Below are 72,089 nucleotides of genomic sequence, written 5' to 3'. Positions count from 1 at the left end.
GAACAAGAAGATATATGGGAGCAGCCCTAAGCCATAGCACCAACTCATAGCCACTGACAAATTACATGAACAGACAGTATATATTTGTTACTGAAGGTCATTGAAACTTTGAGGTCGTTTGTTCTACCGTATTATCACAACAAGAACTGAGTAATGCAGTCCATACACAACTATATTCCAAACCTATCTTCTGGCATTTATCTTGCTTTTTGAATCAAAATCTGTATCATCCTATAAGTGTTAAGTTTCACTCATCCATCCAAGGTATTTGCAGAACTACAACTCAGGTGCGGGAAGCTCTCAACAAAATGTATTGATCTAGTCGTCAGATTTAAAGTACCTGTAGAAATCCCATATACCCAACGCCAGCCCTTATACAGAGGCTATTGTTAATCACTGCTACCCACAGACACTTTGTTTTCTGTTGGTGATTATCAATTTCTAAAGTTAACATCAACCACATCAAGGGCAAGCACTTGTTGAAATATTTTAAAGGCCCCAAATGAGTTTAATGTTTATAACCCAAGACCAAGGCAAGTCAGGAAGACATAAAAACTAGCAATGTGTCTTTAGAGGCTTCTCTGGTCACTATAAGGTGCACCATAGGTGTTTAATCATGTTTTTTTAATACCCTTTAGTTCAACAAATATTTATTGAATACATCCTCTGTGTAAGGGACTGGAATGCAGAGGGGAAAAGGCTCCTACCATCAACTCACTAGCTTGCCATCTCATGGAAAGAATGCATACTCACATAACTCTAATTAAAGACAACACATAAAAAGTATTTTGAGAAAAGTGACAGAAATTTGCTAGGGGTCTATTTAAAAAAAGAAAAGGATTGTATCTAATCAGAAGGGGGTGGAAAAAAAGCATCTCAAGCAGAAGGAACAAAGACGCAGAGGCTGGGTGGAACAGAATATGAAATGTGGAGCGGTATAATGGAAAGATTAGTGAAGGCCAATGGTGAACAGCTTCCAATGCCAGGCCACTGAGTTTATTGTCCAACCCAAGAATGACTGAACACTTAATTAAATCCATCACATCCGTGTTGACCACACCCTTCACCAGGCCCAGAGTTTGGATTTTTCTGAGAATGTCAAGTCACTAACAGCTTGAACCACCACAAAAACAACTAGAGGTAAAAGATGTTGTTGAATATGACAACAAGATGGTTTCCATGACTACAACCAAGCACTACAGAAGCACTATAAACAGGCTGTGTATTTGGGGAAAGAGGAGAAAGAACTCCTTAGCAATGGGTACATTTGCAAGTATTTTCATGCTCTAGACTACGGTCTGTACTGGATGGGTAAAGAGGGATTGACTAGTCCAGTGGACTGTCGTGAACCTCACCGCTGATGTTGACAATGGGGGTCTTGCCTCTCCCGCAAGAAGCACCCCTGTAGACCTCAGATGGCACAGCAGAGCCCTACCCACCCCATCCCCTTCCCATGCCCACACATTTTCCCCAGGCTGTGCCTGGCCTCTGGTCTCACCTGCCCCACCTAGTTACAACCATGACTCTGGCCAGAAAATACATCACTATCAATCAGTTACAAAACAGAACAAAGATATTCAGGTACTACTAGGCTCTAGGCTGGACTCGGCTGAGCTGAGCTAGCGCCATCTGTGGTCTTCTAGCATGTTGCTCCCACACCCTGTTGAAATGACCTGTTCACGGGCCCAACTTCCCCCAGGTCCATAAACTGTGGACGGATAGGGCCATGTCTTTTTACCTTTATGCCCAGTAAACACATGTTAAATAATAGCAACAGCTTTTGCATGTATTAAATGCTCTCTCTTCACCCACACTTGACATATTATCTTGTTGAATCCTTCCAACAATCCAACCTTATAGGGTAAGCATTATGATCACCATCTTACAAACAAGGAGCTCGAAACTGAGAAAGGTTAAGTCATTTTTCCAAGATCACACAGCTAGGCAGTAGAACAGCAAGATCCATCTGGGTATAAGGCTCTTTTTTTTTCTTCAGCTAAGATAGCAGAAAAGGTGATTGATTGTACACATTTTGCATTCAACCAAACATGAAAACAGAATTAGTCCCAAAAGTCACAGGTCCAGGGCAAAGGACAAAAAAAGGACTATTTGGTATGAGCAAGGCAGATCTCCCCCAAAGGTAGTTGTTGTAATCGGATGGTAAGAGGTGTTCTAGATCCATTGAATCAAGCTCTAGAAAGTAGTCATGTGGTCCAACAATTAGCACCAGTGTCCCTGGTCTCTGGCTTTCCTTATTTCTGCTCCTGTGGCTTCCACGGGTTCACAAGCTGGCGGTTTACTTGGACCTCTGCCTCATCTTTCTTCTGTTACTCTCAGCCTGAGCATTCATTTCTTCCTCCACTTGGCTTTCATGGTACAAAGGTTTCCAAGAAGATGGTGCTAAGGCCGAGAGTGAGTGTAAGGCCCTTCTTAGACAAGAAGGTTTATATGCATTGAACCGAACTGACAGCAATGTTTCTGGAATAGTAAGACTTACAGTGTCCTTACTAGCTGAACCTTTTCAGAGAAAGCTTCCTTCCTACTCAGGAAGTTCACCCGAGGCTGATGTTTGGCAGAGACATGCAGGGCCTTTGTTTATTGTCTTCTAACTCTGCTGAAAACTGAATTTGCATCTCTGGCTGAGTTGTAGGGAGTGTACAAGAGTCTCTCTGTAACTCTTTCATGGGGGTCACATGTACCAGGCCAGGTGAGACCTTCCCCAAGAAAGCCAAGGGCAGGGGTCTGGACAAGTGACAGGGACTTGCAGACCAGCAGACAGGCCTCACACACCCACTGGATGCCGAGCGGTGGCCTCAGCCACGTGCGCACGTTCACAGGACAGCACTATTGGGAGACGGGGCAGGAGCTGGCTCTGGACAGAAGCTCAGAGCACTGGCTGGAGGCTAACAGGAACTGGAGTTAAGCATATTGGCCTGCTCAAGCTCACGTGAGTATTCAAAAGGTCATTTGTCTCAGGGAAGTCTTTTTTAATCCACTGAAAAACGAATCCACAACCCTTCCAGATTTTTCCAAGAAAGAAAATTGGGCTTCTGTCACTGCCGGATGATGAGCAACATGTGTTTTGTTCAGAACCACGTTCCACAGTCCAGTGTCCAGATGCATCACGAGGCCTGAAAGCCGGGTGGACTGGCGCGCTGACCCCGGGGCAGGAGCCAGAGATAAAGATTGTGACTCCAGGCTGTTACCTTGAGCTTGGGGAAGACGGAGCAGGGATCCGCCCCTGCTGACAGCAGCCCTGACCATCTGGTTCATCGGGATGAAATTATTTTTGTTTGCAGCCGCACCCACGGCTCCACCTCAAGAAATAACAGGTGGCAGCACCAAATCTGGTCTGAACCCTGCCAAAAGGCGTGCACCCAGAGCTCAGGTCTGCAGCTGGACCCAAGGGAGCAAAACTTCTATGGAAATCCAGGAGGGAACAGGCAAAGTCTGGAACAAAGGGAGGGGCTATCAGGCCCAGAAGCATCTCCTTCTCTCCCTACATGGAGACACGTTAGGAACTAGCGAATGATTTACAGCTAGACTATTTATAAAAAGGAGCACATTAACTTTCTGGATCATTCATCCACAATAAATTAAGAAAACTTAGTTGAAATGCAAGCTTCCAGAAGGCTTACACTACATAGCAGGCAGTGGGTTAATAATGGCAACTTTTTTTTAACCTTTGCCTAAATTCAGATGTTAAAGAAATCAGCCCTCTTCAATTAAAGGCCGGTGTTTCCACAGACAAGTCTGAAGCTCATTAAAATCAGAAGAACCGTTCAGAGTCAGGACTCAACTAATCAGAAAGGGAAGAGCAAGGTGCCTTTTTCTCTCCTCTGGCTCCCTCATCCTGAAAAGCAAAGGAAGGTTGCAAGTCAGGTCGCTTATTTGCAAATGATCTTGTTTTAAGAATACAGGATGAATGTTAAGATGATTAATTTAGCAACACATTGGAAAGAACTTTGTGAGTTTTGCTGAGTTAAACTGTTTTCAATTAACATCGTTTCTCAACTGCACTAATTTGGAGACCGGCTTGGAGTCTTTATCTTTCTTTTCCCAACAGCACCTGCTTCTTGTGCCTATTTCATTAACAATTATGAGTCCAAAATCCATTGACTCATATGAAATGTCAAGGGGGGAAATTGGGACCAGCAGGGCGACCCTGGTCTGCGGAATGTGTTCCCAACCTTAGAATAACCAATTACAGAAGACGTCACGCTGGGGATATCCTCGACTCTGCCTGTAAGGTGTTCAAGCCACTTCAGAAGGGAGGACAGATCTCTCAAGACTAGAACTGACATTCATCCTGTCTGCCCTGATACGACCACATTCCTGCCTACGGCTGTACAGTGCACGGCCCACACAACCATACAATGCAGGTCTGGGTATAGCCTCACCAACTGTTTCTGTCTGGAATCTTTCTGATTAGCTTGTGCCCTTGTGGGTTGTTAAACATTACAAGTATCACTATGTCAAGGCCCAAGACCCTGCTGGTTACAGAGGCTCAGTCACTGGGGTAAGTTTTGTTCATTCTCCCTTTCCCACTTAGGCCTTACTTAAAATATCTTCTGCCAGTTTTAGGGGGTGGGAATCTGTACCGTCAGTATTTAATCTACATACAATCACTTAATCTCCCTATTTTGGCCATGGTGCCCATCTACCTGGTATCTCTCAACCAGAGACCTTCTGTTTTTTCAGAAAATAAACTTCCAAACATCTTTCAGAGGCATGGACGGGAGGAAGGTGAGCTAGAGATCCAGTAACTTCTCAAATAGGTTCACCCTACTTCCTATATGAGCTCCCCCTTCACGCACAGTTCCAGAAGTATCTACGCCTTTTGTACAGGCTCCTTTCCTCACTTCCCTCGCTGCCATTTTGGGTTATGGCTTTTTCCAATCTGTTAAATCAGTTATTATGTGCCCATCTATCATTTAATTTCTAAAATTGTGTTGCTGCTGTCTCCTCTCCTGTTCTCCCTGTCCTTGGGAGTTTTGTGGGGTTTTTGAAGTCTTTTCTGTAATTTCAGTTGGATTTAGAGAGAGAGCTAACTTAGATAAGTATGTTTAATTGACCATCTGAACATGAAGCCAGAATATATTCAGTTTTTAGGTCTAGCTACACATCCCAGATTTCCCAATAAGATTGTTAGTCATTGGTTCTCTGAAATAATTTTTAAGAGTCTTTAAAAATTATTGTTGTTATCGCTGTTATTGTTGTTGTTTAAGAAAATCCAAAACACTTGCAATACAAATGAGAGTTCCTAAACCATTGGCCAAAACTGTTTGGAACTTCATGAGAACATTAGCTCTTCTTTGTGGTGTCCAGAATAGACTGTAAATCTCTTCACTGGAGAATATGGGTCATATTATGATTGGAGCCAGCAGTGAGGATGTTTGGCCAGGCTCAAATACGGAACAGTTATTCATCCCGACGTAGTTGGAAATAATGGGATGTTACACACACTGGTATGTCAATGGCAGGAGTAACTGATCTACCACAAGAAAATACTAACTTGAGTAGCCATTAAAGTTGTCTCACTCTTTTGAGAAAACAATACAAAATAGTTCAACCATTCCTTGTAGAAAAGAGAAGGATTTAACTCAGAGGTGGGTTTGCTTTTCCATATGCTCCTTGGCCTTTTTACTCATTTCTTCAACCCCTATAGCTGCCACGGGAGAGCGCATCCTATTATACCCATCCAGAGTGTCCCTCTCTGGACCTCATGCAGTTTGTTCATTCAGCCAAGATTAAATGAGTCCCTACCAGGTGCTAGGCACGGTTCTAGGTAAAGCAAACAAAAGAAAGTCCCTTCTTTCACAGAGCTTTTATTCAAGTGGGTGGTAAAACAATGTCCTTGACAAATGCATATGTAATACATGTGAAGGACTAAGAAGAAATTTAAGGAGAGCAGGGAACAGTGACGAGAAAGGTGTGCCATTTGGGAGGGAGTGCATAGGGATGTCCTCTCTGATGAAATGATTTGAATTGTTGGAGGAAGAGCATTCTAAGTATAAAGAGGGACCTGAGGCAGGTGCACAGCCAGCACGTCTAAGAAACAGCAAGGAGGTCTGTGTGGAGGTGCGAATGACAGGAGATGAAATCAGGAAGGTGGGAGGGTGGATCACGAAAGATTTTAAAGGCAACAGGAAAAGGTTCTCATTTTATCCTAAGAGATTTAGGAAAGCACTGGAAGATTTTGAGCAGGGAATGCCATGATTTGGCCATCGGTCTGCCTGCTGAGAAGAGGTCATAGAGGTGGGGCAAGGACAGAAGCAGGTAAATCAGTCGGATCCCATTGCAAGAATCCAAGCAAAAGATGCTGGTGGCTCAAAGCCAGATAGGAACAGTAGAGGTGGCGAGAGGTGACTGGGTGAATTAAGAATATATTCTGAAAGTACCGTTGATACATTGGATGTAGAGTTTGAAAGCAAGAGACGTGTCCATATTGACTGTAAGATAACTGGCCTGGATGGCTTAGGGCTGGATCCAACATTCATGGAAACAGGACAGTTAGGAGAAAAAGCAGGGGTGCACGGGGCACAGTGGAGAGTTTGGTGTGGGACATATCAATCGTAAGACACCTACCAGACATCCGTGGGAAGATGTTACATAGACAGTTGGATATAGGAATCTGGCATTCGGGTGAAAGATACAAAACAGGCACAGAGAGTGCCCCCCTTACCCCCCTTCGGAGGTCTGAGCTAAAGGAGGAAGGAAGTATTCAGGGGTCAGCAGGACTTAGTCCACAATAGGGTCCAGAAGCTTCCTCCAAGGTAGGTTTTCAGAAGAAAGTGTAGACAAATTGAAACTTCAGTGAGGATCAACAAACAGGAAATCTGGCTTAGAGGACCCCAGAATAAATAGAGAAAGAAGAGTGAAAGCATAATATGACCCATATTCTCCAGTGAAGAGACTGACAGCTCACTCTGGACACCACAAAGAAGATCCGATGTTCTCATGAGGTTCCAAACAGTTCTGGCCAATGGTGTAGGAACTCTGATTTGTATTGCAAATGTTTTGGATTTTCCTGAACAATAACAATAACAGCAATAATAATAATAGTTTTTAAAAACTCTTAAAGATTATTTCAGAGAACCAATGACTATGTGTTTCTGCCACTGATCGCCCACCTTACAGAATTCAGAGCCCCAGTGGAAGAGGAAGCCCGACCCCCTCCGAGCCCCAGCTCCTCTCACTTCCTCCTCCTGGGTAAGCGCATTCCTAGCTTCTCTGCGGCCACAGGGTGTGGCTCTGTGGTGGGCAGGTGCCTGAGATGTCTTCTAAGATTTACTTACGGTCCTTTTCCTGTGTATTCATCTAGCTACATAATCATTTGCTTTTCTTTTCTTTACACCATCCTTTTCTTTACACCATAAGTATTTTTTGAATATATACCTTCAGGTACATACCCACCTGTATGCAAAACCTATGCTGGGCCTGGGGTGCCTGAGTGGCTCTGTCAGTTAAGCATCTGACTCTTGATTTTGGCTCAGGTCGTGAGCTTGAGCCCTGCATCGAGGTCTGTGCTGACAGTGCAGAGCCTGCTTGGGATTCTCTCTCTCTCTCTCTCTCTCTCTCTCTCTCTCCCCCTCCCCTCCCCAAATAAATAAACTTAAAAAAAAAAAAGCCAGGCTGGGCACTGCAGAAATACAAAAACATACAAACTTCAGAGATGTGGATAAATGACAGCAATAGAAAAACACTGTTTCAAAGAAGCTTCAAAGTACAGTAGGATTTTTAGAAGAGGAAAGATTCCTGGCTGGGATGGTCAGCACAGACTTCTCCGAGGGAGCACGCCTTGTAAGCTGGGCTTTAAGAAATGAGTGCATACCCCTTTAGAGAAGATGGAGAGAGAGGAAAGCCATCTAGGTGAGGACAGAGCATATAGTAGGGGGCTTTATACTAACACTCCCCAGCCTTTTAAATTCATGCTTTCTTGGCTGCAGGTGCCTGGTTATTTGGGGTACAATCTTGCAACGTGTGGATAAATAAATCCCGGAGACCTGGTGCACACGTTACTGAATACAGACAACAGTATTGTATTATGATCATCCAATTGGCTGAGAGATTAGATCTTAATTATTCCCAGCACAAAAAAAGAAATGGTAATTACATGAGGCGAGAGAGGTGTTGACTATGGCTACAATGGCAATCATAGTACAATACATAAATGTATCAAAACAACATGTTGTACACCTAAAATTTATATAATGTTACATGTCAGATAATACTCCAGGATCCATTCTTTCTCTTTTCTTTCTTTCTTTCTTTCTTTCTTTCTTTCTTTCTTTCTTTCAATAAACATAAAAAATCCACATCCTCCTTTAATGTTATTTGGATCGCAAAATAAATTAAACATCAACACTTCAAACAAATTGAAGTAATTAAATAAAACAAAGTCCCCTCCTCCAACTTTCTCTCTCTCTCCCTCTCTCTCTCTCTCTCTTTGTCTCTGTTTCTTCCCCCCTCAACAATATACCCACCCAATTCTTATTAAAGGAACAAATAATGTGAAGGTGACCCTTTCCAAAACCGGAAAACTATGAACATCCTCCCTACCTCCCCATGGCATCATTGGCCCTTAAAAAACAAAAAACATAAAACAAAAAAACCACACACACACACACACACAATCTCAGGGAGTGCTGTGAAAACAACTGCAGTGGGGGGTGCGGGGTGTTGCTGGGCTCAACACAGTTTCTGGCAGGAGGAGGAGGTTCCCCAGAAACTGAAAATCAGAGTTTTCATTTTATTGCTCAAATTTGAGCTGACTAAACCTGGCAAGAGTACATCTACAGACCACCTCTTTCTCCATCAAGTATGGAGAGAGCTTGAAGACTAACAACTACATACTTGCTGTAAGAAGAGCAGACATTTTTTAAGAAAGGCCTGATTCATTAGAAGTGCACAGTGGTCATGTTAGTTTTAGATTTGGTGAGCAATGCATCACCAAAGGGACTTTTATATGAAACACTGAAAGGTCCTGCGGTGACAAGCCTCGGTCACGGGGCAAACAGAGACCAACAGAATTCTTCCTCCAGAGGGACGGAAGGCAGGGCCCCCCATCCCTGCTCTCCGGGAAAAGGCCTGCCCATCACAGACTTCTCTCCCTACAAAGTGAAACAGAGGGCACTAGGATTCCAGCACCCAAATAAATGCAGGGCTCGTTGATATGTGAAATGGTTAACAGGAAGTGCAAATGCCATGGGTCATATGGGTTAATTCAGAAAGAAAACACATGCAATCATGCCATTAATCATTGGCTTGAAATCTTAACTCCCACGATGGGCTCAATTCTTAGACTTTCTTCTAAAGAACAGTAATGAAGGAGAGGGGAGCCAGATTGAGCCCCTCGCAGTTTTTTAATCAGAAAAGAGTGCCTGAGCCATGAGATTTAACATTGGCAATGAAGCTTCATGAGCTAAGTAAGAGCACTGACCTGCTGTATCTCCCTAAAACCCTATCTTCCATAATGGAGGATAGTTGGAAGAAAGTGGGAATTGCATTGCACAAAGGCGGCTGATTCTGTTACAAAGTTCACAGAAGTTCACACTGAACTTGGCAGGCCAGGGCAGGGAGCTTTGGCGATTCCACAGATTTGGATTTCAGTTCTCTAAATCTGCCCTCGGGATTCCATTCTCCAGAGGATGGGTTGGCAGCAGGAAGGCCCTTCTGTGACTGATTAGCTGCTGTACCTTATTTACAATTTGCAGGGTATTATTCCAGGGAAGGAGAGACAGTTCCGTGGAAGTAAGTAAAGTCTCATGTGGTTTGACGTTTTCTGCTAACCTCATAAGCCCCTCCCCTCCTAACCCCATTATTTTTTGGAGCCCATATGAAGAAAACTTACAAAGAGCTGGGTTTGGAGGATGTCACCGGATGAGACATAATTTTGGGTGTTTGTTTGTTTGTTTCTCAAAAATATCACCTTTGTCCTCTAACCCTCCCAACACGCGGGAAGGACAGCCTGGAAAATAAAAAGAAGGACGGCAGAGGGGTACGACGTCGGGGAGTGTTACAATCTGTTGCTCTAAATAGACACTAAGTAAATATTTGAGTCTACAACCACAAGGTCTGGTCATTTCTTCCATGACCTGAGGGCACTTTCTAATCATCAGATCAAAAACAGGGTTGGGTCGGTTTCCAACAGAGTAAAATCTAAGATTTTCCACTCTTTGATTCTTATGTAGCTTTCTATTCTTATCTCTCAGTATATCTTCCTCCCCCAATTTTGTCACCCCTCCCGACACTCACCCACAGCCCCCCCTACCTGCCTGCTCCCCACCTGCCTGCCCACCAGCCAACCGTCTCCCAACGTACACGCGTGAGCCCTAATGCACATGCACACACACACTTCATCTCAAGCACTGAGAACCTCCAATGTGCCAGATACAGAGCTAAAATCCTCCCAATAAACCTAAAAGCTAGGTACTTTTTAATGCCCCCACATTACAGGTAAAGAAACAGCCTCAGAGAGATTAAGTGACTTGCCTAAGGTCACACCACTGGGAAGAATTGTAGACGTGGGGCTAGAACCCAGGTTTTCTGACTTGTGAGTAAAAACATTACCTCTGTTGGGGCACCTGGGTGGCTCAGTTAAGCATCCGACCTCACCTCAGGTCACGATCTCATGGTTTGTGAGTTGGAGCCCCGCATCAGTCTCTGCACTGACAGTGAGGAGTCTGCTTGAGATTCTCTCGCTCCCTCTCTCCCTGCCCCTGTCCTGTTCACTCTCTTTCTCTCAAAATATATAAATAAGCTTAAAAAAAAAAAAAAAACTTTAAAAGAAACCATTACCTCTGTTACCTCCCCACAACTCCCACAAATCTGCCTGTTCAAATATACTATTTGCTTTTTTATTAACACATCATGCGAGGATGATTTTCCCATAATCCCATTGAACCCTCTCCTCTCTCTCCTACCTTCCCTTTGTACTTTGATTTGACCTGTAGTAGGGCATTTAACGATATCAATTTTATGTCAAAGTTAATACATCTCTGCCTCCCTAAGGCCATCCAGCACCGACTAAAGCCGATGCACGTGTGGGTCTCCGGTGAGACCCGCCATTATGCCCTGCACACAGCAGGTGCTTAAAATAGTGCTGACTCTACCAGAAGAAAAGAATTCCTGAACCCCTTCAGCAATGTGACCATAACCACAGAGAATGGGAAAACCTCAGTTGTCACTATTTTTTATTTTAGATATTTCTCCTTTCTCTTAAGCAAGAGCCAGTGCTAATCAGCAGCACCCCGATCCCAGCAAGCCCATGCGGAGATAAACAGCAGAGTCCCAGAATTCTCCGTGTCTTCACGGTCTCTCCTCTCCAACTCTTCCTCTTTGCTTGGTTTGTCTTTGTAATCTAGAACATCAGCAAATACATTTCATAAGGTCGATTATTACATCGATAACCGAGGCTTGGCCACAGGACAACTCCCCAACGAACTTTATTCACCTCAACTCACTGGAGTGGCTAAGAAATGACCTTAAAAATGATATACTGGAAAGCAAACAAACATAATGAATATATATACTAATAAATATATCCTACAAAGGATAGAAAGTGAAATAGAGGAAGAGAGGCAGGGAACTTATGTCAAAAGGCTGTGTAGCCCGAGGTTAGTGTTATAGGTTTTTGGAGTCACACTGAGTTTGAATCAAAACTCTACAACTTTTTAGCCATGTAACTTTGGATGAAGTATTTCATTTCTCTATGCCTCAGTTCTCTCCTCTAAAAAGTAGAGAAAATACCAGCTCCAATCTTTTATGAGGGTGAAATACGATATTACATGCTAAGTGCTTAGAACAGTGCCTGTAACAGAGTAAGTTTTCACCCTGACCCAGAATTTTACATGGTTATGACCACAACACTATAACAGTTGTGTCTATGGAATCTGGGAAATGCACAGGTCTTGGAGTTAGAAGACCTGATTTAAATTTCCGCTCTGCCCCTGAACGAGCTGTGTGATCTTGGGCCAATCCTGTCTCTCTCTGAATTTTAATTTCCTCACCCACACTTGGGTTTCTCATCTCTCAAGTCCTACCCTATTTCTGGGGGAAGAGGAAGACACTTCCCTGTCAGTCTGTCCTCCCTCCTTCAGGTCTCTCCCTGGGCTCCGGGTCATTCTGCAGTGACGGTATCAGTCGTCCTCCCTGGATATGGCACAGGTATGATCTCATCCCACTGGTCAATTCTTGCTGGATGGTCCTTTAGCCAGAAGCCGATTCACTAGCCATCGTCAGAGCTGAGTCTACCCAATCATAAGCAAAACGTCCTCACTTCATTATCCATTATCCAGGTTAAGGGATCTTAGTGTAAGTCCCTCTCACACAATGGCTCTGGGGACTCTTTGCTAGGACCTATAATCCCAAGGTTGACAAACACCTTTCAGACTGAGACTAGAAACCAGAAGGATGTTGAAAATAAAAGATAAACACATTTAACTATGTAAATAAACATCCTTATACATCTGTGGGCAAAAAAAAAAAAAAAAAAAAAAAGCCACAAATAAAATTAGTAGAAAAATAATAGATTTGGGATAAAATATAACACAAGTAACAGACCAAAGATTAATATAAGATAAAAAGAGCATTGACAAATTGGCCAAAAAAAAAAAAAGGCAATTCAGAAAAATACACAAAAGATAGTAAATACGGGATTCAGAAAAGAGCTCATCCAAATAGCAAAATTATTTAAATTAATTATGGTTGGGAAATGCAAATGTATGCAACAATGAGATATCACTTTACTCCTATTATACGCCAAAAGGTTTTTAAATTGAAAGCATCAAATGAATACAAATGGAGTAAAAACTCGGGGATGCACTGAAGAGGGTCCTCTCACATATTGTTGATAGAAGTGGAAATTGTCACAGCCTTTTGGAAACAATCTGACAATGTCTATTAAAATGTAATAAATATCACATACTCTTCTACCCTTCAATTTCACTCCTGGGAATCTATCCCATAAACATAAAACTGCTGGTGCAAAGGACATGTTCACAAGAATATTTATTATAGCCTTGTTTGTAGTGACAAACCCGGAAATAATGCCCATCAGTAGGGGAATGATCCAATAAATTATGTATATCCACACAAAAGGAGATTTTTATAACCATTAAGAGGATGAGTTAGAGCTATACCAGTTGGCTTAGAGGGATTTCCATGAAGCATTATTGAGTGAAAAACACAAGTGTGTATAATATGAACCCATTCTTGTAGAATAAATAACGGCAAATTTTCACTTGTATGATTACATGGGCATGGAGAAAAATCTAGAAGAACACATCCTGGGCCATAACATGTTTTATCGGGTGGAGACTGAGGTCCAGGGATGATGAACAAGGAGAAATATGGAGGAACTTGAGGGGAAAATCAAGGAAAAAATGACAAGGAACAACAACAACAACAACAAAGACTACAGGCTATGCTCACATTCATGAAAACTTATATTCGTGTGTGTGTATAAAGAAACTGTTTATTAGCTAAAAGTATATAATTGAAAAAACAATGGGCAGCCCTTGATCATTTTTGTTTCATCTTCAGGGAGAAGCCTGCCCTGTGAAGCTGGTGTAGAATGGGTCCCTCCTATGCATGTGGTAGCAGCCAGGACATCTCAGAGCTCGGGAGACTGACAGGGATTTTATTCTACACCCACCTCTCCTCCTATTCCTTCTCCCCGGTTCCACTCCCCTGCCTTTCCAAAGAAGCAGAGACAGTGTGAATATAATATGGCCTGTTAGTGAGGTAGTAAAGGACCATCAACATGGGCCCTAAAAAAGGTTATTTGGTGTTTGGAGGTACATTTTGAAGTATTTAAAGCCACCTTAGAAAAGACACACAAGACCCAAGGATCAGATGCACACCCTGGAATTTGAAGCCAGAAACCTGGGAGCAAAAGACAGGAGACTCAGGGAAGAAACAAGCAGAATGTCTTCTAGTTCTTGAGGCAGAGGAGATTAGACACCCCCAGCCAGCCGCCTACTGAAGACGGCTAACGTGCTTAACAAACACTTCACATTTTATCGCTGTTAAGGGTATCGCTGGGCTGCTAAGAAAAGACGTTCTCAGAAGCCAGAAATAACGTAAAAGTGAGAATTTAGGGGTGGCGCCTGGGTGGCTCAGTTGGTTAAGCGTCTGACTTTGGCTCAAGTCATGATCTCATGGTTTGGTTTGTAGGTTCGAGCCCCCCCCATCAGGCTCTGCACTGAGTGTGGAGTCTGCTTGGAATTCTCTCTCTTTCCTTCTCCCTCTGCCCCTCCTCCGCTCATACGTTCTCAAAAATAAATAAATAAACTTAAAAAAAATAAAGTAAAAGTGAGAATTCCGATAGGTAATCCACTTTGCTTTTGGGGGTGTAAGCCAAACTCTGGTGCTGAACTTCCGTTTTGACAGTGAAAACTCAAAGCCTCAGTCTCATCCGGAGAAAGAAGTGTGGAGGGTCCCCCCTTGTAGATCTCTAAGAGCAACACTGTTATTATTAGGGTAAATGGGAAATAAGTTTACCCCACAGAAGAGGAAATAATATTAAGAACAGAATTAATAAATACAAATACAAACATACAACAGAGAGGATCAATAAATCCAAAATAATTCTTTGAAAAGTGTTCTGAAGTTGACAAGCCTCTGATAATACTGATCAAAGAGGGAAAAAAAAGAACAATCATTTTTTAAAATCATATTATGGGGGCACCTGGGTGGCTCAGTCTGTTAAACATCTGACTCTTGGTTTTGGCTCAGGTCATGATCTTCTGGTTTGTGAGTTCAAGCCCCACATCCAGAATTCTCTCTGCCTGAAATTCTCTCTCTCTCTCTCTCTCTGCCCCTTCCCCACTCGAATTTTTTCTCTCTCTCAAAATAAATAAACTTTAAAAAACAAAATAAAGTAAAATCACATTATGAATGAAAAAGTAATTGCTGCAGATAGTAAAAATAGATTATTCTACATAGATTTGTGCCAACGAATTATAAACAGGTAAAAGAAGAAAATTCTTAGGGGAAAAAAAAAGTACCAAAATGTTATCAAAAAAATAAAACCTAATGATTTGGTGAAAAATTTAAAAATCAAATCCATAGTTAAAAATGTTCCCGCTAAATAAACATACCATTCCAGTCTTGGATAAATTCTTCCACAAAATAGGAAAATACGTAACTCTTTTCACTTTAGGAGGCTGGCATAACCCATACCAACCATCAAGAATAGTCTGGAAAAGGAAAACTACTCATAGATGATTTTACTCATAAACGCTGACACAAAATCACCAACAAGGCACGAGCAAATCAAATCCACTTATAAATAATAAAAAAGACAACACGACAGGATGAACTGACTGACTAACGGATCAAACGGGAAAGAGCTCCTGATCGTCTTAATAGATGCAGAAAAGCATTCTACAAAATTCAGCACCTATCATGGTAAGAAATAGTTGCTACACTACAAAAAGAAGAAAGCATTCTTCTTAAAACCTACCCCACACATAATAGTAAATGGTGAGTGCAGAGAACGCAGGGACCAAAAGCATTCCCTTGCGGATGGGGAACAGTCAACAGCTATCGCCAATTGTACTGGGCATCACGCTGGAGATCCTGGCCTGCAGGACAAGCCGAGGGAGGAGCCACAAGAGAGAATCTCCTGAGGACCCACCCGAGGCTGACTTTGTGGAAAAACGGGTTACAGGAGCAGGGAAAGTTCCCAGATATCTTCTGCATGCTGTGTAAATTCAAGTCCTGCTACTCGTAAGGCTTTGGGACACAGCGTGGCATTTTTGGAGGGACATGTATGGAAGGCCCAGTGCCTGGTCCATATTACAGGTCAATTAAAAATTAATATTGGGAAGAGCAAAAGGCTATTGGAAATTGTCGAGGGGCGCTTGGGTGGCTCAGTCAGTTGATCTGACTTGAGCTCAGGTCATGAGCTCACAATTTGTGGGTTCAGCCCTGCATCGGGCTCTGGTGCTGACAGCGTGGAACCTGGTTGGGGTTCTTTCTCTCTCCTCTCTCTCTGCCCCTCCCCTGCACATGGGCACGCTGTCTCTCTCAAAATACACAAATAAACTTTAAAAAATGTATATATGTATGTATTGCATGCTTATACATGTGTATGTATCTGTATTAGTGAAATACATATAAATCTCTCTCACTATATAGCATTTTCTCCCCAGAAACTTGGTGCATTTCTCAGAGAGACAGGGAAGAAAAACACTTTGAAATTTTATATTAATGCTCTGTGCTGACAGCATGGAGCCTGCTTCAGATTCTCTGTCTCCCTCTCTCCCTGCCCTTGCCCTGCTCGCACCCTCTCTCTCTCTCTCTCAAAAATAAACATTAAAAAAAAAAAAAAAGAAGAAGGGCAATTGTTGAGATGTCATACCATATCCAGCCTTGGTGAGTCACAGTGCACAGTAGGATTGAAGCAGCCCTGTGAGTGAGTCCAGGAGCCACAAAGCTCGGATTCCCCACTACCCTCCCAGCGACCAGTGCCTGCCTCACATACCCTGTAGAGATCACTAAAGACCTGCCCGGACTAGTACAGATGGAGACTCCTTTCCTGGAGGAGCTAATTTCTACACACGGTCGCTAGAAACAAAAAACACCAAGCACCCTTATGTGAAATAAAACCACTTTTCAAGCAACGACTCTGTTCTCATGGCCATTTGGTCTGAGACGTTTCCAAGCATCTTCTTAGAGTTTAGGCATCTCTATCTGAAATCACAGGATTCCATCAGGGGAGTAAAAAGTTAGGAGACCCTATTGGCCATGAAACAATTACAAGCTTTTCATGACATAGGAAGATAATGCAAATCAAGTTGCTTTTTTGAAGTTTTTGAAGCAGCATGCCTATATCACTGTCTTACTTTTATGATGGTATTTATTCTACCCCGGGGTCCACTTCAAAAATAGAACTTCCTCTTTCCCCCATCCAAGCTCGTTTTTATCTTTCATCTACAAAAAAAAAAATATTTGCAATTTCTAAAGTTTCTCAATTTTGACAGTCCCCAGACTCTGAACTAAGCAAGGCTTTCTGTAATAATTAGGTTCCCAAGTCAAGGGGGGATTTTGGTGTTTCCGAAAGCTTAAACTTCCTTCCTCTTTCTCTTCTGCGTTTTGCTTCCTTGGTCTTTGCGATTAGGGAAATTTTTTCCTCTCCGAGTCACAGTCTCTTACTGTTAAAAAAAAAAAAAAAAATCTTACAGCATCACCTTCACATTCCCTTTCTGGTTCTTATTTCCCAGAGTCCTTCTAGCATTCCAAGGGTGATAATGGAGGGCACGCTAGACCGGAGTCAGGAGATCATCGTTTTACAAGGGTTTCTTTTCTGAGTGTGGAAAAAAAAGGATGGGTTGGGTATGAAAGGTCCTGGATTAAAGTCCTCATTTAGGTCGTCTTGGGGAGGATATATCTCCTCTGTGGGCCCCAGTTTCCTCCTGGGTAAAGGAAATGTTGGTCTACCGCAGGAATTCCAGAGTCAGGCAGCAAACGTGAAGGAAGGAAGTGCACTGTCAGAAAAGCGCTGGCGTCCAGAGGCAATAGGGAGAGGTGGGGACTGCGGAGGTCTGGCACAGGCACCTCCTGAAGTGAGGACTTGCTCTCGACTACAGCAACACCATTCAACCACCACAGGAATGTGAGCTCTGTGTTGGCAGACTTCCAATTTCTTAAGAGAGCCCTGAAATGTGGATTTTTATTTAAATTCTTTTGATTTAAAAAAAAAATTTTTTTAATGTTTAGTTTTGAGAGAGAGACAGAGAGACAGAGACAGAGCACAAGCGGGGAAGGGGCAGAGAGCTGGAGACACAGAATCTGAAGCAGACTCTAGGCTCTGAGCTGTCAGCACAGAGCCCGACGTGGGGCTTGAGCTCATGAACTGCGAGATCATGACCTGAGCCAAAGTCAGATGCTTAACCGACTGAGCCACCCAGGCGCCCCTTGATTTTTTTTTGTTTGTTTGTTTGTTTAATTGCTTGCTCAAAACTTATAAATCATCACAGGTCTTTTTTGAGAAAACTCCTAGAGTCTCTTTTATCTCTAACGTCATAGGATCCTAAGTTGTGCCACGGAACTTTCGGAGAGTCTCCTACATTCCTCCCTCCAGTTTTTGTAAGTCTTCTTGGAGCTTTGTGTTGGGGCACCTAGGCCCCTGGGGCTTTCCTTCAGATTTCGGAATGTCTACCTCATTCTCAGGGGAGAAGCATTTTGAAGCTAGGATTTCCTCACAGACAGGATTCTCCTAAGTCTGATTCCTGGTCTTGGGGTAAGCAAAGGATGAGCCGGCACTGAGAGTTCTGCCTCGAGACCAGCCTCCCCCCTCGGAACGGGCCAGTGGAACTGCTGGCCAGGGAACTAGGCGAGTCTCTTCCCCCCTACAACCCCTTTTTGAGAAGTGGAGTCTCTCCTCCCTTATCTGAAATGGGAGGGTTTCTGGAGTGTGAGCTTCCTCACCAATCCGTTCACCTTCTTGGATGCTGGGATTCTTGGTCTCTCCCTGCTCCATTTTCTCACCGGCCACTAATCCTGCCCAAATGACCCTACGCTGTGCAGCTCACCGCCAAAAAACCACCCAGCAGTGTCTGCTTGGTCTGACTAGCCCCCATTCCCCGCTCCTGTTTGGTTCCTGAGAGCCACAAAGGCCCTCCTCTGGCCAACATTTCTTCGCTACTTAGGCTCCGTTTATCCTCATAGTAGCTCCCACACAAACACTGACTTTCCTCTGCGTCAGGTCCCTCCAGCAGTACTGCACGTAAGGAGATAATACGACAAAGTGGCTACGAGCCTAAGCTTTAAATACAGAGTTCCTGGGTTCAAAACCCAGTTTTGAACACCAGTTCAGGTGTTAGGCAAACAATCCTACAGCTGCCATTTACTGGCTTTGTGGTCTCAGGCACATTGCTTCAAATGTCTGAACCCAATTTCTCCATCGGTGAAATGTATACAGTAAAGCATACTTGTGGTGGTTAATTTTATACGTCAACTTGGCTGCCCAAAGTGCCCGGATACGTAGTCAAACACTACTCTGGATGTGTCTGTGAGGGTGTTTTTGGATGACATTACCATTTAAGTCAATAGAGTTTGAGATCACCCTCTGTAATGTCGGTGGGCCTGGCCCGATCAGGCAAAGAACTGAACAGAACGAAAAGACTGACCTCCCCTGAGCAAGAGTTATTTCTGCCAGGAAAATGCCTTCAGACTTCAACTACAATATCAACTCTTCCCAAGGCAGCATGCAGGCCCACTCTATAGATTTGGTGCTTGCCAGCACATGGACTAATCCCTTAAAAACTCTCTCTCTCACATATATATATTATATATAATTTATATTTTAAATGTATATTATATATATATATATGTGAGAGAGAGAGAGATACACATAGCACATATATATGTTATATAACACTCTATGTGCTGTGTGTATATAGACATTATTACATATATTATATATGGACATTTATTTATTGTATCTTATCTATTGTATGCATATTGTATCAGACATAAAAGTCCACCTCTATCCATATTGTATCTACATTTATGTATATTGTAACTATATCTATGTACACACAGTTCTGTTGGGGCTGTTTCTCCAAAGAACCCTGACGGATACATATGAACTCTTAAAAGGATAACATGAGATAAGGTTTATAAAAGCTGAATTCCATAGTGCCTGGTATGCACAAATCTCTCCATAAGTGGTAAAAAGAGACAAATGATTCTAGCTGGCTCCATTTCTTCCCTCTTTCTCTCCACCCCCACAAGCCCAGGGCCCCAGCTGCTGGCAGCCTCACCCCTGCACCGTTATCTCATAGGCTACAGGTGATGTAAGACTTGGCTTTAGGCAGGAGGAGGATACAATGACATGCCACCCTGCCCACAATATTCTGGGAGCAAAGTCACTTATTTCAGAGCCACGAGTTCAGGTGTTACTGCGGGGTTCCTGCAGGTTTGGGATTATGATGGCCACATCATCTGGTACTTTCTAAAACTAGAAGAGCCCCAGGTCAGCCTACTCAAAGGCCACAAGGAGTCAGATCGGCCATGTGTGACAAGAGATCCAAATCCCAAACTCTCTCCAGATATCCAGACTCCCTGACCGGCCTACCAACCGTCCAGCAAGCAAAAGCTATCACAGTATGTGCTAAATCAACAAACCGTAAGAGGAAGCAGGAAGATAGAAATGCATCTTCTGAAAGAGGAGCCCTTCTACGTTCTTACTGCCCTTTATTTACTTAGGGTCTGGACACCTGGCCCTGCTGGGGATCAGCCAGACCAAATAGCATCCCTGCATTCAGCGGCTTTGCTGTCTCCACCAGAGACCCCGTTAGACTGGAGGAGCCTCTGAAAACTTGCCCTTCTCCGGGCAAGCTGCTTACTGGGAGCGGCAGCTATAGATTTCTGCCCCAATTGTTTTTGGCTTGGACAGCCTATGCTTTTACAAACAGACCCTGACCGCTCTGAAGTCATTTCTGTCCTGGATCTCCATCCCAGGCCACTGTATTGTTTTCATTTCCTGTGCTTCTGCACTTCCTTACCATAACATTATCGCACATTCCCGGCGCCGCTGGGCGGCAGGCGGGCTGATACACCATCATTTGGCATCAGTCGAAATTGTTCCATAGAACTTCTAATCACGGGTCCCTTAAGGCGCCCTGCAGGAGCTTACAGCAACTCGGGAGCGAATGTCACAGGAATGCAAAGCCTGACGTGAGACGTGGTATATATTTCCAAGATAGGCTGCCTTCTATTGAAAGTGGCTGGTGAGGAATCCCACGTGCCCAGCAAGGAATCGGGAAGTGGAATGTACACAGTGAGGTGCATATGGAATCCCCAACCTCCCTTTTACCCGGGTCTCATAAGTGAGATGGCCACCGTCCTGACAGCGCTACAGATCTTTCCCCTTCTTGGGCAAGCTGCCCCAACTACCTGCTCCACAACGGTATACAGCACCAAACAGGTGAAACCCATAGCCCTTAGTTTATCTCAGGCCTCTCTGATTATAAGATTTCAGACACTTTAAAATGGGGGTGGGGGGGTGGCTAATGGTGATTATAAAACATCATTCGTCAAAAGGCACAATCTTATTTCAGAAATGTTAAAAAGTGGGAGAGAGGGTTCTAAAATGGATAAAATACAATATTAAAGCCCTGGGAGTATTTTAGCAGACGAGTGATTTGTTTGGGGTATCAGGCATATCTATTCTATCATCTTATATCATTGATAATGTTGATGGCTGCAAAAATCAGAGTAATATATTACATTTTCATCATGTTTTATACTTTATAACATGTGAAAAGACTTCGTGGTCCTTCATCCTTCCAAGAGAAATCCTGAAGAGCCAACCTGATTTTCCTCCTCTATCCAGAAAGAATTCTTTCATACTGGGAGAGGAGCTAAGTGCATCCACATAAGGAAAGAAAGGAGGGTGTGGAGAGGGGCAAAAAATAATAACACATAGTAAAGAAAGGGAAGGGTTTTGGGGCGGGGGGACTTGAACCGAGGGCGTGAAGTATGTATGTGTGAAGAAGGGATTTTCTGTTTATTGTGTGCTTAGCTCTGCTTTGCTGTCCTTCCGGACACGTGAGGAGGGAGTGGAATTCCTTTTTAATTCCTTTTGGCCATTGTACTGTGCTTCTTAATTAAGTATGATACCATTTTTAGAGTGACCACTTGGGTCCAGGCTTTTAAGGGGAATCATTGACGTTGTAATATGGCAGGGCAAATATCATTTGGTGAAGTATTTAAAGTATTTAAAGCATAGTTATAAAAATGCTATAGTTAATCAATTTTCACTGAGTAAATGCATAATTCTGCATATATTCAGAATGGTGGAAGGGGCAATGCCAGTTGAGAGATGCAGCAAAACGTCCCGCTTCAATGAAGCTATGATAACTAAATTGAATAAGTGTTCAAATGTTTGAACCGAATGGTCAGCTGGCTTTGCTAATTGTTCCCCAAATTTAGTATATTTGTATGTAGCCAGTCATGACTTTGTTAAAATTACTATTAAAAAGACGTGTGCCTTCGTCAATTCCACACCTGAGTATTTACCGAAGAGAAACGAGAACGTGTGTATGTCCACACAAAGACTTGTATGCAAATGTCCGTAGCAACAGTATTCACAAGAGCCAAAAAGTGGGCCAATCCCAATGTCCCTCACTGAGTGGTAGGATAAACAAAAGGTGGTACGTCCATACAATGGGTTCTGTTCGGCAATGAGAAGCAACAGAGTACGGATACATGCTACAACAAAGAGGAAACACAGATACGTTATGCTAAGTGAAAAAAAAATACACAAAAAAACTATTCCATTTGCATGAAATATCTAGAAAAGGTAAACCTGAGGAGACAGGAAGTACATTAGGGGTCGCCTGGAGTTGGGGTTCGGAAAAATGGCCATGAGAGATATCATGGGCGACGGAAATGTGCTTAAGCTGGATTATGGTGATGGTTACATAGCTCTGTTCATGTACTAAAATCACTGAATTTGTGCACTGAAAATGGACACATTTTATGGTATGTAAATTATACCTCAATAAAGTTGATAAAAGAAAAACAAAAGGAGGGGAAGGAGGAAGTGTGCCATTTACGGTGAAGCTCAAAGAGATTAATTAGGAAGTGGGGAGAAATGGGTGAAAGTGGCCCATGTGTACAGGAGGGATTGTTGGCTGTAGGGTTAGAGTGAAGGACACGTAGTGAAAGCTACAATGCAGGAAATAGGTGTTATGGTATGTATTTGATGTTAATAATGGAGGAGGGAAAGTGATTAACAGAAAGGCAAAGTGTTGAGCGCTAGGCTAGAGGACCACCATCAAGTTTTGACGCCTGTTAATGTAAATTCAGGAGATCAGAAGTTGGTATTAAGTCCATCATCAGAAACTTAAGCTGTAGGTAAGATGAGGGTATGTAGCTTCTGGCCATCGCATTTTGCTAGTAAAGTCCCAGCATAAGAAGCTTTTGGTAAATTATTATCTACTATTGTACAAAAGAAACCAATCAACTTGACAATCTATTGTTCCGGGAGAGTTCAGTTATTGCCCTAGGTAAGTACTTGGTATTTGGATGTAGTCCAAAATATTATTGCTTTGAAAATACTTAATTTGTTTCTACTTTTACAATGTATAAAATCATTTGTCTTGTTTTACAGTACAGTTTTATGGTGCCAAACGAGTAAACTTCTGTTGATGAAAACTTCAAAAACCAAAAGGAACACCTGTTCCTGGTAAGGATTAAAACAAACAGAAGGGAGTATTAAATTCTAGGCAAACAGTAGCTTCCTTGTATCACCCAGAAGACAGAGGGACTCAGAAAGACAAAATGCAACACCGAGAAAGAAATTCACAAAGGCGTCTCTGCCTACAGTTTCTGCACATTCCTCCACCTTGCCCTTCTTCTCCCCTCTACCAAACAGCCCAGGAGGTAAAGGAAAGGAGATGAGTTACTCAATCTACTTGCCTACCTGGATGATTCTAAAAAGGGTAAGTTCCAACCTTTTGCAATATGAGAAGGTCCCAGGAGGTATAGCAGAATAAACATGGCTAACCATATGTGGGCATTCTCCAGAGAAACCAAAATCTCCTCAAGTCTCCTGAATTACTGAAGCCAGGTCTTAAGTCCAGAAAGGGTGAGAGTATGGTGCCAGTAATTGGCAAGACTCTTAAGCTCGTGTCTTTCCATGCTACAGGTACCCCTGGACCAGACCAGGAGGTGGTAGCTTTATGAGAGTGGGGGCCAAGTTCACATTCTTGTTCAGCTCCAGCGAGATGAACTTACTAGCTGTCTGGAGGAGGCCATGCTGGGGAGAAGAATGTCATCTCTGCCAAAGAGCAAGACAGTGGTCTACTGGCACTGATCTGGGACCTGGGGGTGATGCTGAGTGGCCTTCCCATGGCAGTTGGTACACCAGATCTCTCTCCCAACCTGTGCTTGTATTTTTTTTTAAATGTTGCTATTAATTTTCTCTTGTTTGTTTTGGTCCATTTTAAAGAGTATAGAATTTGAAATCAGAAAAACCAGGATATAAACCTGGGTGCTCTGCAGTATTGTGTTGAATGATCTTGGGGAATTTATGTAAGCCCTGAGCCTCATCTAAAATGAGAATAATTGTAGCCAAATTATGGAAAAAGCCTAAATGTCCATCAACTGACGAATGGATAAAGAAGATGTGGTTGATATATACAACGGAATACTACTTGGCAATGAGAAAGAATGAAACCTGGCCATTCGTAGCAACGTGGATGGAACTGGAGAGTATATATGCTAAGTGAAATAAGTCAGTCAGAGAAAGACAGATACCATATGTTTTCACTCATATGTGGATCCTGAGAAACTTAACAGAAGACCATGGGGAGAGGAAGGGGGGAAAAAAAGTTACAGAAAGGGAGGGAGGGAGGCAAAGCATAAGAGACTCTTAAATACAGAGAACAAACTGAGGGTTGATGGGGGGTGGGAAGGAGGGGAGAGTGGGTGATGGGCATTGAGGAGGGCACCTGTTGGGATGAGCACCGGGTGTTGTATGGAAACCAATCTGACAATATATTTAATACAAAAAATTACTTCAAATTTAAAAATAAATAAGTAAATTAATTAAAAAATGAGAATAATTGGTCATACCTACCAGTGAAAGTTGTTTAGAGACTTAAATAAGATCATTCTTTAGAGAAGGGCTTTGTAAGGTGCTGTATATGTACATTATTATTTTTGAAACTTTGACCCTCGCTTTTTTGGGTGTTAGCTACTCCCCCTTTGTTTTTGCCACCCACTAATGTTATAAACCAGCCTCCTGTATCTTCATCTAAGTTGTTCAAAAAGACAGAAAGGAGGGTGGGGAGGGGTGAGGGGAGCGAGGTGGGGGAGGACCCGGACAGGACTGACTGAGGACAGAGTTCTATTGTTCAATGCCAGCAGCCTCCCTCAAGCTGTCACTAATCAGCACATCTGATTAATGACAGCAAAATTTTTTAACCAGCCAAGAACTAAACTATTTGTCCTAAATCAGCCTGTGTTTCCCAATCTTCTCAAAGAGATCATGAAAGGATTTGTCAAACCCCTTAAAATCCAGGACGCTACCCTCATGACCCTCCCTTGATCTGCCTGTCCAGCTTTTTCACAAAGGAAATCAGATTTGCTACACCAGGTTCATCCTTCCTGAGCTCGTGCTACCCCCACGCATCCTGTAGAAATCCCCACAGGCCACTTGTTCTAAATTTGTTCTAGAATGTTCCAGGGAGGTATCTCTCCTTGGGGTGATAGGCCTTGGGAGAATCCTGATGGCATGCCAGGTTAGTAAGGAGAGAAGGGCGTCAGGTGCCAATCTTTGTCTGGGAGCCACACGCAAGGCAGTGCGGGTGAGCAGCAGGAATGTACGTGGGCATTCACACAAGGAGTCTGCAAAGCCACACCTGAAGTGACCGCAATCAAAGGTCTGGGGAATAGGTAAATTGAGAATTAAGGTGGTCAGGCATGACAGAGCGGCACCTGATCGCAAGAGTAGAAAACCAAGACTGGAAGCAGAAGGGATTGACTGAACGTTACCCACCCAAGCTGAGGCATGAGGATGCTCAGATGAATTCACCGAACTCCTACCAGTGCCCGGCCTGAATTATTAGCCCAACCACAGGCTTTCTCCCTAGAGTATTTTATAGGACATCCATCCAGGACACAAACAGAAACTCAAGCTTATATACAGTTTCTCCCACCTCCTGAAAATTCATCCATTGGGGTGTGTCTGTCTTCCGGCCCTTTCTCCATCAGCCGCGGCTTTTGCAACATTCCTAGCAGCTCCTCCTCCATCACAGCTGCTGGTTGTTTCAACAGAGTTGAGTCAGGGCTAAGAATATGGGCTTCGGTGCCTGATAGACCTGGACGTATGTCCCCACGAGGCCGTTTACTTCATTGAGAACTAACCAACTTGAGCCTAAATTTTCTTGTTGAAAAAATAAGGATAACAGTAATCCCACCAAATGGGGTCTTTGTGAGGCTTCCACAAAATCACGTATTTAAAGCGCACGGCACGGCCCCCGTACACCATGTAGGCTCCACGCGCGTTCCTATGGCCAACCACACCTTTACTCCCCTTGGTTCACTCCTCTCAGGATCAATACCCTTTGCCATGTGACTCGCAGTTCTCCCCACCAGAGATGGTGTGTATCTTCCATCTCATTGGCGTTGACCTTGGCTGCCTGTGACTCACTTTAGCCACTGGAATGTGGGCAGAAGGAACGATATGCCTCTTCTGAGTCCAAGCCTTACACATCGTATCATATAGTTCTCATCCTGTCGTGCTCTGCCATGACCGAGGGAAGGATATGCCCCAGAAGGCCTACTGGTACCTGGGTAATGCAAAACACACAGAGCAAAGTTGAACCCAATGCATAGCTTGAAGCCACGTCTAGCAGAGCTCAGCCTAGATCAGCCAAACCCCAGCCAGCCCACAAGCACACGAACAAGAAATAAGTGCTCATTTTTGTCCACCACAGGGTTTTGAAATGGTTTTTAAAGCAGCATTATTGTGGCAATAATTTATACTTACCTTGTCCAAGGCTTGGTGATTTAAGCGTATTTAAAGCAGTTAAAGGGTTCATCTCTCTTTTACTCCATTTCCTGCCAAGCCTCAATATAATAGAGAATGGGTTCTGGGCCCAGAGAGACTTAATTCCTATCTAGCTTCCTGAGTAACCTAGGACAGGTCATTTAACCTCCCTGGACTTGATTCTTCATCTGTTAAAGGGGAATGAGAATACCAGCCCCTGTTAGTGTTAGGGCTAAATGGCATAATTTATATCACACATGTGGACACGGCAAGGGTTCTCAAGAAAGGTGAGTAACTCTCTTCTTTTCTTTATAAGTTTATTGTGCTTTGGAGAGCCTCATGTCCAGACCTGGACAGAGCAGAAAGAAGTGAATAGAGTTTGGATGCCTCTCCCAGAACACAAGGGTTGAGGCATTTGGCTTTGTCTCAGACTTGGGTTTGTTCATTCACATTTTTGTGGCTCTGTCGTGTGCCAGGCACTGGGAATCTGGTGGCCAATAAGACCAATGAAGGCACTACTCTCATGGAGCTTACATCTTAGAAGAGATCGAAATAGATAACAAGTAAGAAAGCAATAAATAAACTCCACAATTCCAAGCAGGAAAAAGTGCCATGAACTAAATACAAAAGAACGATGTGATAGACAGTGACAGAGTCGGGACCAGTGGTCAGGCCGACCTCACTGAGCCAGTGACAGTCTCTGCTTTCCAAATAGCAGAAATAGTCCTTTCTAGCCCTTCTCGCTCCACACTTACTCAGAGAAGCTCTTGTCGTCAACACTTTAACAAGTTACATTTTTTCTTTCCTTAACCACCTGCCACCCTTGGTATAGATCCAAGTTAAGTCTTTCTAAATTCATGCTTGATCGTGTGCTCTTCCTTCCTCCTTCTGTGCATGTCTGGATTCTGTAAGTTACCTTAGGCAGCCACACCCACCTTTTTAGACACCCTCCTTTTCTTCCTCACTGGCACCATTTTTGGTTTCTTACATAGCAGAGGCTCTGTTTGGAAAGGCTCTCACCTTGTCATGCCATCTGCCCTTAAAAAACCTTGCCTGGAGCTTATCTTTGAAATCTTCTCCTCTGTCGCCAACAATATCTGACCGTCGCCCCAAGTCCCCATCTTGGCTCTCAAGAACTCCAAGTTAAGTGAGAAGATCACCTAAATCATCCCAGCTCACGTCCGCTTCAGCCTTGTTTGCGGCCAGAGGAAGGGCTCACGCAGGCAGTATCCCTCACGCCTGGTGGATGAACTTGTCAGCAACATGTGCCAATAATTTAGTAGATGCTTCTTCTGCCTTTAGCAAACTGAATTTCCAGCTGTTATCTTGAGTAGACTGGTGATTCGGAATCTGTATTGGTCATACGAATGACCCAAGTAGCTTGTCAAAAATACTGATTCTGATCCACTAGGTCCAATGCCAGGCCCAAAACTTCTGCATTTCGAACACACTCCAGGTGCTGCTTGTGCTGCTGATTAGCAGAGCACATTTTGAATATGTAGTTTCAACCCTAAATTATCTCTGCCTCGAGGTACCTCTACCTGGAAAGTAGTCTGGGGCACATGCCCAGGGCAGTATTTCTTCTCTTTGATATTCTGCCTTAATTCCAGGGCCTCACTCCCCAATTTCCTCCCTTCTACATAGTGTTCTCTACAATCACGTTGATTTTCCCAGTTTGCTGTCCAGACAAGGTACATCTTATTAGGGCAGGGAACAACAGGATAGAAGATCTGTCATCATTGTTCAAAGAACATAAAATGACCCCCTGAAAATTAAAGGAGAAAAATTTACAGATAAAACCCTAAAACCACATTCAAGGGGAAAAGTCATCCATTTATATAACCAGAAGAACAACAGTGAGAAAGTACTCAGTAATTTTTAAGAAAAATTAAAAAAAAAATTTTTTTTTAATTAAAAAAAAGTTTTTTAATTTTAAATTAAAAAAAAAGGAGAAAAAAAGATCATGAAAAATACTCATTCAATTGTTCATTCATTCATTCATTCATCCATTCAATTCACCTAATACTTGAGCAACTATTCTGTGCCAGGCTTTTCCAGGTGCTGGGTATGGCTGTTGAAAATGACAGAATCCTTGGGGCACCTGAGTGGCTCAGTCAGTTAAGCGGCTGACTTCGGCTCAGGTCATGATTTCGCAGTCCGTGAGTTCGAGCCCCGCGTGGGGCTCTGTGCTGACAGCTCAGAGCCTGGAGCCTGTTTCCGATTCTGTGTCTCCCTCTCTCTGACCCTCCCCCGTTCATGCTCTGTCTCTCTCTGTCTCAAAAATAAATAAACGTTAAAAAAAAAAAAAAGAAAAAAAGAAAATGACAGAATCCATCCCTTTCCTGGTGGAGCTGACATCCTGCGAAAAAAGATAGCAAGGCAGCAGACAAATAGACACATAATTACAAATAATGCTTGACTACAAAGGAAATAAGGTGTTAACCCCCTCCCGCGCACTACTGTGCAGAAAGTGGTGAGGGGCCTCCCTCAGGAAACCATGTTCAAGCTGAGAGTCCAAAGATGAGAAGCAGTGGGACCTGTGAAGAGTCAGATTGGAGGCGGAGGGAAGAAAGATCACTTCAAGGAGAAGGAACAGTATCTGCGACGGCCCTGAGGCGGGAAAGAATCTAGTGGGTCTGAGGAACTGAAATGAGTCTGTCTGGCTGGAGCCTAGCACGGTGGGTGGGGAGAGCGGCAGCAGAGGAAGTTGAAAGGGTGCTTTATAGTCTCGGACATTTACACCCATGGACTAACTGTGGCTGTTAAGCAAAATGAACTTGAAAGCTTAGTACAAGAGAGTAAATCTGTACTTTGGTGGGATGGGACTTGTTTACACAAATATTCCCAGAGTGTCTACTTGTTCCAGGATTGGTATATGGAAATAGATGTAGATTAAACAGAAGAAAAGGATCTGATCGAAAGGAATGGGCAAGACCATCGATCACTGTTGAGAAAGCTGTTGATTTACTTGGGTAGATATGAACCCAAGAAGGGAATTTGGTAGAAGAGTGTTGGGTGGGGGGTGGCAGACATCACTGTAACCTTGGATTGGACTGGCCTTGGATCATGGAAGCAAGAAGAGGCTAACCATACTGCACATGCTTGTGTGTATGTGTGTGTGAATGTGTGTGTGTGTGTGTGTGAGAGAGAGAGAGAGAGAGAGAGAGAGTTTAAAAATATATATCAATGATATTAAAGAAAACCCTCCATAATCTCACCAAGCTCACCTAACCTCTTCCACTTTTGCCACATCTTTCTAGCACTTGTTGGCACGCATAAGTGGCCCACTTACTACATCCATCACACGGGTACCATGTTGTCATCCCTAATTGTCACTACAACACACGCTGATATGCAAATGCAGCCCCTCCAATGCTCCGTGTTTCTGTGGTCTCCACAATTATATTTGAAAGGGTACTCCAGATTTTTTTTTAAAGAAAAAACAATTCTCTTCTCCTGTGGTGGTTGTGAGGCCAAGTTTTGGAGTCCGACAGGCCTGGAGTCAAACCCTCGCTTTGACAATTTACTATCTGGGCAACTTTTGTGAAACTGGCCTCTTGAAACAGCAGTCTTGTCACCCATAAAAAGGAACGGTGACCCTTAGCTCCCAGAATTGCTATAAGAATCGCAATATTGGATAGAAATTGAACATGGAGATGGGTCCATGGTGGTAAATGGAAGCTGTTTTATTAATAGCAACATTTTTATTATTCTCTTTGAGAAATTTCAAACAGGATATAGCACAGCACAGAGGAACTCTCAAGAGAGTAAATTTCATCTAAGTTTCACAGCAACAGACAAGACCAGTTGTCCCCTTCGGGGTTTAGGGGAAGGTCTTTTCTCCAGATTAGGTCAGGCCTTCACGCCACTCATTTCTGCTGCCCGCCCCATCTCTCTGCACCTGGTTTCCCTCCCAAACAGGGATTTACCTGACCTAATCCCATGGCTTTTCCTCAGGGTCCACATGTCACCATCCTTTGTAAAAACCACATTAATACTTTAGGGACACCAAAGCATTCATCAGTCCCCCGAAGCAAAAACATTTACCAAAGCTTGCCTGGCCAGGCTAAAAGAATTGGTGCAGCTTAGAAAAGCAGATCCTTTATAGACAGAAAGCACTGCCCCACCTGCCTCTGTCCCCCCCCACCCCCCGCCGCCCACCCTGTGCGTGTTCCCTGCTTATTATATTTTCTTCCTAAAGGCCACTGTCCCAGATCAACCCTTAAGCCGAATTTAAGTGTGAGTGCTCTTCACAAAGCACCCAAAGGTATTTGCTACCCCACATAAAGACATCAAGTTCTATGTGTGTGTGTAAAATAGTCAATATGCCACTTATTACTTCTGTAGGAAGGAAAAAAATGAGTCAGTATAATTCTTTTCAACAAATCAATTATTAAGCACGCATTCATCTGACCACTTTTTATGGAGCACTTTTATGTGTTAGATGCTGAAAAGGACATAAATACTAATCAGGCATAAAAGCCACTTCTGGACGCTGACAGCTTAGTAAGAGAGCCAACATACGTGTCCAACATGTATGTACAGATGTGTATGTATGTGTAAGTGCATGTATTAATGTGTGTGTATAAATACACACGTACAAAGAATATGCAAAATGCCAGAGGATAGGTTCAGATAAAGTTCTGTGACTGTTCAGGTGGGGACCCATTCATCCCAGCAGAGGCCTGCCCTCACCACCCTATTTAATACCACAGTCTGCCCCACCTCACACGCTTCCCGCCTCCCTTCTCCTGCTCTTTCTGCTTTCCCAGGGAACTTATTGCCACATTACTTATGTATTGTTTTTTATTTGTCATCCCCACTAGAATGTAAGGTCTCTCCTTAAGGGGCAGAGATTTTTGCGTTTTGATGTATCCCAAGTGCCTAGAATAGAGCCTGGCACATGATAAGCCCTCGATAAATTTCCCTACCTGCAGGGCAGGCAGGACAGGTGAGATGAGAAACAACCATCCATCCATCCACCCATTTAATAGGCATCTATCGAGTTTCTTCGCTATGCCAAGCATCATCTTAAGGCGATGGAGATGTAAAGAAAAAGAACCTCTGTCCCCTCCAGGGGCTGGCAATCTGGACAGAGGGCAAGGGCTTCCTGCTTAGATAAACAGTGTGAGCAAAGACTCCAGAGGCACAACGGTGGGGGCCGTGTTCAAGAGAAGGTGCAAAATGGGTGTGATGGGGACATCCCAGGAATAAAGCTGAAGAGGGACTGTGGGCACCAAGCCCAGACTGCATAGAACCCCTGGCTGAGCAGTCCATGCTGACAGCTGGACCCTCACAAGGCTCAGAGATTACGCCTCATTGTTAAACAACCCCCTTCGTTACAGACATAAGACTCCATCACAGCCAAATAAATCAGACTTAATCCGAGAGGTGGAAAGTCAAACGGCAGTAATGCGCAGAGCCCTCTTCCTTGCAGCCCATATATTTTCATGCTTCACGCTTTGCCTGTTTCCAAGTCACAGAGGAATGGGGTCACGTAGGCAGGCCCGTGCAGAGCACCCCCAGGCTGTTTCCAACGTTGCACAGAGTATTCCAGCCAGGACAGGGGAAGGCCAGGTGGGGTGAACACACCTGCTTCGCCCTCTGATTGCCAGGCTACCTTGGAGGAAGAAGGATTCCTTCTTCTAGCAGCATGGCTGACACTCCAAGACACCCGGATGGCTCCCCTAGCTCACGCCTCAGGATCACCAGCAGTCAGGATCAGTCGCGGGACCTTGCTGAGTGCTGAGCTCAGAGCCAGGCACTAGGAAAGGTCATATACGTGGTAGAAGAGTCGGGAAGAGCTCATGTGTGACCCCAAGGAGGGAGAGAGGAGATACTATAAAAATAAATGCTTAGAGGCATCATTAGATTGGATGGCTGTTCTGAGCTCTGGAAAAAAAGAGCATATAAAAATAATTCTGTTATAAACTGACTCTTTCCTATATATAGCAAATACAAATAATCATCCATTTCCCCAGTTCATCTGTTTTGTGAGTTCCTGTTTTTAAATGGTGGTTAAAAACTCAGCCACAAGCAGAAGTTCTAGTGACAGCCACAGAGGAATGTCCAGCCATCAAGGTGACCCGGAGGTCCCTGCAGGGGAGGTGGGCTGTGGGGGGGGGGGGGGGGGGGGTCTGTTGCAGGAACCGGATGATTCATCCCCAGGGAAAATCAGGCCACTTGGGCAAAACCGAAAGCATGCATTCCAGGTCACTGCTGCTGGGTTTTCAGTCCTGTTCCCCGGCAGACTGGAGGATGCTGCAGGGAGTGGATCCCAAGTTACTCTGCAGACGTTCCTACCCCTTACCCTTTGCCCCTGCCCTGGCATCTCTTAACAGCCTCACCAAAAATGCCCGCCATCAACAGTACGGAGAAACCACCTACGTTATGTGAATATAAAAGCATATGAAGAATACAGATCTCCAGATGATTACATGGTCCCGGGTCGGACGTGTTGCTGCCCAGGGTGCCTTTGCCCACGAGTACAAGTGTGAGTGAGAAAAGCCAGTTTCTCTCCCCGTAAGCAGCTCAGCCAAGGAAGGGAGCCTCTATCAGACATCAACACTGATAAAGTTCTGGCTGCTAGGAATGCATGGAGGGAGGGGTCAGGCAGATGTGAGGACTCACTCTTCCAAGTTGCTAAGAGATTCCAAGCTGAGTCTTGTCAGGAAATGCTACCTGGTGTTAAGCCTTGTAACTCTACCCGAGGAGCCTCTTTTCCCATTTCTTTTTAATTGTTTCCTGCCTCCGTCCAGGGGAGCGATTTAAGTCACTCTGATTCCCCACTAACAGCCTACTGGATGACAACAGACCAGAAAAGAGAAGACATTCCAGAAATAGAAAACCACTGTGAAAAATAACTGCCCAGAGCTTCATTAAGCCTTAAGAAATAGGACCACTCCCCGGTAATCTCATTGTTCAGAACATAAGGGAATCCACGGTAGCAGTGGAATATATTTTCGGTGGTGTTCCGGCTGTCATTCTTCCAGCAGGCATGCACCGAATGGCACTGACAATAGCTAATAGCTGATACTTAATACCTGCTTACAGACCAGGTACTGAGTACTGACTTAGTACTGACTTAGGATGTATTGTCTAATTTAATCCTCCCATTCATCTATGAGTGTCTTGCTGTTATGACTCCCAATTTATGACCAAGAATAATGAAGGCGCTGAGAGGCTAAGTAATTTCCCCAAGATCACAGAGCTAAATCACAGAAAGCCAGGACTGGACCTAGTTTAGGCCCCAGCTTTAGGTACTATATTTCTCGGCCCCTATGAGAGATGTCCAAAAAAGATTGTGCAACCTGCCCTGAAAATCCGTTCCAGGCTTGCCCTCAGAAAGTCCCTTCCAGGGAATTTGAATTTCTCTTCTTCTGTTACAGTCCATTTCCTCTTGCTCAGCTCCAAGGGGAGCTGCAGAATTAGGCATGGCAGCTTCTGAGAAGTGGAAGGGGAAGGGGCAGTTCTGGTCCTAGAGCAGGCACTGAAGGGAGAGATGTGTTCCTCATGCCCAGGACTGGAACACCTGCGGTGGGGGCCCCTGCAGTGGGGGCCCCCGCCTGCGATGGGGGGGGGGTCGCCTGCGGTGGGGGGTCGCCTGCGGGGGGGGGGGGGGGGGGGGAGGGTCACCTGCGGTGGGGGGTCGCCTGCGTCTGGGGCCCCTGTGGTGGGGGGGGGGGTCGCCTGCGGTGGGAGCCCCTGCAGTGGGGGCCGCCTGCGGTGGGGGGTCGCCTGCGTCCGGGGCCCCTGTGGTGGTGGGGGGGGTTGCCTGCGGTGGGAGCCCCTGCAGTGGGGGCCTGCCTGCGGTGGGGGGGTCGCCTGCGGTGGGGGGGTCACCTGCGGCGGGGGGGAGGGGGGGAGGGGGGGAGGGTCACCTGCGGTGGGGGGTCGCCTGCGTCCGGGGCCCCTGTGGTGGGGGGGTCGCCTGCGGTGGGGGCCCCTGCAGTGGGGGCCGCCTGCGGTGGGGGGTCGCCTGCGTCGGGGGCCCCTGTGGTGGGGGGGGGGGTCGCCTGCGGTGCGGGCCCCTGCGTTGGGGGTCGCCTGCAGCCCTCGGGAGCCCTGGTTACATCCTGGTGGAAGCCTGCGCTCCTCCCACCGTTGAAGAGCAAAGGTTCATTTGCCTGCCGAGAAGTCAGAATTTGGCCTCTGATGCAACATGTCTGGCATTTTGTCAAGCGGTCAGTGCTCATGGAGAAGGGCAGAGAGTGCTTTTGTATGCATTCTTAGAAGAGGCCCTTAGGAAAACTGCGTTTTCTGGGGCCTCAGAAGCCCTACAAACCTGGGGACTCAGTCCTAGTCATCGCCAGTTAACACCAGGACACTAAACAACCCTCGAGCAAAAACCCTCCCCCGCAAAACTAGAGCATGCCCACAGGGCTTGTTCAAACACCCCCGCTTGTGTTCTCCAGCACCATCCCGCTGGTGCCATAGGTCTGGGAGGGAGCCCCAGCGGCTTCACTTCTAGCAAGTTCCCAGGTGACACTCTTGGTCTGGGGGCCCTACTTTGTGTCTCCAGAGATTACGCTGTAGAGTTCTGGGTGCCAGGTTAGTACCAGCAAACGCATTCCTATGACTCACAGCTGAAAACACAATTCCAGCACGACGTGGTCTTTCAAATCCCAGAAGCACAAACGTGCGAGAAGTGAGAGGTAGAGGGGGTGAACAGGTTGAGCCCGAGCTGAATGACACTTCAGAATACACGTCTCAGGGACAGGGGACTGAGGGAAGCTGAAAGGACTTGCAGAGAAAGGCTTGTTGGTTGTCTTTCCACTTCATTCCTAACTGTCCCAAAGTTGGTCTGGGCAAAGTCGGCCCTGCCCTGTGCAGCCCAGACCTGCCCGAGGTGTTCTCTTCTGCCTCAGGAGAGTAAATTTACCTCCCAACCACAAATGGCTGCATTTGCGTTCTCTTGCCTTGGGAAAGACAGGGACATGTGCCCGCCTTGCCCTACCAGTTCATTAACATACCCTTCATCAGGTCCCTGTTGGGGATCTGAGATTTCAGTATAAATACCCAAAAGGAAGGGACCCTGCCCATCATTACACTTCTAGAAAGCCTGAGGTCAAGACCTAGAAAATAGAGTGGGGGCCTAACACAGTCTACTGAGGGAGTCAACCTTCTGGTTTTGGGGTTTGTTTTTTTTTTAGTGTTTATTTATTTTTCGGAGAGAGAGAGAGAGACCCAGCATGAGTAGGGGAGGGGCATAGAAGAGGGAGACCCAGAATGTGAAGCAGGCTCCAGGCTCTGAGCTGTCAGCCCAGAGTCCCACACGGGGCTCAAACCTACGAACCTCAAGATCATGACCTGAGCCGAAGTGTGAGGCTTAACGGACTGAGCCACACAGGCTCCCCCAACCTTCTCTTGATGTATCCAAAGTGGCTTCATCCCTATTATTCCTCTGAATGGGAATCCCTTCCTCCTTGACCTCATGGTGAGCTCCTGGTCTGCCTTCAACACTCATCTCAGGGCTGCTTTGGGAGGCGATCCCTCAGCACCCCGGGGAGAGCTGTCATTACTTTCTCTATGCTCGCCACACTGCATGCACACTTCCATATTGTTTATGCACCTGAGTGGCAGCAGAGAGATGATCAACCTCTAGATATTCCCAGCCTGTGCTCTCCTTCCTTAGTGGCTAAAAAGACCCTTCCCGCTTGGTTGCTACTGTTCTGTCACTCTCCAGGGATAGAGGTCTCCCTTGCCAGAATCTTTCTTTTCCGTGGTACAGACCCAAAGGCTCAGACAGAAAAATGAAGAGACAGAAGGAAAGAAGAAGGTTTCGAAGAGATGAGAGGCATGTGGACTAGGGACAGAAAGATGTTTTCTCAAAGGTAGGAAAGGAAACTGGCATGGATCAGGGCACTTTTCTGGTGGGGTGGGGGTGGGGTTGAAGAAAGAGTGCCCCGGGGAGGCTCAGGCTGCGAGCAGGTGGACAGAGAAGGGAAGAGGTTGTATCAGGGTAGCTCGGGAATCCATATGGATTCCATTTACAGAACTTGAAAATACAAGTAAAGGACTTACGTTATTCTGAAATACCTCTTGGTCACTGGGACCCTCTTTCTCTGACACGGGGGCCAGACCGCGTGGATTACGCTTTTATCCGGTTCCACCCTCGTGCTTCTCGGGTCTTCCGCTTTACTGTTCCCAGCATGTGGCCCAGAGCCCGGTGCACTCGAGATGCTCAGAAAAAGTTAGGTTTTTTCCTCCTTTCTTTCCTTCTGTCAACCTTGAGCAGCCCATCAGGCTGAAATGATGGCAGAATGGAGGATGGGCTGACCGGACGAGTCGGGGGAGAGAGGCAAATCAAACATGGCGCTAAGTCTGCCTGGACTGAGTACCAGCAGCACAATGCTGATCTTGGCTGGGGGCCCACCACTTACCAGCCCCCTCCTGGCCTCTGGGGTATGGCTAATTAAAGACATGATTACTCATTTCATTCCCAAGTCGCTATTTAAGGAAGTAGAATCATGCCATTCCTATAAGGCCTCTGACCCTAACTAGAGGCAAACAGTGCCAGGGCTTGTGCAAGTGGCTGGAAGTACAGAGCTGTTCAAAGAGCCTGGGAGGAGGGAGGAGGGAGCAGGCCCTACAGCTGGGCCAGCTGCTGGATTGCCCCCCCCCCCCCCATGTCCTCCTCTCTCCCTCCCGCCAAGGGGTCAGGATCTAGTGACAATCCCTCCCCGAGCCCCCTGCCAGGGCAACTCCTATGTTTTCTGAACACAGTCAGAGTCACACAGCTGACTCAGAAAAAAAAAAAAAAAAAAAAAAACCCAAAACACTAACAATCTCCTTTTGTATTTTAAGTAGCAGCAACTTGGAGCATTTGAGATTCTTCAGTTGTTTTTTAAGAAATCAAAAAAAAAAAACCAAAAAAACAAAAAAACCATTGCTTTTAATCAACAAACTCTTTAATCAACAAACTCTCACTGCTCTCTGTCAGGCCCAGTGCAAAGCACTGGGAAAAGAAGTGAATCAAAATCATTCCTGCCCTCAAAGGGTATCCAGTCTTAAAGATGAAATACATACATGAACAAGGAGGTTACACTAACATGGAATAAGTACAAAGGTAGAGATACAGACTGCACGATACAGAGAAAGTGGTGCTGACGGGCAGGGAAAAAAGGTGTGCCAGAGGATGGGAGACCTGATGGGGTTTTGAGGCAAAAATAGGAGTTCATCTTACCAACTTACCAGCCTAGTAAGGGAAGAGCAACCCCGGCAGGGGAAAGCATATTAAAAGTGATTGAAATCATAGAAAAACAGGTTGAACTCCCTTGTTTCAATGGGTTTCAAACTTGTCTAACAAATAATTAATTCATAACTGCAGACTGACATAACTGCGGGGTATTCCGAAGCATCTAGTACAAACATGAAATCTCTTTTTTTATGATTTTTTAAAATTTTACTTATTTTTGAGAGACAGAGACAGACCAAGAATCCCAAGCAGGCTTCACACTGTCAGCACAGAGCCCGACTCGGGGCTTGAACTCACGAACCGTGAAATCATGACCTGGGCCAAAATCAAGGCGTCCCTGAATTTTTTTTTTTTTATCAAAATATAATTGACTTATAACATTAGATTAGTTTCAGGTAGCATGAAATTTCTTAGATATTTATTTTCATTTTTGAAAACTGTATACTTTGTGTAGTATGGTTTGTAACAGTCTCACGTTTTGATATTAAAATAATGTTTTCAACTTTCAGTCAGTAAGATTGACTTTCCAAACATACACTGTCAAATAAAATTTATCCTCCATGGAAAAAGAAGCTTCCTGTTGACCTTTTGGGTTGAGAGAAAGGCAGTCTTTATCCAGCCTAACAACTACAAAGACTAAAAGATGATCAGAGGGGCGCCTGGGTGGCTCAGTTGGTTAAGTGTCCCACTTCGGCTCAGGTCATGATCTCATGGTCCATGAGTTCAAGCCCCACGTGAGGCTCTGTGCTGACAGCTTAGAGCCTGGAGCCTGCTTCAGATTCTGTGTCTCCCTCTCCCTCTCGCTCTCTCTGCCCCTCCCCCACGCACACTCTGTCTCTCTCTTCCTCAAAAAAATAAGTAAGCATTAAAAAAATATTTTTTAAAGATGGTTGGAGACTAGAGCTTTGAATACACACGTGATTTTTCATACTCATATTTACGCCTGTTGACTGAGTTTGACCAGTTACAGTGTCTTCCAAAAATTCTTCTTCAAGTAAGTTTGTCCTACTTCCCCTTCTGTCTGCCATGGCTGTCTGCCATGTTGATTGACTTGAGGAAAATACCAGAGGAGGAAAAGCCACTGGGAACCAGTCAGCCATGACAGAGCAGACAAAGTGGATTCTCTCCAAAAAAAATCAGGATTTAGAGCAATCCCAGGCTGAATTTGCATTGATCACCAATTAGATGCAGGCCACCATTTGAGGTTTAAAATTTTTTTAAAATGTTGTTTATTTATTTTTGAAACAGAGGCAGAGTGCGAGCAGGGGAGGGGCAGAGAGACAGGGAGACACAGAATCCGAAGCAGGCTCCAGGCTCTGAGCTGTCAGCACAGAGCCCAACGCGGGGCTTAAACCCAAGATGAGATCATGACCTGAGCCGAAGTCCACGCTTAACCGACCGAGCCACCCAGGCGCCCCCGCCATTGGAGGTTTTAAAATGCCACCTCAGGTGAAAGGTAATGATTCCCTAATCCCCATGCCAGGTTAACACTCCAGACCAATTAAGCCAGAGTGGCATCCAGGCGTTAGAATTTATTAAACCTCTAGGGTGATTCCAATGTGCCACCAGTTTGCGAATCAGTGGGCCGGATCCTGATGGTTCTCAACCTTGGCCACACGTTACAATCACCTGAGGGGGTTTTTATACATATGGTGGAGGAGCCCCGTCTCCAGCCCAGTAGATCAGAATCTCTGCGGCTTGGGTGTGGGTATCCACGTGGCCCTTCAACCTGGGGAGGAAGTCAGCACCCCCTAGCTCTGCATTCTGGGGCAACTTCCTTGCAATCTCCTAAATCCTATGTGGATGCCTGGACCCACAGGGGCTGTCGGGGCTGTCCCCTGGGTGCCCCGAGCAGGGACCAGGAGACAGATGCTCTCAGAGCTCAATGTCTCATGATTTTGTCGTTGTCAGGACGCCTGTGGCCTGAGTGGTTCCAGCAGGGAAGCGTGGGTCACTCCTGCCTGATGCACTGGCTGCCAGTGGTGCTAACACCTGATGGGGGGGGACAACTCCCATCAAACATGCAGCATGGTTGGGGCTCTGGTTTACCCGCCATCCACCCTTATCGAGTTGCACGTGTGGGCCCCACATGCGTGGTTCTTGCCCCTCCCCGTTCAGACCGTTGGGTCCACAGCACAGAGAGGTATGGGGAGCAAGCCTGGCCCTGTGAGCACCCCCCCCCCCCCGCCGCCCCCCGGCTGACACATAGGACGAACAACCACCCCAGGGCAGGGTCCGCAGGTGGCTTTCCAGGCTGTTCCTCCTAGATACCAAAGGAGGGTGCTGGTCAGATTCCTCTCTTTGTCTCCTGCTGGTAGTGACCTCGTGCTGTCCCTGTCTTCAGCCACGCCTGATGACGGTGGATGTTTTTTTGCGGGAATGGGACAGTTCTGCTCACTCTTGCCGTAGGCCATTACCTTCTGGGCTGGTGGCCCTGTGCAGCCAGGCTGTGGTCCCCACTGAAAGAGATCACATTCTAGGAAGGTGATGATTACCACCCAAAGGGTTCAGAACACCGTGGAAGATAATTTAACATTTGTGCTGGAAAATCGCAAATGACAAATTTAACATCACCAAAGAGAAATGTTAGCCTTCACACTTTCTTGCGTATGGGGGAACACCTGTGTTTCGTGCTTATCATCAAGAGGGAAGCAAGGTTCCAGCCTTCGAGAGGGTCAAGGGGGGGGCGGAATCTTCACCTGGAATGCTATGACGCGACAGCTTGCCAGTAAGAAAGGCACAGCCTTAAATGGTGTTAAGGATCTATTCCATTTCAATACAGATTGGCTTCGAGGAGCCCCAGCATTGGGATGACAGTGCTGTTCTCTTCCAGTGCTGGGAGGCGTGCAGTTACCCAGGAATGCGGTGTTAGACAACGCAAAGAACGAGAAAAAAAGTGTGTCTGGACCCTACAAAGAATCTTCGGGTGCAATGACTGGACACTGATAATTAATACCTAAAGTAGTTCTTCAACCCATAATTCTCATTTTTCTTCAGTAAATCACTATACCTCACGTGGGCCTACGAATTTTATAATACATTTGTAATCGACTTGTTTTATACCCGACAATAAACATATAAACAGCTTTTCTGTACCTATTATTCTAATATTTTTTAATAAATCACTCACGTGGGCCCATGAGTTTTGCAATATTTTTTAAAGTTTATTTATTTTGAGAGAGAGACAGTGCGAGTCAGGGAGGGGCAGAGAGAGACAGGGAGAGAGAGAAAATCCCAAGCAGGCTCCGTGCTGCCAGCACAGAGCCCAACGCGGAGCTTGAACTCACAAAACCATGAGACCGTGACTTGAGCCCAAACCAAGAATCGGGCGCTTAACCGACTGAGCCATCCAAGCGCTCCTGCAATATGTTTTATAATCAACTTGTTTCATAGACAGGAGCCCCACCAAACAGTATTTTCCCAGGCTTTTCATGTGTTATGGGAGATCCTGTTGGGTATCTGGTTTTGCTGGTTTTTTTTTTTAATTTTTTTTAACGTTTATTTATTATTGAGAAACAGAGAGACACAGAGTGTGAGCAGGGGAGGGGTAGAGAGAGGGGGAGACACAGAATCCGAAGCAGGCTCCAGGCTCTGAGCTGTGAGCACAGAGCCTGACACGGGGCTCAAACTCACAAAATGCGGGATCGTGACCTGAGCCGAAGTCAGTTGCCTCACCAACTGAGCCACCCAGACACCCCTCATTTTGCTGGGTTTTTTTTTCAAAAGCTTCCCGGGTGATTCCAAGTTTGCACCCAGGGCTGAGAGTTCCTGCACTGGAAGCAAGCGGGTGTATGCATGCCCACACCTCTGATTCCAGCCAGCAGTGGGGAGGTGCCTCAGGTGGATTAGAGGTTGAACTATGCCCCCCACCTCCCTCCCCGACCAGAATTCATTTGCTGAAGTCCTAACCCCTTGCACTTCAAAATGTGGCCTCAATTGGAAATACGGTCACTGCAGATATAATTAGTTAAGATGAGGTCATACCAGAGTAGGGTGGGCCCCTAAAGCGGTATGACTGGTGCCCTTATAAAAAGGGGAAATTTGGACACAGTCCCACACACAGGGAGAGCATCATGTGAACATGGAGGCAGAGATCGGGGTGATGCATCTATAATGCAGGGAACACCAAGGATTGCCAACACACCGCCAGAAGTCAGGGGAGAGGCCAGGATGAGATCCTTCCCTCAGCACCCACAGCAGGACCCAAGTCCGCTGACGCCTTGATCTCGGACCTCCAGCCCGCAGTTTGTGGGACTTTGTTCCAGTAGCCCTAGCAAGCCCACACGGGGAGTTTCCTCCAAAACAGCAAACAGAAGTTCCATACACAAATGTTCCAAGTGGACTTTAAAACAAACAAAAAACAGGAATCTCTCTAGGTAGTGAAATTGCTGGAAAGCTTTGGGAACTATTTGGAAACTCAAAGAAATCATTTTGTTTTGTTTAACGCGGTTCACACTGCCGCAGGAAGCATCGTAAATCTCAGTGACCATCCTGACCAGCTGATAGCTACTGAGAAAGTAACTGGTTTGTGTCCATTCCTGCACTCCATTCTCTCCCTTGCTCATTTCAGCCTGTCAGCAGCAGGACAGGTAATTGAATTAAATCACCTAGCAACTGCGATGCTCTCCTTTTTCGTATCAAAGGAGCCTTTCTCTTTAATCGATTAAAAATCTGAGGTCTCCCTGGCAAGGAAAAAATTCTTAGAATTAGAAGTTGGCCAGGAGCTGGATTTGTAGGGACAGTTTCCAGATACAAAAGGAAGCTTCAGGGGGGCCTTAATCAGCCCCCCCCCCAGAGGAACCCACGGGGTGGCCCAGGGGTTCCTGGACAACAGTGGCTTGCACACCTCCCACCAGCTGCTGAGTCCCTCAAGGGAGAGGACTCTGTCCCTCACATCTCATCCCAAACCCAATCTTCGTGGCTGTTCTACTGAATTCTCCTGCCTAGCCCTTTCCTAGGCACAGAGACTGATCTTCTTTGCCCGATTCCTATGCAGGGACCAGGATAAACAGAGCTCACAGATTGCAGGGATGCAGTGAGAGGGCAGGAAATGAGCATCTCAGCTCGGCCACTCACAGTAGTTTTCAGGGTCACGCATGCCAGACAAAAAGACAAATGGAAATTTAATTAGGGTCAGTGAAAGGAGAATGGGTATTGAACTTAGCCATGAATTTTTCTTTTCGAAGATGTAAATAGAACCTCAGAGTGGAGTCCTTTGGCTCTTTTGAGTTATGGAGATGGTTCTCTAATTGAAGAGTTGGGACACACTCATCTTCCTATGTAAGACATAAGCAGATGTAAGGAGCTTTAGATAAGGTTCTTTCAAAAAAAATAAATAAATGCAAAAGAGAGACATTACTAGCTTTCATCTTGACCTTTTCTTAGGTCCCCTCCTGCCCTAGGATTTTTCAGTGGGTAGATGCAGAGGAAAAAAAAAAAATTCAAACATGAAATTGCTCAGTTTCAAGTCGGCTCATTTCCTGGCTCTCTGGTGAGTTGCCTGCCAAGTCAACTACTTGTCCTCTAGTGCCTTAGAAATGCCCTCGTTCAAATTTGTTCAAAGAGTTCGAACACCTAGTACGATCCAGGTGGAGCCCTTGTTCCCGCATGGACCCCGACTGCAGAGAGGAAGCTCGGCCTCCTAGAAAGAGCTTCCATTCCAAAGTCCCAGATGTGAACCCCAGGTCCTTCCCTTGCGCAGGTGATGAAGGATGGGAGTGTCTTCACAACCTCCCTGTGGGCATTCAGCGGAAGAAGAATAAATAAAGCACCGAACAGAGCTCTGATGCGCTCTCATGGGTGCTCAATAGAAGGGCCTCCACTCCACTCTGCCCTGCAGCTCAGCGGATTCTTACCCTCCTCTCCCGTCCACATGGATACGGAGGGGGGGATGGGGCCAGTGTTCTCTACTCCCCCTACCCGGAAGCCAGGCTCCTGTGCCGTACCTTCTAAAGAGGGAGCCAGGGCTGATACAAGACTGGCCCTCTCCATCTCAGGGAGTCCGCGTGCTGGACCTCATTTCCACTCAGTAAACAAGTGCTGAGCACAGACCGCCTGTTGACCCAATGCTAGGGTCTGAGGATGAAGCAATGAAAAATAGTGGGCCCTTTCCTCCAGCCTCGACACGTCAAAACGTCTCTCAACACATCTACTTCCCTAAGAGATTGTGGTCATTTCATATTTTATTATACTACTTTAGCTTATTTTTATTTTAATAAAAAAAGATTTATGTGCAAAAGAAAAACATTATTGGGGCGCCTGGGTGGCTTAGTCAGTTAAGTGTCCAATGTCAGCTCAGGTCATGATCTCACCGTTCATGAGTTCAAGCCCCACATCAAGCTCTGTACTGACAGAGCACAGCCTGCTTGGATCCTCTCTCTCCCTCTCTGTCTGCCCCTCCCCCACTCTCTCTCTCTTTCTCAAAAATAAATAAACATTAAAGAATGTTTTAAGTAATAAATAATGTATATCTTTTTTAAAAAATGGAAAACATTATTTTTTCCTCTCTTTTAATCCATAAACCTCAATGACATTTAAGACTGAATTAATTTCTTTTTTTTTTTGGAATATTTTTTAACTTTTTATGTATTTATTTTGAGAGAGACGGGGGGGGCGGGGTGGGGGTGGGGAGGGGCAGAGAAAGAGGGAGAGAGACAATCCCAAGCAGGCTCCCAGCTGCCAGCACAGAGTCCGATGCGGCGCTTGAACTCACGAATGGGGAGATCACAACCTGAGCCGAAACCAAGAGCTGGACACTCAACCAACTGAGCCACCCAGGTACCCCAAGACTGAATTAATTTCTGATACTATAAACAGGAAGTGACTGTCTTTTCAAAGTTACTAAATAAATAAAGCCAACCATATTTCCACTGGAATATTTGACAACACATTTTTTTAAGTCTGAGAGAGGAACTCATTCTCTGACTAATTAAAACCCATTTAATGTAATAAAGTAGACTCTCTGAGGACCTCCTTTAATAGAGAAAACTTTATTAATCTGAGATGAGCTACAATATGAATTTAGAGGAAATAAAGTACATTTCTGGAGAGAAAACCAAACATGGCTAAGTGGGAACATAGCCACACTGGCTCCCCAGTCGACTCCACGCCATTTGACAGGTAGCTGTCTTCTCCAGTTAGGAACCAAAAGCCGAATTCCCTCCACTGATGGCTGGTGATGTTTTTCCTTCGGGAAGGCAGATTTGCTCCTCGGCCATCTCTCGCAACCAAGTCAGGCTGATCTTGATGTTCTGACACTTCCTCTCTCACCCAACAGTTTCCCATTGAAAAGTGAGACCGCGCTGGTCAACTAGGTTTGTTGGTGGCCGCAGAGGGAGCTCGACGCAGAACGGAGAGTGGCACTGTCTGTCCTCCCAAGGGAGAGGACACAGCACACCATTCTCTCTCCCAGAACCCCCGGAAGTGTGGCCAACACAAGAGTGGCTCCTAACCTAGGTTACGGGGCCTCTGAGTAACAACATGCTTCTCAGATCACGTGTATGTGTTATAGATGATGTAGCTGCACAACTCCAGCCGTGAATACATCTCTATATTTTCAAAAGAGAAGCTTGAACTGAGGTCAAAAAAGACTTCCCTAGAGTCTAGAGGTTTCGAAGGAACTTGTCTTAATTAGTAGATCAAAGTGGTTTGTATTTAACACATCAAATAGACAGATGAGAGGCCATTAGACAGATGGTAGATAGGTAGCCAGACAGAGGATAGATTGATTGATTTAGAAGCCAGATAGACCTAAGTTTAAACCGATTACTGTCAGAAGGAGCCTTGATAAGGTACTAAGTCTCGCTAAACCTACATTTCCTTGTCTGTAAAATGGACTCAGTTACTTCTCCAGGTGGTATTAAGGAATAAATGAAACAGTGGGTGCAACGTGCTTAGTGAAGTGACTGACACAAAGTAAGCCTCGATAAACAGGAACCATTCTGCAACAATGCACAGCTTAAGCGGGGCCAGTCACCCGGTGGTCAGACGTTTCCCCGGTCGCCAAGGGTGAGACAGTTTTGCCAGGGAACCCAGCTTGATTTCCTGGTTCAAAAATCACACCTGTGAAACTCAATCCAGGTGGGAAATTCTTCTGGTTGACTCTGCTAAAGCCATGGTTCATTATCAAGTTATTTCTCCGGGTCACTCTGAGGTCATCTCTTAATCAATAACAGCCAGCGGGAGGGGGGGGCCGGGGCAGGGAGGGGGGCACAAAATCTAGCCGTTCAGGCTTTGCCTAAAAGTCCATCATAGCACCTCTCTTTTGTTGAACATTTTCTGGGTACCAGGCACCATTTCCAAGGCCTCCTGCACATCAGTTTATTTGATCTTCTAATGATCCCCCGGGGTGGGGGGGCGGCTACAGTGATCCCCATTTAAAGATGAAGAATTTCAGGCTTGCAAAGTCCAGTTATCTGTCCAAGATCACAGCTAGCCAGTGGTGGAGCCAGCATCAGAGCTCTTCCCACCAGGCTTTGCTTCACAGAAAACCATTAATCCCCCTTTTCTCTCCCATGTCACGTGTGTTTATACTGCACAGGAGAACAAAAGATGGTTTAAAATTCTCGTTTTTCTCACCTGCTGAAAAGCAGTCCGGCCTATTGTTACTAATCAGGCTGTACCTGGCTCCTGGCTCTCCAGGCGATCCCTCCAATCCTCTTCATATGGCCTCTGCGCTTACCCTCATTCCTGCGCCGGATTCTTTCTGGCCTTTCAGAAAACAACTGGCAACAGTTTAGCAACTAGTTTAAATCTCTTTAGCTTGGCTAAGAATCCCCATTGCAGGGGCACCTGGATGGAGCAAAGCAAGAGTGCCACCTGGTGGCATATTTGGGTCACTGCCAACAATATTCCTTGGGCAAAGGTGGGCTCCCTGTCGGGCTGCAGGTACAAGGGGACGGACCAGCGTTCATGCTGTCTGGGAACCACTCCTAGACAACTACAAGAAACAACTCACCACTGTCTAGGCACTAACTTCATGAAACTCAAAGTCTTACTCAAATGCAAGTTTGGGACTTTAAAGGCATGCATTTCTTGGTTCCAGAGCCTAGGGCTGGGATTAAGGTGAGGTAGGAGGCATCCCATCCATGCAAGGGTTGCATCTCATCTGCATTTAAAATTTTGAAATCCTTGGGACGCCTGGGTGGCTCAGTTGGTTGTGTCTGACTTCGGCTCAGGTCATGATCTCACAGTCTGTGAGTTCAAGCTCCAAGTCTGGCTCTGTGCTGACAGCTCAGAGCCTGGAGCCTGCTTCGGATTCTGTGTATGTCTCTCTCTCTCTCTCTCTCTGCCCCACCTGCACTCATGCTCTGTCTCTCTCTCTCTAAAAACTAAATAAGCATTAAAAATTTTAAAAAAAAATTTTTTTTGAAATTCTTTTCATCGTGGATGTTTGCGTTAATTTTGACCTTTTAAAAGTGCATTAAAATATCAGTTATCTTAATTACTGAGTTTTGGGCACTCCCCCCTGACATCGTGCACCCATGGAAAACTCCTCATGCTTCACCCTAGTATGGGGCTGCTGAGGTCCTCTGACAAAGGATTCTGTTTCCTTTCAAAGCTCTGTGGGTACCTGAGCTACAACAGCTCCTGTGGTCTCCTTGCTCATCTGCCTTTGCTCTATCCCGTCTGAGAATGGCCTTGGCATCACCACCATCCCTCCTACCCAATTCGCCAACTCAAGTCAAAAGAAAGTACCCAGACGGGGACACACTTCAGTGTAATTGCTGGGGAGCCTGACAAAACACATTTGCTGTTCACTGACCTCCGCCCATCACCGACCTCTGCCTGTCACCGACCTCAGTCCATCTCTGACCTCTGCAGATCACTTCTCGTGAGTGGGCAGCTAACTTGCCTCCCTGCTTTTGCCAGGTCCCAGACCACTGGGCTGCAAGTCTGAGCAAAGTGCACTTGTCTACACTGCATGCCAGCCCAGGGTCTGCCTTGGGGTGTTGCTTTCTCAAGAATGTCCAAGCTGGATGCCCACATCAGGTCAGATAGCCACAAAACTCAGCGTCTGCACTGGGTCACGCCAGTCCCCTGATCCATGGCTCAAGGCTAGGAGGGAAGTTCTTTACCTGGAACATATGAGTGGGTTGGGAGGGGGGGGGATGATTCTGGAAACGCCTGAAAATTTACGGAAATGATGTGTATTTTCTGGGGAGATGATTTATCACTTTCTTCCCATTCTCCGAGGAGCCCTTGACCCCACAGAACGTAAGAATCACAGCCATCTCCATAAAGTCTTCAGGCTCCATCAAGGGTCTGTGTGAAAAATACAACAAGAGATCTCTCCATGCCTGACCTGGTAACAAGCGTCAGCGGCCCCATCTGTGGTATTTAAACAGTTGGGAGAGTCTGAGAAGGGCCGGAATGGTTTTCAAAATTCAGAGGAAGGAAAAATTCCTTTTACTCGATAAACTGGAATCTCAGGTGGATACTGAGAACTGGAGAGTCGCCACTGCCTTCTCTGCCTTTCCCTCCCTGAAAGATCTTTCGGCCTTGCTATCGTTCTCCGGCAAAGTTCTTTTGCAAGATCTAGGCTTCCCTCTGGAATACTCTTCCATGCTTTTGGCATCCTTCACTCATCCTTTCCGTTGAGCTATCTCGACATTTCTAAACAGGGCTGGGCACCTTACACTCCTGTTATCACACAGATGACTTTTCTGGGTTTATTTGCGTATTTACCTATCCTGCCCATAAGACTGTGATCCCAGGAGGGCAGGAGCCCAATCTTACTCATTTCTGCATCCCCAGCACCTAGCACAGAATCAATGTGTGGGGGGAAAAAAAAAAGTTACGTGGATGAATAAACAAACAGATCCATGAATGAATGAATGAATGAATGAATGCACAGCTCCCCACCCTCCCCACCCCCGCACATACACACCCCTGTGCCTTCATTTCCCAGATGAGGCATGTGAGGCAGGGAGGGACATTAGCATGCCAGTGAGACCGAGCCCCCAGGGCCTCCCCACGGGAGCCGCACCCACGCCAGCTGCAGCTGCGCGCTGAGATCATGCAGAACCCCGAGCCACTCGGCGGCCACCTTGCCTTGTCTTTCCTTCTTGTTGCTGCTCCTTGGCTCAGCGCACACAGTAGGGAGATGCTGACCCAGGGAAATCAGAGGCAAGCAGGCGGTTGCCGGCAGGTGCCAGCTGCCCCCCCCCCCTCGGCGGGGTCTGGGAAACCGGAATCTTCTCTGTGACTCTCTGTCATTACCACAGTGAGGACCACAGTGAGAAACGAGTTGACTCTCTCAAACTTACTTCAACAGCAGGATACAGAGAGCTGAACCTCATGCCCAGAAATGCATCGTCCATGAACCTACAACAGCCAGTTTTACTTCGCTTCCTCCCCCACGGAATTAGATTCAGGAGAAGTCGGATAAAATCTCCGGGCGGGCGGCCCCAAGCGCTGCTTGTCCCAAACACATTGCAGAGACTGGGAAGAGAGCTGGAGGAGGGTGGCCTACCCAGCTGGCCTTGTTCCTGCTCTCAAGTGGGGGGTGGGGGTGGGGGGAAGCCTCTGAGGAAATTCGTGGGCCCCAACACAGCTGTGGTCGTTACTGAATCATTAGATTTGCCACAAACAAGATAAAAATTTCAAACAACAAAGAGGACTTTTCCGTGGTCGGCTGAACGGGGTTTCTCATTGTGTTTTGGTTCCTTCTGGTTTCCTCACACCCTGACTGCCTTTGCCAGAAAGCCACAGGAGCCCCTGTTCCTCCAGCAGTCCTGAGGGGGGCAAAGGATTTTTTGTTTTTAAATGTAGGTAAATCCGGAAAAGACTCAGGGTTTTGAGTCATTGTTTTGTGAGCAGTAATTTGACCTTCTCTTGCCCACTTCTCAGAATCAGAGGTCTCCTCTCTGAGGAACACAAAAGCCCAAACAGGAAAAGAGAAGAATATCCCAAATTCATAGCTAGGAAAAGGGAAGTCACTTCGCTGTTTGTCCTCAAATGTACACCCTATTCAAATTCTCTACCTCTTCCAGATGTTGGGTAGAAATAAGCCACTTGTCCCTGATCCCACAGTTTTCTATTCTGTGTGTGTCTTACCTGTCACCCTAGACTTCAGACCTCCTTCTGTTCCCTTTCATACCTACTAAGTGTATAATAAATATTATTGTCTGATCAAAAGCCTGAAGCCAAATTAAAGCCGAGAGCATTTTTATAAAATACTAATTATTTAGAAAGTGTTACTAGAGGCCAAGCCCTTTATATCATATTTTAATCCTCACTGAAGTCCTGTAGGGGTGGGCGTTTTTTTGTTTTACAGATGAGAAAACTGAGCCTGGGAAGGCTTCTGGGAGTGCAAGGTGCTTCTCAGTGGTGGGGGGTTGAACTCCGGGACAGTCTCACTGGCAAAGCTATGCTCCTCACCTCTTTGGACTTCCCAGCATTTCAGCGGATGACCCAGGAAAGCTTTCACTTATTGGGCACAGTAACCAGGACCTAAGGGATCAGGACACTGTGTAAAACACGGCAGGACTCAGAGCAGAAAAAGGTTCACTAGCATCCAAGTCGTTAATGTTTTTCCAGGCAGAGTGACAGGGACTGCCCAGGCCAAGCCCTCATCTCCCAAATCCCACCCTTGCCCCCCAACCATGGCCAGCTCTTCTCTCTCAACCACCCTCGGTGAGTATCAGGAGAAATGTCCTTTGTCTCCTCCCCTGACTAGCTCTGAGCTGGAGTGTGGCACAGTATGGTGGTTCTGAGTATGTGTGTAACTGCGGACCTTTGCCCCAGTCATGCTCATAGCCAATATCCCTGAATTGATCCCAATACTCCTTGCTACAGAAGACAGATCAGAACTCAGAATCATTCTCAATACAGCATTCCAGGCAAACACTACCAATCCATCAGCCTTGTTCTGAGATTAAGCCTGTTTGTCATTATTGGCATAGCAAGTGATCAGTGGAATTTAATTTCCATTCCCTTCTACCCTTCCTGCCTTCCTTCCTCAGTGTTTCTGGGATGGGTAGAGGGATGGATGGATGGATGGTTGGGGAAATGGATGGATGGATGGATGGAAGGATAGAGGAAGAGAGGGAGGGAAATAGGGAGGAATGGATGGATGGATGGATAGAAGAAGGGATGGATGGATGAAGGGATGGATGGATGGAGAAATGGAGGGAGGGAAGGAAGAAAGGAGGGAAGGATAGAGGAAGGGAGGGAGGGAAATAGGGAGGGAGGGAGGGAGGGAGGGATGGATGGATGGTTGGGGAAATGGATGGATGGATGGATGGATGGATGGAAGGAAGGAGGGAGGGAAGGATAGAGGAAGAAAGGGAGGGAAATAGGGAGGAATGGATGAATGGATGGATGGATGGGTGGATGGATGGAAGAAGGGATGGATGGATGAAGGGATGGATGGATGGAGAAATGGAGGGAGGGAAGGATAGAGGAAGGGAGGGAGGGAAATAGAGAGGGAGGGAGGGAGGGAGGGAGGGAGGGATGGATGGTTGGATGGCTGGATGGAAATTAAGTTCTCCCCTTACACAGGAGCCCTGGTTGGCACCACTCCTAATTCTGCTGACTCCACTCAGTGCCAGTGCTTCCTTGACAAAACTTGCTCTTAGCATGTGGCATTTGTTATAGGAACTGGTGAGATTCCTGGGTCATTCTGAGGCCATGGAGGATCTTCAGCGTCAGCACTTTGTTTCTCACTCAGTCTCATTTCCTCCCCCTCTAACATATGCCTGAGCTTAAAAACATCCACTCACCCCATACTTCCTTCTTCTTTTTAAAGCTCAAGCTGACAAGAGAAATTTCTTCTCCCACTCACCACTTTTTTTTTGTATACAGAGAAGAAAAAATACAATTCCACTGTGGGGTGCATAGGAATTGCCAATGATTAAAAACTTTTCTGTCTCTTTGGAACCATCATCACCCTTAACCTATACCATTAGTTGCCTAGAGGTTCTGAATCATCCCATGATTTAGTTATGCATGGGGAAGCATGTTTTTCCAGGGCCTTTTAAGAAGCTTTGGCTTTTGGTTTTGAACCAATCAAGTTATGGTGATAACAGAATATTCTTTCCCTAGCAAAATACCACGTAGTGTTCAAGAGGAAGAACATGTTAAGAAACTTTTATTCAAGTCACTTTGAAGAGGAATAAAATAGCTCTTATAAAGCAACATTTTTGAGATTTGAGTACAAGTAAATCAGAAGCATATGGATTGTGTGCTGTGAAAACATACTTTTGTTTCCCTGGGAAGGAAAAAAAATACTTGGGAAAAATATATTTTATAAAATGGCATATATTAGAAAATAGCTGGAGATTTTTAAGAAAACCAAAATGTAGCAGGAATGGTCCAGCTCTAGTTATTAATATCCTGGAACCAGCTGGGGAGTAAAATTAGGTGGTGAAATTATTGTACCATTTTTATTCCGAGCTGGAAAGGACACATTTCTCATATCTTTCTCACAAAAGAAAAATGATATACTGAGACCTAGGAGATGAGGCTTTGTGTTTTTTTGTTTTGATGTCAGTTCTGATAATAATTCTTATCACTGGACTCATAGACTAGGTAAGGTAAGAGTGTGTAGGTAGTGGGGCGCCTGGGTGGCTCAATTGGTTAAGCATCCGACTCTCAGTTTCGGCTCAGGTCATGATCTCATGGTTTCATGGGTTCGAGCCCTGCCTTTGGCTGTGCACTGACAGTGTGGAGCCTGCTTGAGAGTCTCCCTCTCTCTCCCTCTCTCTCTGGCCCTCCCCTACTCATTCCATCTCTGTCTCTTTCAAAATAAACTTAAAAAAAAAAACAGTATGGAGGTAGATATGGGGTCTCAGAGTCAGACTGCTGCCACAAATCATGGCTCTACCCCGTTAGACATGGGATCTCCACAATCCATTCACCTCTTTCTATGCCCTTGTTTTGTCATCTGGAAAGTGAGACGAAGACAATGACGATGATGGCAATGAATTACTACACTTACTATCTGGGAAAGCACTTGGAATAAATGTCTGATGCACAGAAAAGTTCTCAGTAAATGTTGGCTCATATTATTTGTCTTCTTGCCTAGAATGCTCTGCCACTAGATAACTCTATGGTTCAGTCATGCACTTCCAAACCTGACAAACCTTTAGGTAGACTGAGGAAAAAAAAAAGAAATAAAATGAAATGCAAGTGGAGACATTACAATCAACTTGAAAGAAATAACAATTATGAGGAGAGAATACAGTGAACAACTGTACCCCCAGCAAATCAGATAATCTACATGAAATAGCAAATTCTTAGAAACACACCAATTACCTAAATTGACTCAAGAAGAAATAGAAACCACAACAGACCTATTACAAGTAAAGAGAGTGAATCAGTAATCAAAACCTCCCATTGGAAGAAAGTTCAGGACCAGATGTCTTCACAGGTGAATTCTACTAAATATTTAAAGAAAATTTAATACCAATCCTTCTCAATCTCCTCCAAAATATGGTAGAGGGGAACACTTCCTAACCCCTTGCATGACGACAGTGTTCTTCTGATACCAAAATTAGTCCCGCAGTTCTTTCAGGACTCTGCCCTCCCCTTCCATATAACTATAGTTTCACCTCCTCCCACACACATATGCATTCCCTCGCCTCAACTTATTTTTCATCATAGCTCTTATCACTACCTGAAATATACTTATTTGCCTATTGATTGATTGATTCTCTTCTCTCACTAGAATGTGGGAGCTCCATCAGAGCATGGAATATTTTTTTCCACGGAATAACTTCTTAGGCATGAATTTTCCACGCCTAAGATAGTGCCTACCACATAATAAGGGCCTATAAAAATGTGTTGGATAAATATATTGTCTAACCATTCTTTTACTGAAAGAAAATAAAGAGAAATCTAGAGAAGGACCTGGGTATTGCAGAACTCCAAGATCTAGCTGACTAGAAGAAAATTCGCCTTCAGAAGCAGATAACCAAGAAAGTGTTATGTCAGGAAAACAAAGGGAAATGAGATTTCTGAAAAGCAGGGACCAGTCAGCAGTGTCAATAATGCTGAGAAATCAAGTACAATAAGAACCAAAATGTCCACTGGATTGAGCTGCAGATTATTGGCCACCTTTGTGAGAATCATTTGGGAGGTATCATAAGGCTAGAAGACAGAAGCCAGGTAACTTTGAGCAGTAGATGAAGGAGGCAGCCCATTCTGATAACATTTTAGAGAAGTTTTTCTATTAAAAAAAGAAGACACAGAGATAAGGAAGCTTCTAGAAAGGGCAGGTGTCAAGTGAGGATATTGTCTTTAAGTGGGAAAGATCTGTAAATGTCTAAAAGCACATGGAAGGAACCCAGGTGAGGAGAAAAGAAGTTGAAAATACAAGAGAAGGCAAGGTTCCCGGAAGGAAAGGTATGGGAGGCAGACCATAGGACTGGCTTTAGCAAGGACCAACCTCTCCTACACTCTCAGACTGCAGGAAGGCAAGACCCAGAGAGCCCCTTTGACTTACCCACCAGCCCAACCAGGACCCAGGTCTCCAGTGTTCTTTTTACTATGCAGTTTTTTCTCTTGCTCAAATTAGAATGTTCAATGAGATGTGAGGAGGAGAGGGGGTTAGAAATCAAAACTGGTAAAAAATGCCTACTACAATAGATTTTGTCATTGAAGACTTTCTTAGGGAGGGTGTTTCTTCCCACTCAGGAGCTCTTTCCCCAGCAGCATGAACCCCATTAGCAGAGTATCTCCCTGGAGCCCTTCTTCACCCCTCCCCTGGACAGCAGAGGGACTTACCTAATTGAGGAATCTGTGAGAAGAAACCAAGCATGCACAGCCCAGCCCCTTCCTGTCTCTTCTTCCTTTTAGGAAATAGCAGAGAAAACATGCTCTAGATGGCTGTCAAACCCATGGCAAGCACAGCAGTAAAGCTCTCCACGCTTACCGTGTGTGGAGGCCAGCAGTGGTCTGCTTCTGCCTCTGACCAGATCGGCTGGTGCAGCCAGCACGTGGACTCAGGATTAGGAAGTCCATTTGGCCACAGATATATTCCACTTTCTCCAATGTCAGCTTTATCAATAGGAAAGATGTTATTTTGGTGTCTCTCTGCCTCTCTCCTTTGTCTTTTTTTTTTCCAGTGGGTTCAGAAAAAGATGAGAAGGAAGGGAACTAATTATTCCAACAAAAATTAAACTATTCAAATCGGCATGTGAAACTTCATTCTTGAAATCATTCTTTTTAAGACAGAAGGACCAAAAAACCATAAGACACAATATGACTATTTACTGATATGATTTAAATAGTGAAAGTGCATTCTTTTCAAGGAAGAACACCCCAAAAGGAGAACACGAGGGCCTGATATTTCATAGATGTGTAAAACCCAAAGGATCTGCTTGCTTAAGTCATCTGGATCGAAGTACAAAATCACAGTTGATTGTTTGACTCTTTCCAGGATTCCACTGTTTTCTGTCTGGAAACAGCCACGGCCACATCCACAATTCCAAACTTGAGAAAATGACCCAGAATTCTCACAACATGTGAAGAGCACAGCGATGACCATCCTGTGAGGGTGGGAGAGAAACGTGCCAAAGTACATTCTTTGTTGATGAGAAAAAATTCACCGACAATTGTAAAATTAGGTGTTTGGCACCATATTTAGCCATGGAGCCAGTTTTCAACTCACTTCTCTCCAACTTTTTCAGTGCCAAAGAGTTGCTCCTAATAATCATCTCAAAAATAGTCACTGTCACCTTCTCCAATTACTTCAGTCTCCATATTTCAAACTGAAAAATATTGGCCTTGACTGCACAACTTCTCCCAAGTTGCTATTTGGAAATTTACCAGATAAGCTTTAGGTCTATCAGTGAAGACCAAGATTAGCAGCAAAATCTCTCTTGCAATTTTGCTTGAAAGCTATTTTAAGAAACAAAGGGGCTGGGGATTATTCAATGACTTTAAGGCACATCAGAATCTGTGGGAGGTTTGAAGTTGAGGGTGGGAATGTGGGCAGGACTAAGGGAGCTGGTAAAGGGAAGGTTGAAGGAGACACAGCAAAACTCAGAGCAGAAGCATATGGTCTACACTCCATCCAGGTCCTGCAGTGAACAGCCTCCAATCATCTTACATCCTTGCAACAGTTGTTTGAATTCAAAGCTCCCAGAGAGAGGATCTGACCACTTTGATTTATAAGAGCAGGCACTTCCCTCCACCATCTGCCCTCCCCAAAACAGCCCATGGTGGGAGGCTCTCTAAAAGATAGAAGGAGTACAATTGGAATGGTAGGATTGGGTGCTGGACAAGTGACCCCCATACTTGGGCCCCATGGGGAAGTCCAGTGAGCATCAGTTCGGTGGTTTGATTCAGCCATGATGGTTTATTGCATGGTGATCCTGAGAGCCCTCATTCATCCAAACACGATTCAGTACATAGTGATTAAGTCCTTCTGAGTAGAGATACATCGGTGAACAAAACAGACACAGTCCCTGCCTTGATAGAGTTCACAGCCTTCTCAAATCATCCACTTTGACTTATAGGCCACTGAGCCACCCTCATTGTTAGAAGCTCACAGTTGCTATAAAACAATCCCATCCAAACCTTAGCCCTGGTCTGACAGAAAGTCTGGGTCGGAAGGACACCACTGCACAGGCTTGACATACTAAGGACTGATATTCTGAGCTCAACTCATCTGCAAATTGAAAAATGAGCTTGAGCTCGGTGTGGACACAAGGAAATGCAGAATGTGACCATGTCACAGGGGACTGATCACCAGCAGGTGACCCTGAGGGGTCAGCAGACAGTAGCACAGCTTGCTGGAAACTTTGTACCTAGTGATATTAGTACATGTTAGTTCAAACAAACATTTCCATTTTGGTAGATTCTTTTGTAAAACTGCTAATTTTACATTCGAAGAATGCACTGAACTACCTAAAGTGTGTAGTGTGTGTGTGTGTGTGTGTATGTGTGTGTGTGCACGTACATGTGTTCACTAGAAAGTATAAAAAAGAGTTCAAATTTTTTCCCTTGTTTTTCATGGTGACATCTGGGCATCCATGGTGGTCAATGTCATGGAAAACTCGGGAGCTTCCGGATCTAATACTCTCGGTTATTTATCTGTGTTCATGGCCTTGGAGAAGTTTCCTAACTGCTGAAGTTTGTTTCCTCATCTATAATATTAGAATCATAATATCTATCCTCTGTCATGCACTGACCATGTGCCAGGCACTATGCTGAAAAATTTTAAAGATTTTTCCCCAAATCCCTTTTGCTTACTCTTTACTTATACTGATTTTGCAAATGAAGAATCAGACATAGAACAGTTAAGTAATTTGCCTAAGATCATGGAGCTGATAAGTGTAGGAGAGGTAAGTTTTTAATCCGGGTGTGTCTGACCCCAGAGCCCATATTCCCCAACACCTCATTCTACTACTTTCTTACTGGGTGCTTTTGGTAGGACAGGATCAGATCAGGTGACCAAAACCCTCAAAATTCTCCTCTACAATCATCAGCGACTCTAGCTCCTTCTCGTTGCTTTACCATGCTCAACAAGTGGTTTCCACCTCATGGTCTAAGAAGGCTGTTCACACCCAGCCATCACATCCACGTTCCAACTGGCATAGAAAAGAAGAGACAAAAAGGGGCATGTTTCTTCCTGTTTAGGACACTTCCTCAGAACCGCACAGAACACTTCTGCTTCCAACACAATGACCTCATGGGCACACGTAGCCACAGGGGAGGCTGGGCTATGTGGTCTTCTTGTAGGAATTCATGTGCCTCATTTAAAGAAAAAAAATGTATAATTATATTATTAAGGAAGAAAGGAAAGGAGAGCACTGGAGGACAATCTTTGGTGCACAGGATAATGGAAATGATGAGGGCGAACGTAAGAGATGCACCAGTTCACTGCCTGGCACGTAGCAGATGACGTAATGCCATCACTTATTACGGTTGGCCTCCATCTGGCATCCTGCAGGACCCCAGCAGAAAATCAGATTCGAACCGTGAAGGAAAGGTCACAGGAAAAGGGTAGGAGAAGGAGCTACTGTTTTAAATCACCATCATATTCTGGATCGGGCCTCGTTTCCCACACGAAAGCGCCGCCTTCGCCCATCTGCGGCATCCTGAGGACCGCGCGGAAGGTGATCACGAGAAGGCGCTTCAGCAACCGTCCCTGGCGGCATCCGTGCCCACCACGTGAGCCGCGGGGTGATGCTATCACAGGTGACCGCCGGTAAGTAATTTCTACCGCAACGGTTCATGGAAATGCAGTTTTCATTACAGTAAGAAAATTGAAATCTCAGCCAGCCTCTGTGGGTTGCATCTGGCCCATTCCTCATTTCTCCTAAGATTGGGTGTTGTTTTCATTCCCCTCCTGATTAGCCTTTATCATGAAGGGTAGAGGGGGAGCAAGGTGATTGAAATCCCCAGGAAATCGCCACCTCACACTGCCATTCGGCAATCTTCCTCAACCATCCAGATACCAGGGCTCTGATCAAGTAGGAAAGGGCCATTTTTTAATTTGAGGTGGAGATATTATCTAGTAGGGAAGGTTCCAGATGGCTGGACTGAATTGAAGTGACAGACAGGCAACCAGTATGGAAGGGGGAAGAGGAAAGGGAGAGAGGGAGAAAGAGGGAAAATGGCGGCACTGAGGGCCCCAAGTCAGCGAAAAGCTCTCAAATGTACTGGACGACTTCCCTTGGGTGGGAGGTATTTGGGGCATGGAGACTATGAATGCCTTTCCACACAAAGTATGTTCTCAACTCGGTTTGCCTCTCGCTCTTTGAATTGCAAATGATCTGTGGCTGCACAAAATTTCTCCTTTGTTGGAAAGACGTTAACTAAACATGCTGCAGCCTTGCTCCTTCAGAAGCCCCTTTCGTCTCAATTCAGGGTCGCTGTCCCTCAGCTCCTAATCTCTCACGCCCCGTGTCCTTTCCTGCCACTGCCGGCTCCTTCTCTGCAGCTCATCTTTTCTTGCGCCACCCACTCGGCAGAGTAAGCAAGGAGCTAATAGATTTGCAGCAAAGAGAACATCTGCTTAGCCACGCGAGTCAAAGCGCATAATTTTGTAATTTTGTTGAGAAAGCAGAAGAGCTCTAGACATCCTCCCCTTGGCAGAGGCCCACCCAGTTTTAGGTTTTATCTCTTCCCTGTTTTTTCCTGTTACTGCTCATCATATGACCAAATGGGTCCTGGCTGCCATTTTCTTAGCCCCAGACTGATACTCTATCAACCACGTGCAAGTAATTTCCAGAAGAGTGACTATGGTGAAAATCAGGGAGGAGGAAAAGTTTGATTTCAGCAGAGAGCCAGACTCCAAGTTTTCCCATAACCTACCCATGTTCAAGCCATGGCCAATTCAGCATGGAGTAGTGACGGGGAGATTCATCTACACCATCTCGGAGAGCTGTCTGACTGCTCAAGATGGTCACAGGAGGGAAACTGCCTTGCCCCTTATTTCGTTTACTCATTCACGCATCTTCAGATTCTTCTTTCCCAGACTCTTTTAGCAGATCCGTGTTTTGCCATGACTGACAGAAGTTCATAGGCACTGGAGCTACATTTATCTGTTAGTCTCTTGGAGGGCATGCTGTCCCCGCTTGCAGGCAAACTGGGATTCTGGAATGATCTGGGGATCATTTCACTGGTCAGTGGGTTCATGTTCCCTCTCCAAGCCTGGAAGCTTGCTTGTCCCCATTCTTACGCTCGAATATCATTTCATTTGCACCTGTGTACGTGGGAGACCTTTGAGCCTGGAGATGGCTGGACTGCCAGGAAACTGACAGAGTCTGACTTACCCTCATCTTTTTCTTTTGCATCTCCGACTCCAGTGGCACCACGAGGTGTCCTTCAAGATCTCAAATACAGCGCTGCTCCCTGCTCCCTGGTCTTCTGCAAATGGGCCGGCACTGCCAGAGGACAGACGGTGGACCAAGGAAGGAAAGACTCACAGGTTATGGATTTCAGAGCAATGAGGAACCTTAGAGACCGTCCATGCCTGTCACTTTACAGAGAGGAGTGCCACGGTCAAGCCTGCGCACAAAGCCACGGCAGAGCCAGGCCAAGAGATGGAAACTCCAGCTTCTGATTCGGGGCTCTCTTCGCTGTGCCTGGTGTGCCTGTGTAATGCTGGCTGATGGCACTCCCCAGACCCAAGAGTTCCCAACACTGTATGAAGACACCAAAGAGATGTAAAAAGTGGAACCGTTGACAGAGAGAAAGAGGCAGAAACTTCTTTTTATTTATGGCCAGCTGGTGTTTCTGTTGGCCTATTCACGATGGGAGAATTGAATGGATCTGAAGGACGGGAGGACAGCAAAAGAAATGAAGCAAGGGGGTCAGAAGAACATGCCAAGGCGACTGGCCGCGTAAGCAGTGGAAGTGACCCGCACGGGTCCAAATCCCAGCTCTCTCCCTAGCTGTGTTGCTTAACCTTTCTGCACCTCAGTTTCCTCAGCTGTAAAATGGACATCATAGTACTGTCTGCATTATAAGTCTTTTCGTGGAAGGTACTCAGGACAGTACCGGACACATAGCTGGCCACGGTTATATTCCCAGGGAAGGAAGCGTGAGGGACAGCCACGAGAAAAACACAAGGCGCCTGTCTTTCTGGCAGTGTTGCTCGGAGAAAGTACAGTGTGATGCCAAGGGCCTGCGTTTGAAAAATGGTACGAGTGTGACACTAAAACGGAGAGGTCTCAAAACACCATGGCTTACAGAACAAAGAGGGTTATTTGTCCATCAAGGCACAATCCTGATGTGAACTGTGCAGGTCAGCGGAGGAGCTCTGTTTCTTTGTGATCATTCGGGAACCATGGTTTTTTCCAAGTGGTGACTCTGCCAACCCCTCCGTGTTCTTGTCAAACCGAATCAGCCCCATATCCAGATTTTAGCCGGCAGGTAGAAAGGGGGTGTGGGGAGGAGGCGTACCCATCATCTTAAGGCTCAAGCCACAACGTAGCACCTTGATGTCTGCTCACCTTTAACTTGCAAGAATTTTGTCATATGGTCACATCACCCCGACTGCAAGGGAGGCTGGGGACAGAGTCTAGCTGTGCAGTCACCAACCCAGAGAGGAGGGGAGAGACACCCACGTTCAAATCCAGTTCTCGTGATTACTGATTGCGTTTAGGGGCAAGTTACGGAAACGCTTCCTACCTCTTTTTGCTCTCTCCTTTAACCAGTTCTCTAGTGTCAATCACCCTTCGATTCTACAAGTATTTCTTGAGCACCTACTATGTGCCGGACACTGTTCTAAGTCCAGAGGACACAGCTTTGAACAAGACAGACCAAGCCGCCTTTGCTTTGAAGCAGATTCACTATAAAGCTAATGAGGAGCCTTCCGGGCACTTTTTCTTGTCATTCCAAATCAGTATTCATTTTCATGCTGAATTTTATAGTCTTTTCTTAAAATTGTTTTTCTCTAAGTTTATTTATTTATTTGAGAGAGAGAAAGGGAGCACAAGGGGAGGAAGGCAGAGAGGGAGGGAGACAGAATCCCAGGCAGGCTCCTCACTGTCCATGCACAGAGCCCGACGCAGGGCTCCATCTCACAAACCATGAGATCAGGACCTGAGCCGAAACCAAGAGTGAAAACCTCTCTTTTTACTGAGATCTCTCGTTAGGATTGTAAAAGAAACGATAGACACCTAGGTCTTGAGACATTTTAATGATCGTTTTGTCAGAACTTAAATACGCTCGAGACTTTTCAGGGCTACTTGTATCCATACTGTCCAGGCTTCTCCATGGCCTAGGTCCCAACTAGCCTTTTCTTACCTCCTACCCTGAACACCTACATGCAATTCCTTATCCTAGAATGAGTTCTTAAGTCACAGAATTTTAGGGTGAGAAGGAACCTTGGTGTTGATGAGTCCATTCCAGAGATATTACCGATCGGCCCTGAGACTCACAGTGAGTTTACGGTCAAGCTAAGGGAAAGCCTCAATCTCTGCATTCCTAGGTCTGTAATCAAAATCAGTGACAGATGAAAGGTGCCTGCAGTGTTTTGTGACAGCAGAACTTAAGGCAGAAGTTGTTAAATAAACACTCACGGACGTGGCCTGCCAGATCTACCCACGTCGTAGGTGGTTATGAGCGTTCACTGAGATAACACATGTTAAAGCACACGGAACGGCGTGAGAGACATTTAAACGTCAGTGGCGGATACTACTTTGGTGGCAGAGCAAGGGGAGTGTCCCAACACCAGATGTGGTCCCCGTGGGAAAGGGCGCAGGTGTGGGGCACTGTGGGGTGGTCTTGGGGCCTGTAGGCATGAACAGAAGACCTCAGCAGAAAGGGGCTGGCCGTTATACCTCCGGAATCCCAGGAGCTGGGGAAGGAGTCATATGAGACCACCCAGAGGGATAGAGACCTTCAGCCTGGGTCAAGGGAACCACAGGAGACGGGGGGCCCAGCTGGAGGCCTCTGCAGAGCCCGTGACAGGGCCAGCTTTAATCATCTGCCAGGCCACCCCATGGAGGCCAGCTGCCGGCCCAAAGGGCTTAGGCCACCCAGCCACGTGAGAACGATCTTATTCCCTTACCTCTCCCCTTTCTGGGCTTCATTCCAAACACGGAGGGAAGCAGCAGCTAGCAAGGGGGAGGAGGTGAGCAGAGGGGGAGGCGAGGAGAAAGGCCATGCCCCCTTTCCCAGGGCAGGCTTCCAGGATGAGGCGGGTCTGAGCCAAGGGAGAAGAAAAGATTTCAGGCTACATCAGTTTCAGAGTTTTAACTATTACCTGGGACTTAGAATGTTAAGGTCGGAAGGCAGGCTACTTCTTTGCAACTCAAAGGAGTATTGTATTATCTGAGCACGGCAGCAAGTTCACTGGCCCAAGTCATCATTGGAGGGAGAGGGCTGCTGCCGCCATCGAATAAAATTGAAGGAGACAATGGGGGCCCCCACAAAACTTGGATCTGCCCCTACTGCTCCCAGGGGCGAGAGATGACAGACAGATGGAGAGAGAGAGAAAGAGGGGAAGAGTTCCATTTGGTTCACAATCCCTGTTTCATGCTCTTCCAGTGAGCCAGTTATACACGATTTTAATTTGACAGTCATTCTGGCTGTGTCAAAAACATGCAATGCTATTTCCTAAATCGTCACTTTCTTTTTAAAAAAAAAATGTTTATTTATTTTTGAGAGAGAGAGGGAGACAGAGGCTCTGAAGCGGGCTCTGCACCAACAGCCGCGATCCTCCCCACGCAGGGCTCGAACTCACAAACTGCGAGATCATGACCTGAGCCGAAGTCGACTGCTCAACCAACTGAGCCACCTGGGGCACCCCCTAAATCATCACTTTCTGCCAATAAGAAAGCGCATTTTTATTCCACTCTAGTGTACTCGCTCATGAGTTAAAAGTACTTTTTGGACTCCCTTTTAAACTTCCTGGTTGCACACGATAGTTTTATCGTCTATAATCCTTTCACTCACTGAAGCCTCAGGGATATATATCATAGAGGCCATGTTGCTCTGAACATGGCATGAGCTTAAAATTGCAGTCACTGACTCCTCGTGTCTCCAGGCCACGGAGTCCCACATGGTGTTTTCATGTTCCTCGAGGCCTTCCCCATCACTCTCTACTGACAGATTACATGCAGTCAGGTCATTCATTCATTCATTCATTATTTATTGGATTGGGTACCCCCTTTATGCCCAACACCCTGTGGGGTGCTGGAGATAAAAACCTGACAGCTGACCAGCACACAGACCCTGCCCTCGAGGCACACACCATCTACTATTTCATGATTCACTGGGTATTGAATGATTGTGATAACAGGTGATAAGGACCACGTTGGCATTATAGACAAGGTGCAGTGGCAATGGGTCAGATCAGTTTCACAAAGGAGAACAGCATCGGGCCAGAAGGATCAGTAAGAATTTTCCAGGCGGAGGGAACCCCTTGCATGAGTCAGGATGGCCTAAGTTATGCCATGGTAACAAAATGACCCTGAAGCCTTGGTAGCTAAATATAACTAAGATTTATTTTTCACTCGAGTCACGTCCAAGGCCGGTCAGCTGGTTCGGGGCTGGGTAGGAGGAGTAATAGGCAAGGCTCTGCTCTACACAGTCCTCTGAGGCCCGAAACGAGCAGAGTCCACACGCTCTAATAGCCCTACCATCCAGAACATGTGGCTTCCAAGCTGGCACTGCAGGGAACAGAAAGCTGGAAGCTAACACACTGAAGGTGAATTCCTCAGCACAGAGGTGATAGAGATAATTTCCATTCCCACTCATTGGCCAGAACTAATCACCTGTTTCATCAGGTTGTGAACTGTACAGGGACACGTGGCTGTTCTGTGAGTGTGGCAAACGTCTCTGCCACGAGCTCAAAGACAGGAAACCATTTCCTACGTTTAGGAAACCGAATAGTTCAAAATGATTAGAGAAGAGAGTGCAGACAGGCAGTAGCAAAAGTTGAGTTAAGAAAGGTAGGGGGAAGGGGCACCCGGGTGGCTCATTTGGTTAAGCGACAGACTCTTGACTGTGGCTCGGGTCATGATCTCACGGTTTGTGAGTCCGAGCCCTGCATCAGGCTCAGCACTGACAATGCAGAGCCTGCTTGGGATTCTCTCTCTGCCTCTCTCTGCCCCTCCCCCACTCGTGCTTTCTCTCTCCCTCCCTCTCTCTCTCTTTCTCTCAAAATAAATATATAAACTCTAAAAAAAAAAAAGAAAGAAAGGTAGGGGTAAGATGATGGAATCTTGTGTGCCTTGCGTGGGAGTTTGGACCACCGTATGTGCGAAGCAAAGCTTTTGAAGAGTTTTAAACATAGTATCACAGTTATTTTGCATTTTAAGTGCATCCCTCATGAAGCAGCATGCAGGATGAATTAGAAAAGGATTGAGACAGGAGATGGAAAGACCAGTTTGATTCCCACAATTGTCCGGGTTAAAGATGATGGAGGAACTAAAATAGAGTCACTGGGGATGAATATGAAAAAGGTTAAAGAGACAGTCAGTAGAACTTCATGACTGATTCAATGTGGAAGAAGGAGAAAAATAAGATGACTGTCTATTCTGCTCTAGATGAATCTCGGTGCCACCCGTTAAGATAAGGAATATAGGAGGATGAATGGGCTTGGGGGGGAAGACACTGAGGGCGATTTGGGACCTGAATTTGAGTTACATAATGTGTTTGTTATGAGCTGAATTATGTCTCTCAAAAATATACGCTTGGGGCGCCTGGGTGGCTCAGTAGGCTAAGTGTTTGATTGTCGATTTCAGCTCAGGTCATGATCTCACGGTTCGTGACACTGAGCCCTAAGTCGAGCTCCATGCCATCAGCGTGGGCCTGCTTGGGATTCTCTCCTTCTTTCTCTGCCCCCCACCCCCACCGCTCTCTCTCTCAAAATAAATAAATAAATAAACTTCAAAATAATCAAATAAAAACTTTAAAAAAAGATACGTTCAGTGGGGCACCTGGGTGGCTCAGTCAGTTAAGCGTCCAACTCTTGATTTCGGCTCAGGTCGTGATCTCAAAGTTCATGAGTTTGAGTCCTGCGTTGGGCTCTCTGCTGACAGTATGGAGCTTACTTGGGATTCTTTCTCTCTCTCTCTCTGCCTCTCCCTCTCTCTCTCTGCCTCTCCCTCTCTCTCCAAATCAATAAACTTAAAAAATATTTTTTTAAATATGTTCAGGTCAACCCCCCCCCCCCCAAGAGCTCAAAATGTGATCTTATTTAGAAATAGGGTAGGTATAGATCTAATTGGTTACTATTAGGATGAGGTCATCTGGAGGAGAGTAGACCCTTCATCTAATGTGACTGGTGTCCTTATAAGAAGACAGCTAGGTGACCACGGAGGTAGAGATTGGTGTGATGTACCTACAAGCCAAGAAACACCAAGGATTGCCAGAAAACATCAAAATCTACAAGAGGCAAGGAAAGACTCTCCTCTGTGTTTCAGAGAGAGCGTGGCCCTGGCAACACCTTGATTTTTGACTTCTAGCTTCCAGAACTGTGAGAAAATAAACTTCTGTTGCTTTAAGCAGTTTGTGGTACTTTGTTACAGCATCCCGAAGAAAGGGATACAGGCATCCAGGGGGAGCTGTCCAGTTGACAGTATGGATGAGGGCAGACCCGTCTTCTGAAAGCCCAAGGTGGGGTTACTAAGCAACACGGAGTAGGCTGGGGCACATGCTGGAGGGGCTTTCTCTTGCCCAGGGAGGCGAGGAAAGGGAAATGGGCAGGGAAGCATCACAATGAAGATGACGTTAGAAGAGGGCTTTGGAGGAGAAGTTGGGATGTTTCTCTCCTAGCTGATGACAAACTCCTGGGAGCCAAGCGTACGTATCTGACAAACATTTATTGAACACTCTTGCGACGGGCTCTGTGCTAGGCTCTGAGAGTATAATGAAGAGGGAACAGGCACAGACCCAATTTTCATGCAATTATAATTTACTGGGGGAGACAGACTAACGCCCGTCAGTATCAAATAACCACCCAGAAAAACATACAGGCACCCACTCTGGTTAAGTGATATGAAACACATCACCAAGTGTTAAGAGAACGTATTTCAAGGAAGTTGTTTAAGCCTGGAGGCTGTGAAAGGCTTTCTGAGGAAGCGAGGTTTGAACTGAGATTTGAAGTAAAGGAGTTAATTTTACATGAAGAGGGAAAGGGAGGGGTGAGTCCAGGCAAAGGTTCTGGAGCCAGAGGGGAGGCTCGTGCAGATTTGAGGATCTGAAAGAGAGGTAAGGTCACTGCAGCACAGAAAGGAGGGGGAGCTGACCCTGAGAGGAGGCAGTAGCCTACAGAATGGAGGGAAGTGAAAAAGCCAGTCAGTGACTTTCAGCAGGGATCCAGAGAGACAAGATGAAATTTGTTTTTGTTTTTGTTTTAATTTTAAAGATCACCTTGATGAGAATAGTTGGAGAAAGTCAATAATGGAGGTAAACAGGGGCACCTGGCTGGCTCAGTCAGAGGAGCATGTGACCCTTGATCTTGGGATCATGAGTTCAAGACCCACACTGGGTATAGGGGTAACTTAGAAATAAATAAATGGGGCACCTGGATGGCTCAGTCGGTTAAGCGTCCGACTTCGGCTCACGTCATGATCTCATGGCTTGTGAGTTCGAGCCCCGCGTCAGGCTCTGTGCTGACAGCTCAGAGCCTGGAGCCTGCTTTGGATTCTGTGTCTCCCTCTCTCTCTGCCCACCTTTGCTTGTGCTCTGTCACTCTCTAAAAAAAAATGAAAGAAAGAAAGAAAGAAAGAAAGAAAGAAAGAAAGAAAGAAAGAAAGAAAGAAAGAAAGAAAGAAAAACTTTAGGGGCAACTGGGTGGCTCAGTTGGTTAAGCATCCAACTTCGGCTCAGATCGTATCTCCCAGTTCGTGGGTTCAAGCCCTGAGTTGGGCTCTGTACTGACAGCTCAGACCTGGAGGCTGCTTTGGATTCTGTCTCCTTTTCTCTGCCCCTCGCTTGCTCGTTCTCTGTCTCTTTCTTAAAAATAAATTGAAAAAAAACATTTTGAAAAAAGAAATAAATGGACTTTTAAAAATATTTTTTAAAAAAAGAATGGGAGCAAATAGAACTATTCAGAAAGTACTGCACCGGTCCAGCTCAGAGAGCACGTTGGCTTGAGCAACGCAGCAGCAGAGGAGACAGAGGATTTAAGTGTTTCTCTAAGCACTCAAGGGAAAAATGAATGAATGAATGAAATCAACTGTCTGTATCTGCAGCTATTCCACACTCTTCTCTGTCTTCAGGTTTCAAAATACTGTCTCTCTGAACAGTGACATTGATGCCTCGGTGCAAAACATCGTGACATCTGATAAAGGCTTAGTCTATGAAGAGGAAATTAAATGGTGCTCTGAGGAGACGGTGATACTCTTTCCAGTTGGGAAGAGGGGGCCCAGAGAAGAGAGAATAAGAGGTTTGACCCCTGAAGATCTTCACAGGTCACAGGGGCCCCGAGACAAGGACCTATCTGAAGGACCTAAGGCACCTGCCAGCCACTAGGCTTTCTCTCCTCTGATCTTCCCTAAGGAGCATGACTCACAGGCCCTGTGTACAGAAGGGACATACCGTACAATCGAGCTCTCCCAAGGCACCCTGCTAGGCAGCATTATCACTCGGAAAGAGGGCTCGCGCTTCTGTGGTTAGATTTTCCTCCACTGTTGCACTTACCCTGAGACCCGGGGAGAATGAAGTCTGGGCCGTGGCCTTCGCATTACACAGGAGGGTGTGCTTCTTCCCGGGGCCTGGCACATACCTGTAGTTCTCCTGAGCATCAGCTCTCTAGCTCCTGAAGGAGGCAAAGCTGTAGTCCTAGGAGCCAAGAGACTTGGCCCACTTTTGCAACTTGGGATGCGTTGAGTTCAAATAATTTGCTTGTTTGGGTACCTAATTAGATTTAAGATGCTGTACTAGGTGGGTCTTGAGTTCATTTTCCTTCTCCATCATGCCAAGGAAGGGCAGAGTTCAGAGGCATGAAAGGCAGTCAGCCGTCTTTCAAAATCCATAGTGTCTCACAGTTGATAGAATCTAAAGAGTATTGGGATATTGCTTCGAATCTTTCCTTCTTATTCTTGTTCCAGATGCTGGAATGGACTCTCCGGAAACAAAAAAAAAACCAGACTCTGAAATCTAAAGAACAAACTGATGGTTACCATAAAGGGGAGGTGGGTGGGGGCGACGGGTGAAATAGATGAAGGGGATTAAGAAAACATTCATCATGATGAGCACTGAGAAATGTAGAGAACTGTTGAATCACTATATCGTACACCTGAAACTAATATAACGCTGTATGTTTGGGGCGCCTGGGTGGCTCAGTTGGTTAAGCGTCCGACTTCGGCTCAGGTCATGATCTCACGGTCCGTGAGTTCGAGCCCCGCGTCGAGCTCTGTGCTGACAGCTCAGAACCTGGAGCCTGTTTCAGATTCTGTGTCTCCCTCTCTCCCTGACCCTCCCCTGTTCATGCTCTGTCTCTCTCTGTCTCAAAAATAAATAAATGTTAAAAAAAAAAAATAAGTAAAAAAAAAAATAACACTGTATGTTAATTATACTCGAATAAAAAAAGAATCAAATCAAGGCAATGTTTTCATCCTAATTTAACCATGCGGGAGCTACTTATGAAATGATACAAATGACTGAATATTATCTAATAATGACATCATATCCACATTTACACCCAAATTCCAATGACTCCGAGCTCCCCTTGCCAAACAGAAGGACCTGAGCCCCTCTTTGAACCCTCCCTGTTATTTCCAGGCGATTCTGAAGGGGCCTCAGTGTCTTGGCCACAGGAGCCACACAGAGCTCTCCATCGGGTTTGTCTTCAGTGAGTCACCATCGTTGGGGTCCACCAAACAGAGCCGTAAAGAGACCACTCATTGCTGGCAGTGCTGAGACCGCCTCCCCAGCTCTGTTGGACAGCTTGTCATTTCGGTGCTGAGGCCTAAGCCCAGAGTCTCCCAGTCTTTCGTGAGGGCAGTCCCGTTAGACGATGGCTCCTACCCATCTCCTTGGAGAACGCTCAAGCCTGATTCCAAGGAGGGTTGAGGACAAAGGCCATGACATCCCTCTCTCGCCATGCCTGTTCTCTCTGTGGGGCTCCCTGCACACCCCAGGCCTGTGTCTCCCCCATTCAGTCACACAAGCCCCAGGCACATCCACAGAAATCCAAAGAACTCCTTCCGCTGACTGCATCAGAACCTCCTCTCCTGCCTGGCCGGACACACACACACACACACACACACACACACACACACACGCAAATTAATATATGTATAGAAAAGGAGCCAAAAGGTCACACATCAAGGAGTTTTCACAATAGCAATGATCCCTGGAGGGTGAGTGTTGTTTGGGTGTTTCTCATTTTTTGTCTGCTGACATACCCCCTTGCTCTGCTTCTGTCATTATTTTACCTTGTGATGCTTTCATTATGTATTGATATGCAGTCCACATTTTATTATCTAATACTTTCATTTTTAAAAATCACTTAAGATATTAACATTTGGCTGATACCTGGAAACCCTCCAGTTTATTTTTGGTCTTCCTATAAGTTGCTTGCAAGCCTTCAGGAACTGTTCTTTGAGCGTTTGTCTGGCTCTGTGTCTCAACCTAATACGGAAGCTGGCGAGAGCTGGCATCTGTGCGCCCTCACTGTGTGCCAGGCTCCGTGCCAAATGCTTTCCGTGCATTGAACCAAGCCACCCGCCCGAGAACTCTGGGCGGGCACTGTAACCCCCACTAACACTGATGAGGACACGGCTCTTGAGAGCCAACATAAACCACAAGGCAGCACAGGATGGATGCCAGATGCGTGGTGCAGAGCCCCAAATCCTACAGGAGACAAGAGGCCCAGAGCCCTTCGGCGGGGAATCCGGTTAGGGCGCTAGTCCGGGGGGGGGGGGCTTCCCGAGGCGTTGGCCAGCCGGATCTCCCCCTCCCAGGGAAGTCTTCTCCTTACCCCAAACCCCAGCGTCCTGGAAGAAACAGACGAGGGCTGGGTCCGCCGTGGAACCTCACCCGCTCCCACCCACAGGCTCTCGCGGAAAGTCAGCAAAACTCGGCCAGCCCACTTCAGAGCGGCCGCGGTCCTACCACGCCCGCCCCACCCAGCCTCCTGTAAGAGCTTAAGTCAACAGGCGCAGAAAATCAGACGGCCATCTTGGGATAAGGAGAGGAAAAAAGTCCCCAGCAGCTGCCGCCTAATTGGCGTTCGAAAAGGGAGAGGCTTCCAAGTGCAGAAATGAATTAAATGAGCTTTTTTCCCCTTCAGGGTGGAGTACCAGCTCCACGTCTCCACCCGAGTCACACCCTAGCTGCGGCTATTTATAAGATCTAAGCGCCAGATGGAACCTGCCAGGGCGAAACAGAAAACAGAGGGCCGGACGAAAGGCAGAGGCCCCGCGAGCCCCGAGGGGAGCAAAGCCTGAGTGAGCGGCGGGGGTACCGCAGGGCGAGGGTGCGGAGGCAGCCGGTGCCTCCGCCGCCCCTCTCACCCAAGCGGCACTGCCCCAGCCGGCAGGAAATTGGGAGTGCGGGCTGTTGGATGCTTCTCCTACATTCCACAGCCTGGGGCCCAGGGCCCGGTGCTGGGCAGGGACTCCGGGCTGTACCTGTTGGATCAGGAGCAGACAGCAGAGTCCAGGAAAGCCCGCCGGGCCAGCAGCCAGCTGCGGGGCGGGGCGAGGCGGGGCGGGCCGCTGGGGTGGGGCCCAGGTCCCAGCAGAGGCTGGAACACGGTGGAGCTTGGTGCTCAGAGTGCAGAGGCAGGGGCAGGGGGCAAGTCCTGGCTTCCCCTCTTACCTGGCATGACCTCATGCCTGTTAGGAACCCCTGGACGACTCTTATTTGGGAAACACTGGCAGTAATTAAACCAACTGGGTAGGATTGTTGAGAAAACCGAACAGTCAGGACTGAGGAAAGTGCCGCAGCACTGAAACAGCCGCTGTCACTCTTGGACTTTTCGCCCAGATGCAAAAATGCTTCCGTGTTAGCCACTGTCTGGACCAGTGACTTGCAGGGCAAACTCAGGGCCCTCTCCTCCCGGAGGGCTGAAGGGCTTGGAGACAGATCACATCCCAGCTTCCCAGCTCCATGTGCTGTGGAGGGTTCCATGTGCTGTGGGTGACCGAAGGCTGGCCTGAGCACACAAGTCACCTGAAACAGGCACCTGATGAGATCCAGGTGGCTTCCTCCTGCCGCTGCCCACTGGTCTGCTAGGGAGTTAGAATAGTTCCCCGCCCCCCGTCCCCCCAAACATAAAGCTCTTTCCTCCTTCTCTGGTGAAATCCTCTCCTCCGCTCCCCCATTCAGGAACTTTCCTGACCCTCAGACCACCCTGGAGTTCCTTCCAGAATTTCTAGTGTGGCGTCATCCTGTGGGAATGGAATGCAGACCATGCCGGTCATTTTAAGTTTTCTAGTAGCCATGTGAATAAAAGTAAAAGAAACAGGGGGCCCCTGGGTGGCTCAGTTGGTTGAGTGTTCAACTCTTGATCTCAGCTCAGGTCTTGATCCAAGGGTTCAAGCCCCACATTGGGCTCTGCACTGGACACGAAGCCTACTGAAAGAAAGAAAAGAAAAGAAAAGAAAAGAGGAAAGGAAAGGAAAAGAAAAGAGAAAGGAAAAGAAAAAAGAAAAGAGGGAAAGATGAGAGAAAGAGAAAGAAAGGTGACACGGAAGGAAGGAAGGAAGGAAGGAAGGAAGGAAGAAAAAAGAAAAAAAGAGAGAAAGACAATAGAGAGAAAGATGATAGAAAGAAAGAAAGAAGAGAGAGAAAAAAGATGATAGAAAGAGAGAAAAGAAAGAAAGAAAGAAGAAAAGAAAGAAAGAAGAAAAGGAAAGAAAGAAGAGAAAGAAAAAGAAAGAAGAGAGGCGCCTGGGTGGGTCAGTCGGTTAAGCATCTGACTCTTCATTTTGGCTCAGGTCATGATCTCACGGTTCGTGAGATCAAACCCCAAATCAGGCTCTGTAGTGACGGCATGGAGCCTGCTTGGGATTC

At 46.0% G+C, this 72,089-nt stretch overlaps 1 long non-coding RNA gene across 3 annotated transcripts; it reads right to left on the bottom strand.

Annotated features, from left to right (window-relative positions):
• Nucleotides 1-44,478: 44,478 nt before the first annotated feature.
• On the bottom strand, nucleotides 44,479-71,660 carry LOC132692615 (uncharacterized). Of its 3 annotated transcripts, XR_013555315.2 has the most exons (6): nucleotides 70,051-70,692; nucleotides 67,767-68,225; nucleotides 59,441-59,551; nucleotides 54,441-55,204; nucleotides 46,334-50,165; nucleotides 44,479-46,243 (listed from the first exon to the last, which is right to left on the bottom strand). It is a non-coding gene; the product is annotated as an uncharacterized LOC132692615 (long non-coding RNA). The 3 variants fall into 3 exon arrangements; XR_013555314.2 differs by lacking the exon at nucleotides 70,051-70,692 and adding an exon at nucleotides 70,703-71,660 and having other exon boundaries at nucleotides 44,479-50,165; XR_009616460.3 differs by having other exon boundaries at nucleotides 44,479-50,165.
• Nucleotides 71,661-72,089: the final 429 nt, after the last annotated feature.

The sequence above is a fragment of the Panthera onca genome, chromosome B1 (assembly GCF_046562875.1).
Source record: "Panthera onca isolate mPanOnc1 chromosome B1, mPanOnc1 haplotype 2, whole genome shotgun sequence".
NCBI classification, from domain to species: domain Eukaryota; kingdom Metazoa; phylum Chordata; class Mammalia; order Carnivora; family Felidae; genus Panthera; species Panthera onca.
Note: the sequence above shows the minus strand (reverse complement) of the source record. Positions and strands in the feature narration are given on the sequence as shown.